The sequence below is a fragment of the Pristis pectinata genome, chromosome 18 (genome assembly GCF_009764475.1).
Source record: "Pristis pectinata isolate sPriPec2 chromosome 18, sPriPec2.1.pri, whole genome shotgun sequence".
NCBI lineage: Eukaryota > Metazoa > Chordata > Chondrichthyes > Rhinopristiformes > Pristidae > Pristis > Pristis pectinata.
In genome coordinates, this window is record NC_067422.1 from 40737067 (window position 1) to 40809155 (window position 72089).

General features: G+C 47.5%; 1 protein-coding gene across 1 annotated transcript; it reads right to left on the reverse strand.

The window, feature by feature from the left end:
* Nucleotides 1-6403: 6403 nt before the first annotated feature.
* Nucleotides 6404-56282, reverse strand: LOC127580150 (baculoviral IAP repeat-containing protein 7-like). Its single transcript, XM_052033362.1, has 6 exons — nucleotides 55658-56282; nucleotides 51441-51540; nucleotides 18312-18397; nucleotides 14122-14196; nucleotides 12289-12498; nucleotides 6404-6597 (listed from the first exon to the last, which is right to left on the reverse strand). Exons 1-6 carry the CDS (start codon nucleotides 56280-56282, stop codon nucleotides 6404-6406), a joined length of 1290 nt encoding a protein of 429 aa, XP_051889322.1.
* Between the last annotated feature and the right edge of the window lie 15807 nt (nucleotides 56283-72089).

Here is a 72089-nt window from a genome sequence, read left to right on the forward strand (position 1 = left end):
GGATGCAAAGCTGGGCTGAGAAGTGGCAGATGCAGTTCAACCCAGATAAGCGTGAAGTGGTTCATTTTGGTAGGTCAAATATGTTGGCAGAAAATAGTATTAATGGTAGGACTCTTGGCAGTGTGGAGGATCAGAGGGATCTTGGGGTCTGAGTCCATAGGACGCTCAAAGCAGCTGCACAGGTTGACTCTGTGGTTAAGAAGGCATGTGGTGTATTGTCCTTCATCAATCGGGGAATTGAATTTAGGAGCCGAGAGGTATTGTTGCAGCTATATAGGTCCCTGGTCAGACCCCACTTGGAGTATTGTGCTCAGTCTGTTCGCCTCACTACAGGAAGAATGTGGAAGCCATAGAGAGGGTGCAGAGGAGATTTACAAGGATGCTGCCTGGAATGCGGAGCATGCCTTATGAAAGCAGATTGAGGGAACTCTGCCTCTTCTCCTTGGAGAGATGGAGGATGAGGGGGGACCTGATAGAGGTATATAAGATGATGAGAGGTATTGATCAGGTAGATAGTCAGAGGCTTTTCCCCAGGGCTGAATTGGTGGCCACAAGAGGACATAGGTTTAAGTTGCTGGGGAGTAGGTATACAGGAGATGTCAGGGGTAAGTTTTTTACTCAGAGTGGTGAGTGTGTGGAATGGGCTGCCGGCAACGGTGGTGGAGGCGGATACGATAGGGTCTTTCAAGAGACTGTTAGATAGGTACATGGAGCTGAGTGAAATAGATGGCTATGGGTAAGCCTAGTAATTTCTAGGGTAAGGACATGTTCAGCACAGCTTTGTGGGCCGAAAAGCCTGAATTGAGCTGTAGTTTTTCTATGTTTCTATGTTGACACTGGGGATGCAAAACCAATCAAACAACATACATATCGAATGAATGTGGAAAAAAAGTAAACTTGTTGACCAGGAGATTGAATATATGTTAGAAAATGATATTATTAGACGTTCTGCTTCAAACTGGAGTTCGCCCTGTGTTATTGTGCCTCAGCCTGATGGAACTGTTAGATTTTGCACAGATTACAGAAAAGTGAATGCTGTAACGAAGTCAGATGCTTACCCTATTCCTAGGGTGGATGATTGCATAGATAGAGTGGGAAAGGCAAAATTTCTTACAAAGGTTGACGTATTAAAAGGGTACTGGTGTGTTCCATTAACAGATAGAGGAAGAGAGATTTCTGCCTTTGTAATGCCTCCTGGATTGTATGAATATAATGTTTTGCCATTTGGAATGAAAAATGCTCCGGCAACATTTCAAAGAATGATTAATTCAGTGATTCAAGGGTTAAAACATTGACGACCTAGTGACAGGGAATGATACATGGGAGGATCACATCTGTGTTAGAAAGGTTATTTGAAAGACTTTCCAAGGCTAACCTTACATTTAACTTGGCTAAAAGTGAATTTGGCCTTGCTACTGTGACGTATCTTGGTTATGTTGTAGGTCAAGGCAAGTTAGCTCCTGTTCAGGCAAAATTTCAAGCAATATCTGAGTTCCCTGTTCTCACGGGTACGAGGACTGTTAGAAGATTTTTGGGAATGGTTGGATATTATCGTAAATTTTGTAAAAATTTTGCTGATGTTGCTCTTCCCCTAACTAATCTTCTGAAGAAGGGAGTGAAGTTTGTTTGGGCAGATCCTTGTCAAGAAGCATTTGAGAAGCTGAAAGCTGTTTTATGCTACCATCCTGTGCTCAAATCACCTGACGTTGAAAAGGCAATTTCATTAGCAGTAGATGCCAGTGATGAAGCTGCAGGAGCTGTGTTGTTGCAGATGGGTGACCTCGATGATATTGACCATCCTGCAGCCTACTTTTCAAAGAAATTTAATGAGCATCAAAAGAATTATTCCACCATAGAGAAAGAATTACTGTCGCTTGTTTTAGCCTTGCAACATTTCAGTGTATATGTTTGCACCGTTCAGAAACCATTGACTGTGTATAACCCATTGGTGTTTCTGAGCTGAGTCAAAAACAAAACAGAAGGCTGTTAAAGTGAAGTTTAATTTTGCAAGAGTTTGATCTCATGATAACTCACATTAAAGGCAAAGATAACGTGATCGCTGACTGTCTTTCCTGATGTTAAGTGGGAAACATGTATCTTTACTAATCTGATATTCTGTAATTGAGTAGCATGATAATTATTAACATTACTAACAGTATGCGTGGTTAAATTTTTTCTTGGAAAAAGTTTCTTTTTAGGTGCTACGGACTCGCTGAATGTCCCTTTATGATAGAGTAGTGGTGTGTGTGTGTGTGTGTGTGTGTGTGTGTGTGTGTGTGGCGTGCTTACGTCAAACAGAAGATAAAGGACGTAATGACGTTGCTGATGAAGTCAGTCAGACGAGAGAGAGAGAAAAGGGAGAGAGACACCAGCCTGCTAGTTTCTCTATCGATGGATGAGAAACAATAACTGTGTCTGTCACTGCAATCCACGTATGGAAATTGGAAGTAATCCGGTGGAGTTCACTTTGTTGCTGACCTGTGGAGGGAAACGGGTATTTGTGTGGAAAACCACAATTTGGATGCTTTTCGGGGTGAGGAAGTCACTACTGAGTAAACATTGAGGTGTCATTTGGGTTCCTTCGTGGAACATTTGGATTTCGTAATTACTCTCTCTATGTTCTCTCTACATTGACGTCTTATCTTCAGACAACGGTGGTTGTTGAAGAAACCTTTGCTCATGTTTCACCTTACGGCTTGCTGAACTGAACTTTAAGAGCCATTCCTGGACTTGGAGTTTGGGACTTTGCCCCACACACACGAAGAGTTTAGTTTTGGGGTTAATGTTCAAGGTTTAACGTTTTTACTTCTAACATTCAAACATCTTTACTTTTATTTTTCTTATTATTATAAGTAGTGATTAATAAAACAGTTTTTAACACTGAATCATGACTCAGTGTGTTTCTTTTGTTGCTGGTTCATAACAATACAAAAGTAGACAAATCTCCAGGGCCTGACCAAGAACACTGTGGAAGGCTAGGGAAAAAAACTGAGTGAGATATTTACATTATCATTAGCCACAGGTGAGGTGCTGGTAGACTGAAGGGTAGCAAATGTTGTGCCTTTATCTAAGAAGGGCAACGAAGAAAAATCTGGGAACTAGAGACCAGTAAGTCTAACATCTGTGGTGGGTAAGTTACTAGAGAGGATTCTGAGGGATAAGTTATACTTTCATCTGGAAAGACAGGGGTTGATTAGGGGTAGTCAGCATTGCTTTGTGTGTGGGAGATCAGGTCTTATAAAGGATCGAGTTTTTCATGATGTGACCAAGAAAGTTGATGAGGGCAGGGTAGTAGATGTGGTTTATATGGACTTCAGTAAGGCCTTTGATAAGGTTCCACATGGTGGGCTGCTCTGATAGGTTATCATAGAGTCATAGAGCAATACAGCAGGGATACAGGCCCTTCGGCCCAACCAGTCCATGCTGACCATGGTGCCCACCCAGCTAGTCCCAATTTCCTGCATTTGGCCCATGTCCCTCTAAGCCCTGCCTCTCCATGTACCTATCCAAGTGCTTTTCAAATGATACTGTTGTACCTGCCTTACCCACTTCCTCTGGCAGCTTGTTCCATACACTCACCACCCTCTGTGTGAAAAAGTTGCCCCTCAGGTCCCCTTTAAATCTTTCCCCTCTCACCCTAAACCTATTACCCCTGGTTTTGGACTCCCCTACCCTGGGGGAAAGACTGTCATCATACACCTTATCTATGCCTCTCATAATTTTAAACGGTTCTATAAGGTCGCCCCTCATTGTCCTACATTCTAAGGGATAAAGACCCAGCCTGGCCAACCTCTCCCTATAACTCAGGCCCTCAAGTCCTGGCAACATCCTCGTAAATCTTCTCTGCACTCTCTCCGGTTGAACCACGCCTTTCCTATAGCAGGGTGACCAAAGCTGTACACAGTGCTCCAAGTGCAGCCTCACCAACGGCTTATACAATTGCAGCATAATATCCCAACTCCTATCCTCAATGCCCTGACTGATGAAGGCCAGAATGCTGAATGCCTTTTTCACCACCCTGTCTACCTGTGATGCCACTTCCAACAAACTATGCATTTGTACTACTGGGTCCCTCTGTTCCACTGCACCCCCCAGTGCCCTACTATTCATCGTATACGTCCTACGCTGGTTTGACTTTCAATTTACGATTAAGGATTGTTCTTAATCTTCTCATGGTTAGATTGCAGAGAATCTAGGGAGAGCTGGCTAACTGGATGCACAACTGGCTTGATGGTAGGAAGCAGAGGCTGATGGCGGTAGGTTATTTCTCGGACTGGCGGACTGTGACCAGTGGTGATCCCCAGGGCTTGCTGCTGGGCCCATTGCTGTTTGTCATCTACATCAGCGATTTGGATAAGAATGCACAAGGCACGGTCAGTAAGTTTGCAGATGACACTAAAATAGGTGGTATAGTGGACAGTGAAGAAGGTTATCAAAAATTACAGGGGGGTCTTGATCAGCTGGGTCAATGGACTGAGGAACGGCAAATGGAGTTTAATTTGGATAAGTGCGCGGTGTTGCACTTTGGAAAGTCAGATCCAGGTTAGACTTTCACAGTGAACGGCAGGGCCCTGGGGAGTGTTGTAGAACAGAGGGACCTCGGAGTACAAGTTACATGGTTCCCTGAAAGTGGAGTCACAGGTAGACAGGGTGGTGAAGACGGCTTTTGGCACACTGGCCTTCATCAGTCGAGGCACTGAGTGTAAAAGTTGGGAAGTTATGGTGCAGTTGTAAGGAAGCTGGTGAGGCTGCACTTGGAGCATTGTGTTCAGTTTTGGTCGCCCGGCTATAGGAAAGATGTTATTAAACTGGAAAGATTTACAAGGATGTTGCCAGGACTTGAGGGACTGAGTTGGGCAGGCTAGGTCTTTATTCCTTGGAGCGTAGGAGATTGAGGGATGATCTTATAAAGGTGTATAAGATCATGAGGGGCATAGACAGGGTGAATGCACTCAGTCTTTTTCCCAGGGTTGGGGAATCAAGAACGAGAGGACACAGGTTTAAGATGAGATGGGAAAGATTTAATTGGAATTTGAGGGGCAACAGTTTTTACACAAAGGGTGGTATGTATGTGGAGTGAGCTGGTTGAGGCAGTACAATAACAACTTTTAAAAGACAGTTGGACAGGCACATGGATAGGAAAGGTTTAGCAGGTTATAGGCCAAATACTGGCAAATGGGACTAGCTTGTTTGGCATGAACCAGTTGGGCCAAAGGTCCTCTTTCTGTGCTGTATGACTCAGCCAGTGACTGAGAGTTAGTTGGGAGGGCAGACACAAACAATTCATAGCGGCTAAAGACACTAAATGGGCTGAATGGCCTAATTCTGCTCCCATGTCTTATGATCTAAGTACAACAAACAAACTGCTGGAGGAACTCAGTGGGTCGAGCAGCATCTGTGAAGGCAGAGGGATGGTCGACGTTTCGGGTCGAGACTGTCCCAGGACTGCTCCACTGTCTCTTGTCGCTCTGACGACACTAAATGTTCTGGAGAGAAAACCAGAGTGAACATTTGACATCAGTGACTTTTCATCAGGACTAAGTTCTCTAACGATGAGTTGCTGCATCGTAAAGCAGAGAATCAGGCCCTTCAGCCCACAGTGACTGGTGACTCTCAGATAATGGTCTTTATCATTGCCCATTTATCTGCACTTGGTCCGAAGCTCTCCCTGCTTCTTAAATGTTGTAGGAGTCTCTGCCTCCACCACCCCGTCAGGCAGTGAATTCCCGACTCCAACCACATCTGGGTGAGAAAATTCTTCCTCAGATCCCCTCTGAACCCCTTGCCACCTACACTAAACCTATACCCTCTGGTCTCAGACATTCCTGCTCTGGGAGAAAGTTTCTATGCCCCTGTCCAGGCCCCTTATTGCTTTGTACACCTCCATCAGATCCCTCTGCTGCCTCCTTGATTGAGTGAAGGAGATCCGGCTTGAACTGCACCAGATTGGGAAAGGATTGGGAAATTCAATTGGGAAATGGTTCAATGAAATGATTGATTACTTTCTCAGAGGCTGCTACCATATAATTCATGTGATATGAAGTCTTTGTGAGAACTGGTTGAGCCCCTGGCGTGAGTGCCTCCCCCTGCTCTGACATGGAGTTACTTCTGCTTCCAGCCTGGTTTTGCTCAGTCACTCCACATCCCAACAACATCTCCCCACTCCAATTTAGATCCTGTGTCGTGTTTTAAGTTTACCCTTTCCCATAAATTTACTAAATCTACTGAATTAGCATTCACTATCACAATAATCTCCCCCTGATTCTCTCCCCACATGTCCAGTTTCACTCCCTGAAGTGGATCCAAAGTTGACCCCACTTCCTCTTTTTGTTGGGCTTCCTTTATACAGGCGTAAACAATTTCTGAGTGGAGGTTGCCCTGATTGACTTGGTACCTGTGATTCCTAGGACATGAAGGCCCTCACGCTTCCTCTAATGAGAGCCCGACAAATGGGACATCTCCGGAGATTTGGAGCACAGTCTCCGCACACAACCAGGTGTCCACAGGGTAAAAAGACAATGCAGACATCTTTGTCCATGCACACTTTACAAGTGCGTTCACTCTTAAGCTGGCGCAGTTGTTCTTCAGCACTCAAGCCTGTAAAAGTATAGTGAAGCATTTTTACTTGGACTACTTATAACGACGATATGACATCACATTCAGTGCAACCGCCGATTATTATCTCTTTGCTGATTCTTGCTGACACTTTCCTGTAGCTGGACTCTAGGTGGCTGGAACAAAGTCCCTCTGTCTACACTTCTCACTGCCTCGGTATAGCAGCCAACATCATCAGGCCCCATCCGCCCTGGACATTCTCTCTTCTCTCTCCCATCGGTCAGAAGATACAAAAGCCTTAAAGCACGTTACCACCACGCTCAAGAGCAGCTTCTATCCCACTGTTATAAGTATTGAACAGTCCCCTAGTACGATAAGATGGATTCTTGACCTCACAATCTACCTCCTTGTGGCCTTGCACCTTATTGTCTACCTGCACTGCACTTTCTCTGTAGCTGGAACACTTTATTCTGCATTCTGTTATTGCTTTTCCCTTGTTCTACTCAATATACTGATGCGATGAAATGATCTGTATGGAGGGCAAGTCATTTCTAAATTATGAATTTGATTTGTTAGCGGCTATCTTAGTGATGGTTTTAATTTTGCTTGCGGCTGGGAGTGACATCCCTGTAGCTATCCAACTGAAATCTTCCATTATTTCAAGCATCTATGTCAGATCACATTTCAGTTTTTCCAATAACTGGCAGCACCACCTCTTCTCCCTGTAACGTGGCAAATGGAACTCCAGACAGTAATTCAAATCTCCACATTCGTCCAGCTTCATTTATTTATTTTTCAATTCTAATTGTTTCCACATGTCCTGATCCACGCCCTCCTTCACCCCGAAATCCAACAGTCACTACAGCAGTTCAAGGGAACAAGTCCAGTGGGCAGAGCAGGGACGGGAGGAGAGGGGAGGGGTAGGGAGAGGAGGGGAGGGGCAGGGAGGGGAGGGGCAGGAGTAGAAGGGAGGGGAGGGGCAGGGAGGGGAAGGGCAGGAGTGGAAGGGCAGGGCATGGAGGGGCAGGAGGGGAGGAGGAGGGAAGACTGATCAATTAAACTGCACTTACTGTAATGCACAGAGTCTGACAGGTGAGACAGGTGAGCTCGGGGCAAGGATCGGCACATAGGATGTGATATTGTAGCTGCTACAGAGACGTGGTTGAGGGAGGGACAGGACTGGCAGCTCAATGTTCCAGGGTACAGGTGCGCTAGAGGTGGAGGTAACAGCGGAGGGGCAGTGATGTTTTTAGTTAGGGAGAACATCACAGCAGTACCTAGAGGGGATATTCCTGTGGGATCATCCAGTGGGGCCAGATGGGTAGAACTTAGGAATAAGATGGGGGTGGTCACTTTGATGGGATTGTACTACAGGTTCCCCAATAGTCAGTGGGAATTAGAGGAGTAAATATATAGGGAGATTGTGAGGTGAGAAATAGATACACAGTGCAGTTCAATACGTGGCTAAGGAGCTGGTGCAGGAGGGAGGGCTTCGGATTCATGGATCATTGGGCTCCTTTCTAGGGCAGGTGGGACCTGTACAAACAAGGAGGTTTGCATCTGAACTGGAGGGGGACCAATATCCTCGCCGGGAGGGTTTAAACTGAGTGGCGGGGGGAGGGAACCACAGCAGCAGAGCAACAGGTGGTAGGGCTGAGGTAAGAAAGATGGTTTGACAAGTCAGACTGAAAGGAAGGACAGCAAGGGGCAGGTTAATAAACACGGTGGGACTGATGGGCTGAAATGTGTTTATTTCAATGCTCAGAGTGTTGTGGGTGAGGAGGATGAACTTAGAGCCTGGATCAGGACATGGAATTACAATGTTGTTACCATTCAGAGACCTGGTTGCGTGAGGGGCAGGACTGGCAGCTCAACGTTCCTGGGTTTTGTTGTTTTAGACGTGATAGAGACGGGGGTAAAAGAGGTGGAGGGGTTGCACTGCTGATAAGGGAGAATGTCACAGCTTCTGTGCTGTAGAACTCTATGAGAATGAAACCCAAGGAAATGGTTTATTATTGGTGAGCCCTGATGGACCTGTTTGTGTACTTGTACTCCTCTGTCCCTCGACTGATGAACAAGAACGGTGAAGCTGGAAAGACAAAACCAAGTTGGCGACAGAGAACATGTCAGGTTAAGGAGACAAACCAGAAGAGTATGGTTGGCACAGACATTGTGGGCCACAGGGCTCGTTCGCTTGAGTTACCAAGGCGTAGATGGCTGAGGACCAAGTGCTGGTAAATGGGATTAGTTTGGATTGGTAATTGATGGTCAGCATAGATATGTAGATGATCAGCTCAGTGACTCCATAACAAGTTCATACCACAAAGGAAATGAATAATAGGACACGGCTGATACAGGGCTGAATAAAAAACAATGATTAAATCCAGGCAGACCGAATTTACTGTGAAGAGCCTTTAGAAGGTCCTTAAAGCAGAGCTGGTTTCATCGATAAAGAAAAGATAGTCAGCAATACTTTGGACATGAGAGTCATTTCTGAAACAATTATATCGTTCAGGGTGTGAAAAAGAACTTTGTCTAAGTTTTTTTTCACTACTGTGCGATGTGCCCAATGCTTTTCCAGTGAAGGCAGAGGACAGATATTTTGATGAAATTAGTGATGAATTTGAAGAATTTGATGTTGCGGGTAAGTTACATGTGATGGGAGTGGTAAATGAAAAGGTTGGGAGAGTTGGGGCTACACTTCAGGCCACAGGGTAAACAATGGACAATGAGCACTGGAAACTTGTGGCAACACAGCTCGCTTTGTCCAGCACAAGAGTGCACAACAGTACACTGGTAACGAGGCAGAAGATGGGTGGAACAAGCAGGATTGTTATGTTCAGACTACACTGTGGATAACTGCTGGAACACAACTGACTCCAGAGCTGTTTGCAGTGAGTGACCAACACCAACCATGATCTGGTCTTCCTCACAAGGGGGCACTGGGCTAAAGAAAGAGAATCAGATGGAAAATGCTGAGGGAGTCAGCCATCAGCAACACAGAATTAGGGAAAGATCGGAATATTTAGGCATCAGGAACATCATAAAAGACAATGCCAAAGACACAAGAGTCCACTGCGGAACCAGTTTAAGGACACTATTCACTACAGAAGTGTGTGGTACACAGAAATAATGTTCATGTCAATGCAGGAGCAGACCAGAGTGGAATAGAACATAGAATGTTGAACAGAGAACAGCACAGCACAGGAACAGGCCCTTCGGCCCACAATGTTGTGCTGAACTAATTAAGCCAATGACACCTAATTGCTTCTGCCTTCACATGGTCCATATCCCTCCATTCTCTGCACATTCATGTGCCAATCCAAGAGCCGCTTTAATGCCCCTATCGCGTTTGCCTCCACCACCACACCAGGCAGTGTGTTCAAGGCACCCACTGCTCTCTGTGTAAAAAAAACTTGCCTCACACATCTCCTTTGAACTTACCCCCTCTCACCTTAAATGCATGCCCTCTGGTATTAGACATTTTGACCCTGGGAAAAAGATACCGGCTGTCTATCTATGCCTCTCATAACCTTATAAACTTCTATCAGGTCTCCCCTCAGCCTCTGCTGCTCCAGAGAGAACAACCCAAGTTTGTCCAACCTCTCCATAGAACCATAGAATCATAGAACAATACAGCACAATACAGGCCCTTCGGTCCACCATGTTGTGCCAACCTTCAAACCACACCTAAGACTATCTAACCCCTTCCTCCCACATATCCCTCTATCTTAAATTCCTCCATATGCTTATCTAACAATCTCTTGAACTTGTCCAACGTATCAGCCTCCACCACCACCCCAGGCAGCGCATTCCATGCCCCAAACACTCTCTGGGTGAAAAACCTCCCTCTGACATCGCCCTTGAACTTCCCACCCAATACCTTAAAAAGCCAGTCCTCTTGTTTTGAGCATTGGTGCCTTGGGAAAGAGGCGCTGGCTGTCCACTCTATTTATTCCTCTCAATATCTTGTATACCTCTATCATGTCTCCCCTCATCCTCCTTCTCTCCAATGAGTAAAGCCCTAGCTCCTTTAGTCTCGCCTCATAATCCATACTCTCTAATCCAGGCAGCACCCTGGTAAATCTCCTCTGAACCCTTTCCAACGCCTCCACATCCTTCTTATAATGAGGCGACCAGAACTGGACGCAGTAGACACCGCTAGTCACAGCCCTCCAACCCAAATGCACTCCCTCCACCACAACCCTCTGCTTTCTACAGGCAAGCCAATTTTGAATCCACACGGCCAAGCTTCCCCTTGGCCTCTGACCTTCTGAAGAAGCCTACCATGTGGAACCTTGTTAAACGCTTTACTAAAATCCATGTAGACCACATCTACTGCACTACCCTCATCAATCTTCCTGGTCACCTCCTCAAAGAAACCTATCAGGCTTGTGAGGCAGGATCTTCCCTTCACAAAGTCATGCTGGCTCCTCTCTCCCTCTCTCCCTCTCTCCCCCTTATAGCACATGCCCTCTAATCCAGGCAGTATCCTGGTAAACCTCTTCTGCACCCTCTCCAAAGCCTCCACATCCTTCCTATAATGGGGCGACCAGAATTGAAGGCAACACTCCTGATGTGGCCTAACCAGAGTTTTATAAAGCTGCAACATAACTTCCCAACTCTTGAACTAATAATGGCAGCGTGCCATACACCTTCTTTACCACCCGATCAACCTGTGCAGCCACTTTCAGGGAGCTGTGGACTTGGACCCCAAGATTGCTCTGTACATCACCAGTGTTATGGGTCTTGCCATGGCTCTTGTCCTGCTCTATTTCTCAAGAATAAGTCGAGCTTTGTCCTCTCCCTGGTCGGGCCTCTATGTTTAGCTTGAGGAAACTTTCCTGAACACACTTAATAAATTCCATCCACCTAAGCCCTGAGCACTAAGGCAGTCCCTGTCTGTGATAGGAAAGTTAAAGTCCCCCACTCTGACAACCCTATTACTCTTGCAACTTTCTGCAGTCTCCCTGCATACTTGTTCCCCCAGTTCCCATTGACCATTAGGGGGCCTGTAGTACAATCCCAACAACGAGCTCCACCCATTCAGTGACTCCAAGTGTTTGGCTTCTGATTTATGAAAAGATCAGTGGTGGTGACACTGACTTTGGTCAGTGGTGCTTTTAAGGCAGGCTTAAGGTGTTTAAGGCATTTGAGGTTTTGGACAACACTTCCTGAGAGTGGATGCGGGCCAGAGTCAGGGACTGGAGAGCTGGGGGAGGGTGGAGGTCCACGGGAATGGGTGCGGTCCTGAGGGCCATTAACAAGAGGTTGGCACTTTGAGGCACTGTGGAATGTGGTGAGGGATGGGCAGGACTGGGCTGTGCAGCCCTGAGTGGCCATGTGTTCCCTGATTCTGCGCACACTACCTTGCCCTTTAGCTCCTCCTATCTTATCCAAACCTTGTCCTGTCCTGGGAATGATAAGACATCAGACCCCACCACTGACAGGCCTGGTCTATGAGCTCTGTGTGCACACTCTGCGGCCTCACCTGAGTCCTGAGCTGACGCTTCTCTCCGTCCGCTGGGAGCATGTCTGCCTTCCCTTGACTTCTGGTTAACTCCTGCAAGAAATAAATTGCCGATCACTGTGAGGTTCTGGAATGAATTCTTGCAAGTGCCCTTGTGATGGAGGATGTGGAGTGTTTGGTAATAGATTACAGACATCACATACAGTACAGGGCCCCGACTGAGCACGAGTCTTTCTGCAGCCAGAGGGGAAGGGTATCGGTACCTGCTGTCGGTCGCCTCCTTTCTCCTTCTTCCTCCTCAGCTTCCAGTAGGTCTGAGAGTAACTCACTGACTGAGCCGTACTGTGTGCTAGTCAACAGGTACTTGCTGTTAACCAGTGCCTCTATCAGACAGCCATCAAACCCCATCTGTAGAGCCCTCTGAACTACGGCGGACTGCATGAGAGGAGGCAGCTGCACATTTTCATTCGCAGCTGAAATGAGACACATTGACAAGGGCCATCAGCTAGTTCCCCCCCTTTCTCTCCACATTCCGTTCCCCACATCCTCAGAGAAGTGCAACACTATCAGAATGACAAAACTGTTCACACATTAGTTTGGGTCATTTCAACAAGCCCTTTCCCCCAGTGGAATCGTCTGCTGCTCAGTGATAACCTCCACCCCCCACGGACACCAGGTGGGACTGGGTCCAGCTCCTAGCACCTCAAACCTCCCCCATGGACAGTCTCCATCTAAGGCAGACACCACCCTCTCCCCCGACAGACCCCCCCCCAGACACAGTTCTCCACATCCTCCCAGACTGACCCCACATCCCAACACATGCCCATTGGAAGGAGTCTCCTTACACAGGGATCCAGCCTGGACAGGATCCAGACAGACTCTCCTCGGACGGACTCTCCCCAGACGGACTATCCCCAGATGGACTCTCCGTGAGGAGACAGGCCTCGTCAGATTTGCCCAGGAGCAGGTCCCACCGGGCAGGGTGTGACAGGGCTGGACCTCGGCCGATGCTCCCAGACCTCCCTGGGTACAGTCTGATTCCTACTGCTCTGCCACTGGTGCAGCTGGCAGAGACCTTCCTCCCAGCTCCAGAGACCCCGGTTTGATCCTGACCTTGGGCGCTGTCTGTGTGGAGTTTGCACATTTCCTCGTGACCGGGTGAGTACCCCTGGATGCTCCGGTTTCCTCCCACATCCCAAAAGCGTGCGGGCTGGTGGGGTAGGTTGAGGGACAAAAGGGGCAATGTGTGTCTGGAGACAGAGGACACGGGCCAGACTTCACTGAATACTTCACATCTCACTGCAAATTGTCCAATGTCCGCAGGTGAGCTGTGGAATCCGCAGGGAGTTGGTGGGAATGTTGGGAAAGTAAGTTCCAGAGTAAGTCAGTGTGGGAATGGGATTGCTTTGCAAGCCAGCAGGGACTAAATGGGCCAAACTCATTCTGTGCCACTGGAAATATGGATCCTGTGTGGAGACACTCATCCTGATGGCAGGCTCACACTGTGCAAACATCCTGGAAAAACTTTCCCTGGATAGACTCTCCCTGATCATGTCTCCCAGGACAGACTATCCCAGGAGAGATTCACCCTGAGAAGAATTTCCATGGACAGACTCTCTTGGAGTGTCTCTTTGTGGGAAGATTCCCCCGATAAATACCCTCCCTGTACAAACACACCCTGGACTGTCTCTCCCTGAATGGACTCCTCTTGTGCCTGCTCTTCCAGAGTATGTTCTCCTCGGATGGACGACGCCCAGGCAGATGGATGCTCCCTGGACAGGTTCTCCCTACAGAAACTCCCTGGGTAGATTGCATCTGGATAGTCCATCCTCCCAGAGATAAGCTCTGCCAGGAGCCTTCAACATCATTTCCTCCCTGGGTGAAATCTCCCTGGCATGTTCTGGTTGCTCAGACAATCCATGGGCTGAGCCTCCCTCACCAGACTATTCTCAGCATAAGGTACACAGATAATCTTGATGGGCGGTCTTGCATGAAGCAATACTCCCCTGAAAGCTTTCTTCACAGTCTCTCCTCAAAAAGACCTCGCAGACACACAGACACTGGACAATCAGCCACCGGTCACCCTGCACACTCACTCTCCCTCAACAGCCTCTCCTTGACATCCTCCATGGGCAGACTACTCCTGAATGGAGTCACTCGACAGACATTCCCTGGGGAGCAGAAGACCTTAAAACCATTGGACCATAAGCAGCAGGAACAGGAGAAGGCCATTCAGCCCCTCAAGCCTGTTCTGTCACTCCTACATGATCTGACATTCCTTGTCCATTTTCCTGCCCTTTCTCTGTTACCCATGATACCCATACTGCTGAGAGTTCTTGCTCAACTTTGAATACACACCTGTTCTCTGCCCCCACAACTCTCCACGGTAAGGAGTTCCAAAGACTCACAACCACTGAGAGCAAAAATTCTTCCTCAGCTCAATCTTAAACAGGTGTCCCCTTATTCAGAGACCATGTCCTCATGTTCTAAACTCTCCCACGAGATGAAATATTCTCTCGGCTTTCACCCTGACTAGACCCATAAGAACCATTTGTTTCAATAAGGTGATGTCTCATTCTTCTAAGCTCCAGTCAGTAGAGTCTCAGCCCATCTAACCTTTCCTCATAGAATGATCCCTCCAAGCCAGGACTGTCCTATTAAACCTCCTCTGAACCATCTCCAATGGACTCGTATCCTTCCTTAAATGAGGGACCAAAACTGATCACAGTTCTCTCTAGATTGGTCTCAGTAGTGCCTCGTTCAATTCCAGCACGACTTCCCTACCCTGAGAGTCCAATCCCCCTGAAATCAGAGTGAACATTCCATGAGCTTCTCTATTATCTGCTGTTTCTGTTTCCAAATCCCTTTGTGCTGCAGTTTTCCTCCATTTAAATAATACATTGTTCATTGTTCTTTGTTCTTCAGTCCAAGTGGAACAGCTGTACACTGTCCCACACTGTGCCCAGGCTGCCAACACTTTCTTCCCTACTCACAACATGTTAGAACTTCCTGTAAACCTCTCGTGCTACCTTTTGTGACATCCACAAATTTGGCTCCTATGTATTCAATTTCTTCCACTTAGTCGTTCCAGTATACACCGAGGCAGCGGACAATCCTGGTCACAAGGTGTGAACCTGAACATCCTCTAGTCTCTCCTCACTGCTTCCTGTATGTTAGTCAATGACCCAGGAAACTCTCACTGGGCACATCCTCCTTGGATAATCTTCCCTGGACTGACTTACTGCTTGTGCTCTCCCTGCGACACTCTCCCTGCGACACTCTCCTGCAACACACTCCCTGAGACACTCTCCCTCTGTATACTATCCTTGTGACACTCTCCCTGCGATGCTCTCCCTGCACAGGTTCTTCTTTGATGGTTTAGTTCCAACAAGTTTCACAATCTGATCATGGAACTTACAACGTGCCCCCAGCCTGGGCAAGGTTCAGAGAACCGGACAAACTAGTCAACAATTTGAGCAGGAGGGTCACTGGTGAAATGGGATTGAGCCTGCGGTGGATGCACTGTGTCCATGAATGGATCGGGGCAGATTCCAGTGCAGTGAAGTGTAGGGGCTGGAAACCTGTGGATGAGATGCATCTCCGTTTTCCAAAGGCTTTCAATAAGATCCCACAAAGGATGCTGGTGACCAATATCAGAGCATATTGGCATGGATAGAGAGTTGGCCCTCAGATCAAAAGTGAGGGTTGGTAGGTTGTGTCTCGTGAGGGAGCACTAGGATGGGGCCTTCAGACCCGTCTGTTCACAATCTATGGAAACGAATTGGTTCTGAGACCGAAACGTCAAATTTCCAGATTTGCTAATGACGTAAAACAAAGAGGGAAGGTGAGTAGTGACGAGGATGCAAAACCTTCAAGGGGATACGGAGAAGATGAGCCAGTGGGCAACAACGGGGAGGGGGCAACAACGGGGAGGGGGCAACAACAGAGTGGGAAACAATGTGGTGTTGGAAAGCTCGGGGAGTGGGCATCAACAGGGTGTGGGCAACTATAGGGAGAGGGCAATAATAAGGCATGGGCAACAACAAGGAGGGGGCAAAATCAGGCATAGATAAAAATGGGCAGTAGGTGAAAATGGGAGTGGGAAACTACGGGGAGTGGGCAAAACGGAGAGTGGGCAACTGCAGTGAATGGGAGAGGGCAACAACATAGAGTGGAAACTACAAGGAGTGGGCAACTACTGGGGTGGTGGAGGAGGCAGATACATTGGACAGGTTTAAGAGTTTGTTGGATAGGCATATGGAGGAATGTGAGATAGAGGGATATGCGGGAGGAAAGGGTTAGGTAGTGTGAGGGTGGTCTGATGGACGGCACAACATGGTGGGCCGAAGGGTCTGTTTTGTGCTGTATGGTTCTATGGTTCTATGGGCAGCAATGGGGAGTGGGAAACAACGGGAATTGGTCAGCGACAGGGACTGGGCAAAAACTGGGAGGGGCAACAGTGGGGAGTCGGCATCAGTGGGGAGTAGGAAACAACAGGGAGTGGGCCGCAATGAGGTGTGGGCATCTACAGCATCTGGGCAGCTACAGGGAGTGGTTAACTACAGGGAGTGGGCAAAAATGGGGTGTAGCAACACCAGGGAGTTTTCAACAACAGGCAGTGGGCAACAATTGTGAGTGCGCAACAACGGGGAGTGGACAACTGCAGGTAGAGGGCTACAATACGATGAGGGCCACTTGAATGTGTGGGCAACTACAGGGAATGGGCAGCAATGGGGTGTGGGCAACTACAGAGAGAACACTGTGGGAAAATGTGAGGGGATCCACCAGTCGGTGAAACCAAGATGTTGATGTGGCAGATAATAAAGAAAGCGCTTGCAAGAGGATTTGGGTACAAGACTACCTTAGTGCAGTTGCAGAGGGCCCTGGTGAGATGGTGCCCTGAGTGATGTGGACAGTTTTTACTCCTTATCTAACAATGATGCGCTTGGTGTTGAGGGCAGACTGACAACACTGATCCATAGGATGTAGTCTCTCTCACCGTGAGTAAGCTCAGCCTCTGTTCACTGATGAATGTAAGGTGACCTCAATGATACTTAGAACGTCTTATAGAGCTCGACTGGTTTGGAGGATGTTGGAGGGTTTTGGAGGTGTTGGAGGGTTGGAGGGTGGTACATTAGAACACTGGAGGGTTTTGGAGGGGGTTGGAGGGTTGGAGAGTTGGAGGGTGGAACACTGGAACACTGGAGGATGAATTCCGCTGAGGAGTCCAGGACCAGATACAGTCCCAAGATAATGAGTCCACTGTTGGGAATGAAATGAAGAGAGATGTCTTCACTCCAACGGTGCTGAAAATTTGGAAATCTCTACTCTGGAGGATTGATGGATAGATATCTTACCCTAACCCTAAGTGCTGGGTAATATCAGTCATATCCTTGCTGGCCCAAGGGGCTGGATGCCTGGCTCGTGCTCCGGTTTCTCTCATTCTTATGCACAAATAGACCTTGGGAAGAGTAAACAAGTTCCCGTAGAACCTCTGAGCAAATAGGTGTGAACTAACACTAGAACAGCTGGAGACCATGATCTCATCGCCCTACGCACTCCTAGATTTGGGTGAGAAGTTCAAAAAAAAGCATCTTAACAATAACTCAATGTAAGAACTTTGTGTGATGTTTCATTGTGAAGGACACACCTTGGCTGGTAGTTGTTCTTGGCTGAGGGCTGCCCTGAAACTACAAGAAAACAAGTTGAATGCCTTGGACAACACACATGGCCTGACACAAAGACAAATCCTCCCATGCCAAACACACGTGCGGCGTGTGCGCACGCGCGCTCGCACACACACACACACACACACACACACACACATGCACACACACACGCACACACACCCTGAAACACACAAACGCGCCCCAAATGTAACACAATAATCTGACACATCCAACAGACACATCCTGTCGTAATCACACACTCACCTGACGCACACATACTTATGAACACACACACACACATACAGACACACACATATACACAAACACATTCACAATGACACACATATTGACAATCAGACACACACACAAACATACACATGCACCATGGACCATATGAACACACAGATGTACATTCCAGACACAGGCCACAATAACATAAACATATCCTTACATTCTCTCTCTCACACATGCACACATGGTATACATGCACATATGAAGCAAGTGTGTATATTGTGGCTTCACATACACACATGCTCACATATCTGTGCAGGGATATGCACATAGACATCCCCAACAAAATAGCCAATCAGATGAAGGACACACAAATGCTAACTTGCCCACCGTTGACTCCAAGGTATGGGAATGCAATTCCTGGATGCTGTTGACATAATCCCTCCCTTTCACCTGGAGTAAGTATTGGCAGCTGTCAAAACAGGACAGTAAATACCAGTTACAAAAACAACCGAAATTTTAACAATGATTAGAACATAGAAACATAGAACATAGAAAAACTACAGCACAATTCAGGCCATTCGGCCCACAAAGCTGTGCCAAACATGTCCCTACCCTAGAAATTACTAGGCTTACCCATAGCCCTCTATTTTTCTCAGCTCCATGTACCTATCTAACAGTCTCTTAAAAGACCCTATCGTATCCACCTCCACCACCGTTGCCGGCAGCCCATTCCACACACTCACCACTCTCTGAGTAAAAAACACCCCTGACATCTCCTCTATATCTACTCCCCAGCACCTTAAACCTATGTCCTCTTGTGGCCACCATTTCAGCCCTGGGGAAAAGCCTTTGACTACCTACCCGGTCAATAACTCTCATCATCTTATACACCTCTACCAGGACCCCCTCATCCTCCGTCTCTCCAAGGAGAAAAGGCCGAGTTCCCTCAACCTGCTTTCATAAGGCATGCTCCGCATTCCAGGCAGCATCCTTGTAAATCTCCTCTGCACCCTCTCTATGGCTTCCACATCCTTCCTGTAGTGAGGCGACCAGAACTGAGCACAGTACTCCAAGTGGGGTCTGACCAGGGACCTATATAGCTGCAACAATACCTCTCAGCTCCTAAATTCAATTCCCCGATTGAAGGACAATATACCATATGCCTTCTTAACCACAGAGTCAACCCGTGCAGCCAATTTGAGTGTCCTGTGGACTCAGACCCCAAGATCCCTCTGATCCTCCACACCACCAAGAGTCCTACCATTAATAACAACAGAATAATCACAGCTTTCTAGGATCTGCTTCCCTATCTGCTCCTCAATAACCCTGTCATTATTGGGCGGCCTATAAAAAACACCCAGTAAAGTTATTGACCCCTTCCTGTTCCTAACCTCCACCCACAGAGACTCCGTAGACAATCCCTCCACAACGTCCACCGTTTCCGCAGCCGTGACACTATCTCTGATCAACAGTGCCGCTCCCCCACCTCTTTTGCCTCCCTCCCTGTCCTTCCTGAAACATCTAAAACCCGGCACTTGGATCAACCATTCCAGTCCCTGAGCCATCCAAGTCTCCGTAATGGCCACCACATCATAGCTCCAAGTATCGATCCAAGCTCTAAGCTCATCCGCCTTGTTCACAAATATTGTTCATAATAGTCCTTCCTGAATTATTTTCCCAAGTTTAATAAGAATACCCTCAATCTCAAAACCTTGCCACTCAGTGTGGAATAGCCTGCTGGCTCTAACTCTGGGTGAGAAGATGGACTGATGGTACGGACCTCCTCACGCAAAGACTTGAGGTAACATAGAGCACAGGACTGAGGTCAGAGTGAACAACCCTGGGCCAAAGCAGAGAGAATATGTCAGTTGTAAACTGTTAAGGAGGCAAAGAGTTTTCTGGACCAGAGATTCTGGGTGGTGGTCACACAAAGGTTCAGTCAGATGGATGGGAAAGCACCAGGATGGGCAGGCACATAGAACATAGAACATTACAGGTGCCGACCTTTTAACCTACTCTAAGGTCAATTGAACTATTCCCTCCCACATACCCCTCCATTTTTCTATCATTGTGCCTATCTAAGAGTCTCTTAAATGTCTCTATTGTATCTGCCTCCACCAGTACCCCTGGCAGTACGTTCCACACACCTACCACTCTCGGTGTAAAAAACGTACCTCTGATATCCCCCTTCCAATCACCTTAAAATTATGCCTCCTAATTGTCGCCCTGGGAAAAAGCCTCTGGCTGTCCACTCAATCTATGCCTCTTATCACCTTGTACACCTCTGTCAAGTCGCCTCTCATCCTCCTTCTCTCCAAAGAGAAAAGTCCTAGCTCACTCAACCTATCCTCCTAAGACATGCTCTCCAATCAATGTGGCATGCTGGTAAATCTCATCTGCACCCTTTCTAAAGCTTCCACATCTTTCCTATAGTCAGGTGACTAGAACTGAACACAATATTCTAAATGTGGTTTATCTAGAGTTTTGTAGAGATGTAACATTACCTCACGGCTCTTGAACTCAGTCCTCCTACTAATGAAGCCCAGCACACCATACGCCTTCTTAACCACCCTATCAACCTGCGCAGCAACTTTGAGGGATCTATGGACTTGGATCTCAAGATCCCTCTGTCCCTCCACACTGCTAAGAATCCTGCCCTTAACCCTGTATTCTGCCTTCAAATTTGACCTTCCAAAGTGAATCACTTCACACTTTTCTGGGTTGAACTCCATCTGCCACTCCTCAGCCCAGCTTTGCAGCCTATCAATGACCTGTTGTAACCCTCGACAACCTTTTCACACAATCCACAACACCACCAACCTTTGTGTCATCTGCAAACTTACCAACCCACCCTTCCACTTCCTCATCCAAGTCATTTATAAAAATCACAAAGAGCAGGGGTCCCAGAACAGATCCCTGCAGAACACCACTGGTCACTGACCTCCAGGCAGAATACGCTCCATCTACAACCACCCTCTGTCTTCTACAGGCAAGCCAATTCTGAATCCACACAGCTAAGTCTACATAGATCCCATGCCTCATGACTTCCTGAATGAGCCTACCATAGGGAACCTTGTCAAATGCCTTGCTGAAGTCCACGTACACCACATCCACTGCTCTACCTTCATCAACGTGTTTTGTCACATCCTCAAAGAATTCAATCAGGCTCGTGAGGCACGACCTGCCCCTCACAAAGCCATGCTGACTGTCCCTAATCAGAAACCATGCTTCTCCAAATGCTCATAAATCCTGTCCCTACAAATCTTTTCCAATAATTTGCCCACCACTGAAGTAAGACTCACTGGTCTATAATTCCCAGGGTAGCCCTAATCCCTTTCTTGAACAAAGGAGTAAATTTTACTACCCTCCAATCATCTGGTACTACTCCTGTGGCCAGTGAGGATGCAAAGATCATTGCTAAGGGCCAGAAATCTCTTCCCTCACTTCCCGTAGTATCCTGGGATAAATCCCATCCAGCTCCAGGGATTTAGTTATCCTAATGTTTTTCAAAAAGTTCCAGCACGTTCTCTTTCTTATAACATCAACATGTTCTATTTTATCAGTCTGCTTTACACTGTTCTCACACACACCACGGCCTCTCTCACAGGAGAATACTGAAGCAAAGTATTCATTAAGGACTTCCCACCTTCTCCGCTCCGACTCCAGGCACATGTTTCCTCCTCTATCCCTAATCGGTCCGACCTTCACTCTAGTCATCTTCCTGTTCTTCACATATGAGTAGAAAGCCTTGAGGTTTTCCTTTATCCTACTCGACAAGGCCTTCTCATGCCCCCTTCCAGATCTCCTAAGTCCATTCTTAAGCTCCTTCCTGGCTACCTTGTAACTCTCTAGAGCCCTGTCTGATCCTTGCTTCCTAAACCTTATGTAATGCTTCTTTCTTCCTCTTCACTAGATATTCCACATCTCTTGTCAACCATGGTTCCTTCACCCTACCATTCATTTCCTGCCTCAATGGGACAAAGCTACCCAGAACCCCATGCAAGTGAACTCTAAACAACCTCCACATTTCCATTGTGCATTTCTCTGAGTACATCTGCTCCCAATTTACACTCCCAAGCTCCTGCCTAATAGCATCATAAATCCCCGTCCTCCAATTAAATACTTTCCCATATCGTCTGCTCCTATCCCTCTCCAAGGCAAGGGTAAAGGTCATGGATTTGTTGTCACTGTCTCCAAAATGCTCACCCAGTGCAGGATTCTCCTGTGGCAGTTCCCCTCTTGAACAGTATACTGTTGGGGGAGGGATGGCCTCAGGAGTAACTGACAGCAGCAGCCAGATCGGCAGCACCATGACTGGCCGGGTAGGTCAAGGACTGGGCAAATGATAGTGATAGGAGACTCTTCAGTCTGGGGCACAGACAGCTGATTCTGTGGCCATGAGCGAGACTCCAGGATGGTGAATTGCCTCCCTGGTGCCAGGATCAAGACATCTCTGAGTGGACACAGGACATTCAGAGAGGGGAGGGTGAGCAGACACTGAGGATGTGGTCCCTATTGGGACCAATGACATCGGCAGGAAGAGAGATGAGGTCCAACAAAGAGAATTTAGGGAGTTAGGGAGAAAGTTAAAAAGTAGGATATCTGGGGATGTAATCTCAGGATTACTCCCTGCGCCACTTACTAGTAAAGCAAGGAATAGGAAGATAGTCCAGTTAAATGTGTGACTCAGGGAATGGTGCAGGAGGGAGGGCTTTAGGTACAGGGATCACTGGGCTCTCTCTCAGGGCAGGTGGGACCTGTGCAAGAGGTTTGGGTTGCACCAAAAGTGGAGCGGCACCAACTTTTGCTGGTGTGACTCGGGAGGGTTTAACTAGGATGGCAGGGGGGTGGGAAACAGAGCAGTAGGTCAGCAAGTGAGGGGAAGGGAGAAGTTATGTCAAATAAGTCTAAAAGGATGGACAGACAGGGCCAGGTTAATGAACACGATGGGACTGATGAGCTGGAGTGTGCTATTTCAATGCAAGGAGTATTTCAGGTGAGGTAGTTGAACTTAGAGCCTGGATCAGTACATGGAACTACGACGTTGTTGCCATTACAGAGACCCGGTTGAGAAAAGGGCAGGACTGGCAGCTCAACGTTCCCGGATTCAGATGTTTCAGACACGATAGAGAGGGGTGTAGAAGAGGTGGGGGAGTCGCATTACTGATCAGGGAGAACGTCACAGCAGCACAGCAGGACATCCTGGAAAGCACATCCGGAGAGACAATGTGGGTAGACCTCAGCTATAAGAAAGGTGCAATCACCGTGATGGGGTTGTACCGCAGGTCTCCCAATAACCGGCGGGAGAAGGAGGAACAGCAGATTATGGAAAGACGTAAAAGCAGCAGCTGTTGTGGGTGACTTTAATTTCCCCAGTACTGACTGGGACTCCCTTAGTGCCGGAGGCTTGGTTGGGGCAGAAATGTTAGGTGCATCCTGGAGAGTTTCTTGACACAGTATGTAGATAATCCAACTAGGGTAGGGGCCATACTAGACCTTGTGTTGGGAAATGAGCCTGGCCAGGAGATCAGAGTTTCAGTGGGAGAGCATTTTGAGAACAGTGAACAGAACTCCGTAAGTTTTCAGATAGTATTGGACAAGGATAAGTCTGGCCCTGGAGAAAAGATGCAAAATTGTAGAAAGGCTCATTGCAACAGTATTATGGATAGAGATTGAAGTGCAAGGCATCAATGAAAGGAGTATTACAGCAGTAGTCTGAGCAGGCTATGTGCCTACTTCAGAACTTCCTCGAACATGTTCAAAAGCACTTCAACCAGCCTGTAGGGACACCTTGGCTATTACTAGTTTCATCAATGAAGGTGTTGATGATAGCATTCCAAACAGGACAAATAGGGTCTATCATAAACAGATACCTTGGATGAACAGGGAGATCCACTTTCTGTACAAGAAAGCCAAGTTACATCTCTGTAAAGCTGTCAGGGACACCACGAGAATACCAGAGCAAACCAGAGGCTCAATTCAGTCAGCGGATGCCAGGGGACTGTGGCAGGGCCTGAATACCATCACGGGCTACAAGCTGAAATCGGGGACAATCTCTGGCACGGCACATTTTTACCAGATGAGCTCAATGACTTTTATGTCTGTTTTGAGCAGGTAAAGTACCACCAAGTTATCTTCTCACCCCCTACATCCCCCCATCCCCTGCCAGCTCTGTCCCTCACAGAAGTCAGATCTGTTTTCACCAAGGTAAACTGTCCTCATCCACATCTTCAACGTTCTCCTGTCCCCATCTGTTTCAAGGGAATCTCCATCATTCCAGACCCCACAAAAAGTGAAGTGTCCCATCTCAGTGACTACAGGAGCTCTCACGTGGACCAGAATGCAATGCTTTGAGAGATCGGTAATGGCCCGGATCAGCACTAGTCTCCCAGACAATCCAGACCCCCTGCAATTTGTTGTGCAGGAAAAGTAAGTCTACAGAGGATCCGCCTCCCTTGCACAATGCTCAGCTCTGGGTTACCTCAACAATAGTACACATGTCAATCATTAATAATAGCTCAGCCTTCACCACCATACTATACAATAGGCTTATCTCTGAACTCCTGGTGCCACCTGTAACTGGCTTCTGGACCCTCTGACTGGCCGACCTCAGCTGGTTAGAGTTGGTCATAACATTCCATCCACCCTGACCCTCAACACTGGTGCCCCCTTGGGCTGTGTGCTCAGCTCCCTGCTTTACTCCCTGTGTACCCATGACTGTGTGGCCAGATACAGTGCTAACTCCATCTTTATGTTCACTTGATGACAACACTGTTACTGGCCAGTCAATGACAATGATGAGACAGAGTACAGGAAAGAGCAACGGTACAGAGTACAGTACAGGGAACCTTGTGTCAATGTTGTCAGAACAACAACCTAGTCCTTAATGTCAGCAAGACGAAAGGGCTCATTATTAACCTAAGAAGGGGTGGAGGGGTTGGAGGGTGGGGGGTAAACACAACCCTGTCCCCATCAATGGAACTGCTTGTAGAGATGATCGACAGCTTCAAGTTCCATATCGCCAGCGATCTCACCTGCTCCCTCACACTGATGCAGTCATCAAGAGAGCGCATCGAGAGAGCGCATCGAGAATTATCGTGAGAGTGCATCGGCAAATGTACTTTCTTAGGCATCTGAGAAAATTTGGCTTGTCCATCAGGATCCTCTCGAAGCTCTACAGATGCGCTGTAGAAAGTATCCTGACGGGTTGCATCTCAGCCTGGTAACAGCAACTGTTCTGCTCTGGACCAACAGAACCTGCAGAGAGTGGGAAACACTGCCCAGTCCTTCACAGACTCAGTTCTTCACAGACTGCGAGATCGGGTAGTGTAAGTGACAATGACCCACCACTCCTGGATGAGCTCAATGTCCTTTACACACGCTTTGATAGGGAGAACTATGATACACCCACACGAGCCCTCATATCTCCAGATGATCCTGTAATCTCAGTCTCTGAGGCCGACGTCCAGGCATCCTTCAGGAGGGTGAACCCATGCAAGGCATCTGGTCCAGATGGCGTACTTGGTTGAGGACTAGAGATCAGTGGGGACCAATTGGCTGGAGTATTTACGGACATATTCAACCTCTCGCTTCTGTGGTCTGAGGTTTCCACCTGCTTCCAAAAGGCATCTATTGTTCTGGTGCCCAAGAAGAACGAGGTGACCTGCCTCAATGACCACAGTCCGGTAACGCTTACATCGACCTTCGAGAGGTTGGTTATGGCACAAATCTACTCCAGCCTCAGAGGTGACTTGGATCTGCTCCACTTTGCCTCCCGCCACAACAAGTCAACAGCAGATGTGATTCTCTGGCTCTTCACTCTGCTCTGGACCATCTGGATAACAGGAAAGCCTGCTGTTCATTGACCACAGCTCGGTGTTCAACACAATCATCCCATCCAAACTCATCATCGAGCTTCAAGACCTGGACCTCTGCACCTCCCTCTGCAATTGGATCCTCGACTTCCTCATCAGCAGACCTCAATCAGTGAGGATCGGTAACAACACTTCCTCCTCACTGACCATCAACACAGGTGCACCTCAAGGCTGCATGCTCAGCCCCTTGCTCTACTCACTATACACACATGACTGTGTTGCTAAGCACAGCTCCAATGCCATCTTCTAGTTCGCCAACGACACCACTGTTGTTGACAAATCACAGGCAGCGATGAGTCAGCTTACCAGAGTGAGGTAGGACACCAGGTTGAGTGGTGGTGTAACAACAACCTCTCACTCAACATCAGCAAAAGTAAAGAGCTGCTCGCTGACTTCAGGAAGGGGAAGGAGGGTGAACATGCACCAGTCTGCACTGGGGGATCGGCGGTGGAGGAGGTCAGCAGCTTTAAATTCCTGGGCATTAACATATTTGATGACCTGTCCTGGGCCCAGCACATAGATGCAATCACAGGGAAGGCACGCCAGTGTCTTTACTTTCTTTGGACATTAAGGAGGTTCGGCTTGTCACCGAGCACTCTAACAAACTTCTACAGATGTGCTGTTGAAAGTGTCTTGACTGGTTGCATCACGGTCCGGGACAGCAACTCGAATGTACAAGAACGCAAGGAGCTGCAGAGAGTAGTGGACTCAGCCCAATACACCACGGGCACATCCCTCCCCACCATCAGTAGTATCTACAGGAGGCGCTGCCTCAAGAAGGGCGGCATGGTATCGTAGTGGTTACCATGACGCTATTACAGCGCCAGAAATCGGGGTTCAATTCTTGTCACTGTCTGTAGGGAGTTTGTACATTCTCCCCGTGTCTGCGTGGGTTTCCTCTGAGTCCTCCAATTTCCTTCCACATTTCAAAGACATATGGGTAGGTTAACATGGGTGTAATTGGGCGGCGCAGACTCACTGGGCTGGAAGTGCCTGTTACCGAGCTGTATAAATAAAGTTTTAAAGTAAAGGCAACATCCATCAAAGATCCCCACCATCTGGGCCGTGCCATCTTCTCGCAGCTCCCATCGGGCAGGAGGTCCAGAAGCCTGAAGTCCCACACCACCAGGTTCAGGAACAGCTACTTCCCTTCAACCATTCGGTTCTTGAACCAACCGGCACAGCCCTCATCACTACAGTTCAGCAACACCGTGACCACTTTGATCACTTTGCACTAAAATAGACTTCGTGTTTTTTTTGTTCTAATTGTGTTCTTTCTTTCAAAATTGTGTATAATTTATGTTTAATTTATGTTTTTCTCATGAATGCTGCTTGTCTGATGCTCTGTGCCTGTGATGCTGCTGCGAGTAAGATTTTCATTGTGCCCGTGCACACATGGACCTGTGCATGTGACAATAAACTCGGCTTTGACTTTGACTTCCTTCCATCCAGTCCATCTTAGAACACAGAACATGGAATGTAGAACAGTACAGCACAGGAACAGGCCCTTTCTTGAATGCCAATTAAAACTCATCCCTTCTGTACATGATCCAAATCCCTCCATTCCCTGCATACGGCTGTGCCTACCTAAAAGGCTCTTGAACAACACAGTCATATTTGCTTCGACCACCACCCCTGGCTGCCCGTTCCAGGCACCCACCACTTGTCTCACACATCTCCTTTAATCACGTCGCCTTTCACCTTATAGCTATGCCCTCTAGTATTCAACATTTTTACCCTGGGAAAAAGATTCTGGCTGCCTACCCTCTCGATGCCTATCATCATTTTATAAACTTCTGTCAGGTCTTCCTGCCACCGCTCATAGAAAACCACCAAAGTTTGTCCAACCCCTCGATGGCACATCCCCTCTAATCCAGGCAGCATCCTGGTGAACCTCTTCTGCACCCTCTCCAAAGCCTCCACATCCTTCCTGCGATGGGGTGACCAGAACTGCACACAATACTCCAAGTGTGGACTAACCAACATTTTATACAGCTGCATCATGGCTTCCTGACTCTTATACTCTTTGCCATTGGCAATGAAGGTAAGAATGCCACACATTCTTTACCACTCACTCTACTCGCATTGTCACTTTCAGGGAGCTATGGACTTGGACCCCAAGGTCCCTCTGTACATCAACACTGTTAAGGGTCCTGCCATTAACTGTATACTTTCCCTTAAATTTGACCTCCCAAAGTGCAACATCTCACACTTGCCCGGATTAAATTCCATCTGTCATTTCTCTGCCCATATCTGTAACTGACCTGAATGTGAGAGGTGAAAGATTGAAAAGATCTTCACACAAAGAGTGGTGAGTATGTGGAATGAACTGCCAGAAGCAGGCACAGTAACAACATTTAAAAGACAGCTGGATGTGTACATGGATAGGAAGGGTTTAGAAAGACATGGGCCAAATGGGTCTGGCTTGGTGGGCGCCACGGTCTGCATGGACGAGTTGGGCCTAAGGGCCTGCTTCTGTGCTCTATTACATGATGACTCTGTATCCTGCTGCTTCCTTTGATGACCTTCTTCACTGTCTGTGGCTCCACCAACACTTGTGTCCACTGCAAACCTACTAACCAACCCATCTACTTTTTCATCCAAGTCATTGATACAAGTCACAAAAACAGAGGTCCCAGCACTGATCCCTGTGGAACACCACTGGTCACAGACCTCCAGTTGGAACAACACCCTTCCACCACTACCCTCTGTCTTCTATGGCAGGCCAATTCTAAATCCAAACTATTGAGTCACCGTGGATCCTGTGCACCTTAATCTCCTGGATCAGTCTCCCGTGAGGGACCTTGTCAAACACCTTACTTAAAATTCATGAAGACAACATCCGCTGCCCTGCCCTCATCAATCACCTTGCAACCTCTTCAAAAACCTCAATCAAGTTTGTAAGACATGACCTGTCCTGCACAAAGCCATGCTGACTGTCCTTAATTAGTCCATGTTCTCCCAAATGTGAATAACATTTTTTCACCTCATAATCCTCTCCAATAGCTTCCCTACCACTGACGTGAGGCTCACTGGCCTATCATTACCTGGATTATCCCTACTTCCCTTCTTGAACAAAGAAACAATATTGGCTACTCTCTAGTCCTCCAGTCCTTTATGACTTTATGGGTGCAGGTAGGTGGGATTAGACCAAAGATCAGGTCAGCATGGACTTGACGGGCTGAAGGGCCTGTTTCTGTGTTGCAGTGCTCTATGACTCTATGACATTGCCTGAGAGGACACAAAACTCTTGGTCCAGGCCCCAGCAATCTCCTCTCTTGCCTCTCCCAATAACCTGGGATAGATCCCATCAGGTCCTGGTGACATCCACATCCACCTTGATGGCCTTCCAGAGACCATCTCCTTCCACAAAGGACCATCATCATCTCCTTCTTGATCTCAAAAAGCCCTAACACGTTTGAATATCCCACACTGATCTCACTATCCTCATGATGCGTTGCTTCAGGAAGGCTAACAGGGATACCTGACACCCTGGCCATTCCATTTTCTCTCTTCTACCTTCTGGGAGGAAATACAGGAGCTTGAAAACCTGGACAACCAGACTCAAGAACAGTTTCTTCCCCACTGCTGTCAGACTCCTGAACTAATCACCTCTTCCATATCCCCTTCCTGCTGGTTCTGCCAAGTTCTCAGACTTTTAATTCTTCCTCCCTCAGTTATTCTGTCGTTGTCACTGCAGCATTTTGTTCAGCACGACTTCAGACTGCATGACAGTCTCTGTACCCTTCTGTTGTGTGCTCGTCACTGTATTTAATGTATTTATTATTTACTGTTTACTGTTTGCTCTATGAGCTTCACGCGAGCAAGAAATTCCATTGCACCCTGGTGTATGTGACAACAAACTGATCTGATTAGGCAGGAGCTGGGGAGAGTATACAAGGAGAGGCTGGAACTGGGCAAGTCCACATCTGACATGTGGGAGTTATTTAAAGACCAACTGGTCAGAATTCAGGACCAAGAAAGACAGAACAGCACAGCACAGGAACAGGCCCTTCGGCCCACCATGTTGTGCCGAACTAATTAAACTAGTAATTAAATACAGAACTAAACTAATTCCTTCTGCCGACACAATGTCCACATCCCTCCACTCCCCGCACATTCATGTGCCTATCTAAGAACCTCTTAAACACCTCCATCATATCTGCCTCCGCCACCACCCCTGGCAGCACATTCCAGGCACCCACAGCTCTCTGTGTAAAAAAACTTGCCCCACACATCTCCTTTGTACTTACCCCCTCTTGACTTAAATGCATGTCCTCGAGTATTGGACAGTTTGACCCTGGGAAACAGATACCAACTGTCTACTTTATCCATGCTTCTCATAATCTTATTAGCTTCTATCAGGTCTCCCCCTCAGCCTCTGCCACTGCAGAGAAAACAACCCAAGTTTGTCCAACCTCTCCTTATAGCACATGCTCTCTAATCCAGGCAGCATCCTTCATCTGAGCAATTGCTGGGGACTTGACAGAGATCTTTTTATCCTCTTCAGTCACAGGAGAGGTCCCAGAGAACTGGAGAATAGTCACTGTTGTTCCTACATTGAAGAAAGGCAATACAGACAAACCAGGAAATTATAAGATGGTGAGCATTCCATCAGTGGGAAGTGAATTATTGGAGAAAATTCTTTGTTGGAGGGAGGTCATGTCTTAAAAACTTGATTGAGTTTTTTTGAGGAGCTGATGAAAATGATTAATAAGGGTAGAGCAGCAGACATGGGTTGCAGTAAAGATTTCAACAAGGTCCCTCGTGGTAGACTAATCTGGCAGATTGAGGAACATGGCATGCTCCTTACATGGCGTACGGCACGCTTGCCTTCATTGGTAGGGGTATTGAGTATAAGGGTAAGGAAGTCATGCTGTAGCTGTATAAAACTCTAGTCAGACCACACTTGGAGTATTGTGTGCAGTTCTGGTCGTCCCATTACAGGAAGCGTGTGGAGACTGTGGCGAGGGTGCAGCAGAGGTTCACCAGGATGCTGCCTGGATCAGACGGTGTGAGCTATAAGGAGAGGTTGGACAAACTTTGGTTCTTCTCCCCAGAGCATCAGAGGCTGAGGGGAGACCTGATAGTCTTTTTTAAAATTATGAGAGGCATAGATAGGGTAGACAGTCAGAATCTGTTCCCCAGGGTGGGAATGTCAAACACCAGAGGACATGCTTTTAAGGGTGGGGGGGGGGGGTGGAAGTTTAAAGGCAACATGAGGGGCAAGTACTTTACACAGAGAGTGGTGGGAGCCTGGAATGGGTTACCGGGTAGTAGAGGAAGCAGGCAGATTGGTGGAGTTTAAGAGGCCTTTAGACAGACACATGAATATGCAGGGAATGGAGGGATGTGGATGGTGTACAGGAAGAGGACATTTAGTGTAAATTGGCATCATGATCAGCGCAACATCATGGGCTGAATGGCCTGTCCAGTGCTGTACTGTTTGTTGTTCTATGTTTTATGTTAACACGGGATCCACGGTAACTTGGAAGATTGGATTCAGGATTGGCTTGGTCACAGAAGACAGAGGGTGGTGGTGGAGGGGTGTTATTCTGACTGGAGTTCTGTGTCCAGTGGTTTACTACAGGGATCAGTGCTGGGACCTCTGCTGTTTGTGATGTTAATTACTGATTTGGACGAAAAAGTAGGTGGACTGATGGGTAAGTTTGTAGATGACACAAAATCTGATGGAGTTGTGAATAGTGAAGAAGGTTGTCAAAGAATTCAGCAGGATATTGATCAGTTGGGAATGTGGGCAGAGAACAGGAAGATGAAGTTTAATTAGGCCAAGTGTGAGGTGTTGCACTTTGGGAGGTCAAATCAGGACCTTTTGGAGTATTAATGTAAGTGGGATCTTGGGCTACAAGTCCATAGCTACCGGAAAGTGGCAACACAAGTAGAGTGGTAAAGAAGGTGTACGGCACGCTTGCTTTTATCAGTCCAGTTTGAGTATAAAAGTCAGGAAGTCATGTTGCAGCTGTATAAAACTTTGGTTAGGCCACATTTGGAATATTGGGTACAATTCTGCTCGCCCCATAATAGGGAGGATGTGGAGGTTTAGGAGAGGGTGCAGAAGAGGTTTACCCAGGATGCTGCCTGGATTAGAGGGCAGGTGCTATCAGGAGAGGTTGGACAAACTTGGGTTGTTTTCTCTGGAGCGGTGGAGGCTGAGGGGAGACCTGATAGAAGTTTATAAGGTTATGAGAGGCATAGATAGAGTAGACAATCTTTTTCCTAGGGTGGAAACGTCAAATACTAGAGTGCTTAGCTTTAAGGTGAGAGGGGGAAAGCTTAAAGAAGATTTATGAGGCAAGTTTTTCACACAAGTGGTAGGTACCTGGAATGTGCTGCTGGGGAAGTGGTGAATAGGAAGGAAATGCAGGGATATAGACAATGTGCGGGCAGATTGGCATCATGTTTGGCACAGACAGAAGACCTGTTCCCCTGCTGTGCTGTCCTGTGTTCCACAGCGCACAGTGCTGAGGGACTGATGACTCTGCACAGCTCAACCTCCCCCAATGAAATGGCATCCCAGTGAAACCCAACGTGAGCTCAGAGTGTAGGTGTCCAAATGCAGGCTTTGGGGAGTGAGGGGGCTTCAGTGAGGGGTGGGGGGCTGGGGAGTGAGGGGATTTGGAGAGTGAGGGGGCTTCAATGAGGGGTGGGGGGCTGGGGAGTGAGGGGATTTGGAGAGTGAGGGGGCTTCAGTGAGGGGGGCCTGGGGAGTGAGGGGGATTTGGGGACTGAAGGAGCTAGGGAGTGAGGGGTGATTGGGGAAGTGAGGGGGCTTCAGTGAGGGGGCTGGGGAGTGAGGGGTGATTGGGGAGTGAAGGGGAATTTGGGGAGTGAGGGGGCTTCAGTGAGGGGGGCTAGGGAGTGAGGAGGGATTTGGGGAGTGAGGGGGGATTGGGAAGGATTTGTTCAGTGTTCTGTGTTCAGTTCTGGTCGCCTCATTATAGGAAGGATGTGGAGGCATTGGAAAGGGTGCAGAGGAGATTTACTAGGATGCTGCCTGGATTAGAGAGTATGGAATATGAGGAGAGGCTTAAGGTGCTAAGGCTTTATTCACTGGAAAGGAGGAGGATGAGAGGAGACATAATAGAGGTATATAAAATATTGAGAGGAATAGATAGAGTAGACAGTCAGCACCTCCTTCCCAGGGCACCAATGCTCAAGACGAGAGGGCATGGCTTTAAGGTTACGGGTGGGAGGTTCAGGGGAGATGTCAGGGGGAGGTTTTTCACCCAGAGAGTGGTTGGTGCATGGAATGCACTGCCTGGGGTGGTGGTGGAGGCAGATACATTGGACAGGTACAAGAGCTTGTTGGATAGGCATATGGAGGAGTGTGGGATGGGGGGATATGCGGGAGGAAGGGGTTAGATAGTGTGAGGGTGGTTTGATGGACGACACAACATGGTGGGCCGAAGGGCCTGTTTCGTGCTGTATGGTTCTATGGTTCTATGGATTTGGAGAGTGAGGGGCGATAGGGAAATGAGGGGGGATTGGGGAGTGAGGAGGGATTGGGGAGTGAGAGGCGATAGGGAAGTGAGGGGGCGATTGGGGTGTGAGGGGTACATGGACATTCAGGGAACGGAGAGATGTGGATCACATACAGGCGGAAGAGATTTTGTCTAATTTGGCAGTGCCTATGGCGCAGACACGGTGGGCTGAAGAGCCTGTTCTCTGTCACATCTTCCCCTGCCCACTCCCTTCTGCCTTTTGCAGGGCCCACTCCTTCTGTGACTCCCTGATCTGCTCACACCGTTCCATCCACCCCTCCCTGTGTAAACCCGTCCCTACACCTCCTCCCTCACCACCATCCAGGGACCTAAACAGTCCTTCCAGGTGAGGCAACGATTCACGTGCACTTCCTCCAACCTCGTCTGCTGCAATTGCTGCTCCCAATGTGGCCATTTTACATCGACGAGACCAAGGGCAGAAAAGGTAGACGGTTTGCTGGTCATCGATGCTCCGTCTGTAATGTCCGTCCCATGATCCTGGTTGCATTCACCCTTCACATTCCCACACTGTTCATCCTTGGCCTCTTCCACTGTCATAGTGAGTTCCAGCAACACCTCATACTCTACCTGGGCAGTCCACAACCCAATGGTCTGAACATTGAATTTCCAATTTCAGGTGACCCTTACCTCCCGTGTTTCCCTCTCTCTCCCCTTCCACTCCACTCCTGGTCCTGCCAATTTTGTTCCCTTTCCCATTCCCCACTCCAGCTCCTCATCTTCTGACCCTGTGACTGAAGGAAGCACATTGATGAAGCTGCTGAAGATGGTTGGTCCTCGGACACTCCCCTGAGGAACTCCTGCTGAGATGATCGACCTCCAACCACCACAGCTATCTTCCTTTGTGCTCGGTATGAAATCAGTGGAGGGTTTTCCTCCTGATTCCCATTGTCTTCAGTTTAGTCAGGTTTTCCTGATGCCTGACTTGATCAAATGCTGCCTTGATGTCGAGGGCAGACACTCTCGCTTCACTTCTGGAGTTCAGCTCTTTGTCCGTGTTTGCACCAAGGGTGTAATGAGGTCAGGAGCTGAGAGACTTTGGTGGAACCCAAACTGAGCTTCTGTGAGCAGGTTGTTGCTGAACAAATACCACTTGATGGCACTGTCGATTTTCCCTTCCACCTCGTTGCTTTGAGCGAGAGTGGACACATGGGGTGGTAATTGGGCAGGTTGGATTTGTCCTGTTTCTTGTGGACAGGATGTGCCGGGGCAGTTTTCCACATCACAGGTAGATGCCAGTGTCGTAGCTGCACTGGAACAGCTTGGCCAACGGTGCGACAAGTTCTGGAGCACAAGTCTTCAGTACTACTGCTGGAATGTTGTCAGGGCCCAGAGCCTTTGCTGTGTCCAATGCCTTTAGCTGTGTCTGGATATCACATGGAGTGAATCAAATTGGCTGGAGACTGGCATCGACCACCTCCTTGTTATTCCTAAATTCTACCCATCTGGCCTACTGGATGATCCCACGGGAATATCCCCTCTAGGTACTGCCGTGATGTTCTTCCTAACCAAAAACATCACTGCCCCTCCACTCTTACCTCCACCTCTAGCGCACCTGTACCCTGGAACATTGAGCTGCCAGTCCTGTCCCTCCCTCAACCACGTCTCTGTAGCAGTTACAATATCACATCCCATGTGCTGAACCCTGCCCCACCTGCCTCACCTGTCAGGCTCTGTGCATTACAGTAAGTGCAGTTTAGTCTTTTAGATCTTCCTCACTCCCTGTCCTGCCAACTGAAGTTGCTTGCTTTAACTTCCACATTTGCCACAACTTTCTCACCTGCCTCACGACTACTTTGGCTCCCATTCCCCCACCAGACTAGTTTAAACCTCCCAAGCATCTCTAGCAAATCTCCCTGCCAGGATATCAGTCCCCCTCCAGCTCAGGTGTAACCCGTCTGATTCTTGCAAACGCTTCAGCTTTCTCTATTGCACTGATGTGCTGGGCTCCCCCATCGTTGAGAACGGGGATACTTGTGGGGCCTGCTCCTGCAGTGAGTTTTTCCATTGTCCACCACCACTTGTGAGGGATGTGGCAGGACTGCAGAGCTTAGATCTGGTCCGCTGGCTGTGGGATCGCTGAGCTCTGTCTATTGCAAGCTGTTTGTGTCATAGAAATGGTCCTGCCTTGTAGCTTCACCAGGTTGATCCCTCATTCTGAGGTGTGTCTGGTGCTGGTCAGGTCATGCTCTCCTGCACTGTTTCTATCAGTACCACATCCCTGTTGTGGACACCCAACTGAAAAGAAACATATTCATGTGTCATCTCCTGCCTTCCTGATCTCCAGCCCAGTTCTCTGCCCTGCAAACACCACCCCTGTCAGGATCTGGTCGTCTGGTCATCTGCATCTGGTCATCTGCTTCCTGCCTCCACCAGTGTGGCTGATCTGACCAGGGTGCATTTCCAGACATCCTTTGGAACAAGAACTGGTGATCAGTAGACATGAAGAATGAATTCCTTGTGATTAAGCCCACACTGGTGATGTGAGATCTGTGGCCAGAAGTGGGACGTGTGGGACAGATCTGGAACAGATCATGGACTTGAGCTGCCAGTCTGTGTAATGGGGCTTTGGTGTTAACTCTTTGGCAGTTGTGGTGAGATACAAACTTCGTTGTCTGTTTCCTGGGATTGGCCTCTCTCTGAACTGCACTTGTTCAGAGAAGCCTGAATTTGACAGACGAGGTTGTTCCTTTCCTTCCCTCCATGTGCGTTTGCTAAATAAATTCAAACCATTGAAAGGGTCGTTTCTGATCAGGTCCTTCACCACGATTCATTCACATCCTGTTCCCCTACCTGCATTTACACCTGCATTTTAAACATCTCAGTTGTCTGACCTTTGACTTTCATTCACCTCAATATTACAATGACAAGGTTTAAAAGACATTTGGACAGGTACATGGTTGAAAGATTGAGAGGGATATGGGCCAAACACAAGCAAATGCAGCTAGCTCAGGTAGGCACCTTGCTGGGCATGGTATATGTCTATAGCTGTAATATTCTGCAGCGGCCATCCTGTTCAAACAAGTGCTCACCTCCACCTTTGGCTTCCTAGCCCCGCTAAAATTATTCATCTCTCTCACCTGCTCTCCAATACAGCCCTCAAATACACTCCCTTAAATATAAGCAGATGTGACGAACAACAAGTTTTGTCCTTCATCATCGGATCTGACACGACCTTGTGAATCACAAACAGACTCTGTCCTCAGCTTCCAAAACCAGCTCACTGTTCCAGTACCGACCTGGGACTTAAGGACAATGGAGATGGAAGCAGAAGCAAGAGGAGGTCCTCACGCCGCTCCCACCTACTGCGCTGCCTTCCTGCAGGTGCTCCATATCCCATCAATGTGAAAGGATCAGGGAGTCACAGAGAGATACAGCACGGAAACAGGCCTTTCGGCCCACTGAGTCCCTGCTGACCATCATCTGTCCAATGACATCAATCCCACGTTAATCACATTTTTCATTCTTGCCACATTCTCATCCACTCCCGCAGACTCTACCCCTCACCTACACATCAGAGACAGTTTACATCAGCCAATAAATGAACGAATCCGCACATCTTTGGGATGTTGAGGTAACTGGAGCACCAGGAGGAAACCCATGTGATCACATGAGGAACTTGCAAACTCCACACAAACAGCACTGAGGTCATGATTGAACAGGGATCTCTAGGGCAGTGAGGCCATGGCTCGAGTCTCTGCGTCAATGTGCCGCCCAAAAGCTTTCTGTGTAAAGATGTTCACTGCTGTTCATTTACTGATTGTCAACTCCTGGAGTTCACCCTGCTCCCCCTCAGCAGAAAGTGGTCAAATTTAACGACAATTTTCCCAACAAGCTGCACCAACCCATCACTTTCAGCCTGAGCCCCATTAGTAGCACAACTTGGGTGCGTTAACTCAAAGTGCAGCCCAGAGTTTGAACAGTAAGGACACAGACTATGAATCACCCTCCAGCACTGAGCTGTTCATTCATGTCGTGCACCTGATGACAAACCTCCATTGTGTAAATGTGGATCCATGCGTCGCCAGCACTGATTTGTAACTACACAGACATTCACGGAACGCAGAACAATACGGCACAGAAACAGGCCCTTCGGCCCACCAAATATCTGCGTCAACCACTATGCCAAACCAAACCAGTCCCATCTGTGCACACATGGTCCATCTCCCTCCATCCTCTGCATGTTCAGGTGCTGTCTCAATGCGGCTGAATATTGCTATTGTATCTGCTTCCAACGCTCCTCCCGGCATCGCATTCCAGCACTGTCTCTGTAAAAAACTTGCCTTGGAAATTTACTTTAAACTTCCCCCTCTCACCTTAAAGCTCTGCCCTCTAGTATTTGACATTTCCACCTGACGATCTACCCTATTTATGCCTCTCATAATTTTTCAACATCTATCAGGTGGCTCCTGAGCCTCTGACCCTCAAACAAAACAATCCAACTTTGTCCAACCTCTCCTTGTAACTAATATTCCGTAATCCAGACAACGTCCTGGTGAACCTCTTCTGCAACCCCTCCAAAGCCTTCACATCCTTCCTGTAATGCGGTGACCAGAACTACACACAATACTCCAAGTGTGGCCTAACCATAGTTTTATACAACTGCAACATGACTCCCCAACTTTTATACTTAACACCCCCACTGATGAAGGCAAGTGTGTTGCTTGCTGTCTTCACCATCATCAGGGAGCTATAGATTTGCACCCTAAGATCCCTCTGTACATCAGTGTTCCTCTGGGTCCTGCCGTCTCTTACATTTGTCCTCCCAAAGTGTGACACCTCATGTCGACTCTTTACAAGCTGCTCCCAGTAGATCTATCCATTACATCTGTAATAATTGTTCTACACTTAAATCTAAATTCTAAGACTTTAAGATTTACCAACAATGTTCTTTTAAGTACTGTATGCTTACAGGTCTGGCGACCTCCTGGTGAGACTGATCCAACTTCCTGACTCCTGAACTCACATGGGACCCCATGAAGCCCCGACACTGAGACCCGACTCCCAACTGCCCACACCGAGACCCGACCCCACGGATCCCCGACACCGAGACCCGACACCGAAACCCGACCCCACGGATCCCTGACACCGAGACCCGACACCGAGACCCGACACCGAGACCTGACACCGAGACTCGACACTGAGACCCGACCCCACGGATCCCCGACACCGAGATCCGACCCCACGGAGCCCCGACACCGAGACCCGACCCCACAGACCCCACAGAGCCCCTGTCATGGAGTAAAGAGGCCCGACCCACTGGAGCTCCTGGGGCCAAGTCCCAACACCAAGGCCCCACTGGGCACCCCCACTTACCTTCTGGTCCAGGTGACTCCACCCCAGGACTTCCAGGACTGACCAGACGCAACCACTTACCTGGGAAACTCAATAGGAAGGCTGGGCCGCAGGTGCTGCTGAAACACGGTGGGTCCAAGTCCCCCCTCCCCGGCGTACTGCTAGCTAATGTCCAGGCCATTGAGAATAAAGCTGATGAACTAAAGAGGAGACTGACCTAGCAAAGAGAAGTGAGGGACTGCTGTGTGTTCTGTCTCACTGAAACATGGCTCACACCTGCTTCTCTGACTGTGCGGTTAAACCTGAGGGCTTCTCAATTCACTGGATGGACTGTACAGCATCCTCAGGCAAAGTCAGAGGCAGAGGGGTCTGCTTCCTAATCAGCTAGTGAGGCTAGAAATAGGAGGATAATGCAGCTAAATACGTGGCTAAGGAAATGGTGCAGGAGGGAGGGCTTCATGTTTCTGGACAATTGGGTTTTGTTCCAGGGAAGATGGGACCTGTTCCGACGGGATGGTTTGCACCTGAACTGGAGGGGGACTAACATCCTTGCAGGTAGGTTTGCTGGTGTTTCTCTGGGGGGTTTAAACCAGATTTGCAGGGGGAGGGGAACCAGTGTGTTAGAGCAGATAGTGAGGTGGAGGAGGTTAAAGGTCATGCGAGGACTGCAGGTATGGACAGAAATCAAAGGTTTGTACATGATAGAAATGTTCTCAGGCGCATCTAATTCAATGCAAGGAGTATTTTAGGCAAAGCAGATGAGCTTAGGGCGTGGAATTGGCACGGTGGGATTATGACATTATTGCTATTAGTGAGACTTGGATGCAGGAGGGGCAGGACTGGCAGCTTAATGTTCCGGGCTTCCGTTGTTTCAGACGTGATAGAGGGGGAGGGATGAAAGGGGGAGGAGTGGCATTACTGGTCAGGGAAAATATCACAGCTATGTGTAGACAGGACAGCCTGGAGGGCTCGTCTACAGACTCCATATGGGTGGAGCTGAGGAACACGAAAGGTGTGGCCGCACTAATAGGGTTGTATTATAGACCACCCAATAGGCCGAGAGAATTGGAGGAACAAATCTGTAGACTGGGGCTCCCACACTGTGAAAGGGCTGCATGGCTTGAAATTTGTCAAATGTGTTCAGGAAGTTTCTAGATCAATATATAGAGGTACCAACGAGAGAGGGTGCAATACTTGATCTCCTATTAGGGAACCAGGCAGGTCAGGTGACAGAAGTATGTGTAGGTGAGCATTTTGGGTCCAGTGACCATAATGTCATTAGTTTCAAGTTAATTATGGATAGGGATAAGTCTGGTCCTTGAGTTGAGGTTCTAAATTGGAGAAAGGCCAATTTTCTGGAAATGAGAAAGGATCTAGGAAGAGTGGATTGGGATAAGTTGTTTTCTGGCAAGGATGTGCTCAGTAAGTGGAAGGCCTTCAAAGAGGAAATTTTGAGAGTGCAGAGTTTGCATGTTCCTGCTAGGATTAAAGGTAAAGGTAACAAGCACAGGGAACCTTGGTTTTCAAGGGATATTGGCGATCTGGTTAAGGAAAAGAGAGAGGTGTACAGCAGGTATAGGCAACTAGGAACAAATGAGGTACTTGAAGAGTATAGAAAATGTAAGAAAATACTAAAATGGGAAATCAGGAAGGCAAAAAGAAGACATGAGGTTGCTTTGGCAGATAATGTGAAGGTAAACCCGAAGGGTTTCTACAAGTATATCAAGAGTAAAAGGATAGTAAGGGGCAAAATTTGTCCCCTAGAAAATCAGAGTGGTTGTCTATGTGAGGAGCCTCAGGAGATGGGGGAGTCCTGAAACATTTTTTATGCATCAGTATTTACTCAGGAAACTGGCATCGTGGATATGGAAGGAAGGGAAACAAGCAATAGTGTCATGGAACATATAGAGATTAAAGAGGAGGAGGTGCTTCCTGCCTTACAGTGAATAAAGCTAGTTAAATTCCCTGGGCCTGATAAGATATTTCTTTGGACCTTGAGAGAGACTAGTGTAGATATTGCAGGGGCCCTGGCAGATAGATTTAAAATGTCCTTAGCCACAGGTGTGGTGCCAGAGGACTGGAGGGTAGCTCATGTTGTTTCGTTGTTTAAAAAAGGATCTAGAAGTAAACCAGGTAATCACAGGCCAGTGAGCCTGACATCAGTAGTGGGTAAATTATTGGAAGGTGTTCTGAGAGATTGGATTTACAAGTATTTGGACAGCCAAGGGCCGATTAAGGATAATCAGCATGGCTTTGTGCATGGTAGATTGTGTTTAACGAATATTGTAGAATTTTTCGAGGAGGTTACCAAGAAAGTAGATGAAGGAAAGGCTGTGGATGTTGTCTACATGGACTTTAGCAAGGCCTTTGACAAGGTCCCACATGGGAGGTTATTTCAGAAGGTTCAGTCACTAGGTATCCATGGAAAGGTTGTAAACTGGATTCGAAATTGGCTGTGTGGGAGAAGACAGAGAGTGTAGTGGATGATTGTTTCTCAGACTGGAGGCCTGTGACTAGTGGTGTGCCTCAGGGATCTGTGCTGGGGCCATTGTTGTTTGTTGTCTACATCAATGATCTGCTTAGTTTGCTGATGAAACTAAGATTGGAGGTGTAGTGGACAGCGAGGAAGGCTTTCAAAGCTTGCAGAGGGATCTGAACCAGCTGGAAGAATGGGCCAGAAAATGGCAGATGGAATTTAATGCAGACAAGTGTGAGGTGTTGCATTTTGGAAGGACAAATCAAGGTAGGACATACACTGTAAATGGTAGGGCACTGAGGAGTGCGGAGGAACAAAGGGATCTGGGAATTCAGATACATAATTCCCTGAAAGTGGTGTAGCAGGTAGACAGGGTTGTAAAGAAGGCTTTTGGCAACTTGGCATTCATAAATCAAAGCATTGAGTATAGGAGTGGGATGTTATGGTGAGGTTGTATAAGTCATTGTTGAGGACAAATTTGGAGTATTGTGTGCAGTTCTGGTCATCTAACTATAGGAAGGATATCAGTAAGATTGAAAGAGTGCAGAGGAGATTTACTAGAATGTTGCCGGGTCTTCAGGAGTTGAGTTACAGGGAAAGATTGAACAGGTTAGGACTTTATTCCTTGGAGCGCAGAAGAATGAGGGGAGATTTGATAGAGGTTTACAAAACTATGAGGGGTATAGACAGAGTTAATGCGAGTAGGCACTTTCCACCTAGATGAGGAGAGATAAGTACGAGAGGACATGGCTTTAGGGTGAAAGGGGAAAGGTTTAGGGGGAACATTAGGGGGAATTTCTTCACTCAAAGAGTGCTGGGGTGTGGAATGAACTGCCATCTGATTGTAGGAAATGCGAGCTCACTCTTGAGTTTTAAGAATAAATTGGATAGGTACATGGACGGGAGAGGTCTGGAGGGTTATGGACTGGGTGCAGGTAAATGGGACTAGCGGAATAACGTTCGGCATAGACTAGAAGGCTGAATGGCCTGTTTTCTGTGCTGTAGTGTTTCTATGGTTCTATGGTTCTAACATCTCCTGGTGCTCGGACGTGACGGTCCTGGCGAGGTCCTGATTACCCAGCCTGGAATATCTAGCAGTGAAGTGTCGCCTATACTAACTGCCAAGGGAGTTCACTTTCAGCAATCCTGACAGCAGTCTACATCCCACCACAGACGGACATGAAGCCTGCACTCAATGAACTGTACTCTCTGGTCAACAGCCTTGAAACAGGATACCCCGAGGCCCTCTTCATCATTGCCAGTGACTTCAACCAGGCCAACTTCAAGAGTGTGTTTCCAAAACACTACCAGCACGTGTCCTGTCCCACCAGGGGCCCAAACACCCTTGACCATTGCAACACAACTACAAAAGATGCCCAGCGAGCTACCCCCACCGACACTTTGATAAATCGGACCACCAGGCTGTGCTCCTTCTCCCTGCACACAAACTGAAGCTGATACGTGATGATCTAGTACAGAAGGTTGTATAGTGCTGGTCTGAGGAAGTAGATGAGTTTCTACGTGACTGATCAGTAGACTGATCCATGTTTAAGGACTCAGTGGTCAATCTAAATGAGTATGCTACCATTGTCAAGGACTTTATCAGCAAATGCGTTGAGGATTGTGTACCAAAGAGGTCAATCTGGGTGTTCCCAAACCGTAAACCACAAACGAACCAGGAGATCCACTCCCTACTGAAGTCCAGGACTGCGGCGATCAAATCAGGTGAAGTCGAGATACGACCTCTGTAAAGCTATCAGGGATGTCAAGAAGTAATATCAGTCCAAAATTGAGTCCCAGACCTGCTGTCAGCTGTGGCAGGGCTACATTTTACAACGGGCTACAAAACGAAGTTGGGCAGGATCCCTTCCCGATGAGCTTAACGCATTCTATGTATGTTTTGAACTGAAGGGGATTGGAATGTCACGACCTACCCAGACAGCCTCCAATGCACCTGAACTCACAGTCGCCATTGGAGACATAAAATCTGTCTTCTGGAGAGTGAACCTGTGGAATGTGACTGACCCAGATGGTGTCCCTGGCCATGTGCTTAAATCCTGTGCAGATCAGCTGGTGGGGGTATTTGCAGACATTTTTAACCTCTCCCTGCTTCAATCTGAGGTTCCTACCTGCTTTAAGAAGGCCATGATCATTCCAGTGCCAAAGGAAAATTAGGTAACGTGCCTTAATGACCGCCGGCTGGTGGCTCTGACATCAACCATTATGAAGTGCTTCGAGAGGCTGGTGATGGCACGCATGACTCCAGTCTCACAGACCACCTCGACCAGGAACTAGGGAGAGTTAATAGGGAACAGGTGTTTTTGGGCAAGTCCACACCTGACATGTGGAGGGTGTTTAAAGACCAACTGCAGAGAGTACAGGACAGGGATGTTCCAGTGAGAAGGAAGGACAAGGATGGCGAGGGAAGGGAACCTTGGATGTTGAGAGAGGTGGTGAATTTAGTCAAGAAGGAAAAGGAAGTGTCTGTAAGGTTTAGGAAGTTAAAATTAAACAGAGCCCTTGAGGATTATAAAGAAACTAGAAAAGAACTCAAGAAAAGATTTAGGAAAGCCAGGAGGGGCAATGAAAAGTCCTTGGCAAGTAAGATTAAAGAGAATCCCAAGGCATTCTATACACACATCAAGAGCAAGAGGATAACTGGGGAGAGGGGAGGACCCCTCAAGAATAAAGGAGGGAACATGTGCTTGGAGGCAAAGGATGTGGGCGAGGTCCTGAATGAGTACCTTGCTTCGTTATTTACCAAGGAGAAGGATTTGGAGGATAGGGAGATCAATGTGGAGCGTGCTAATGTGCTGGGGTATTTCGAGGTAAAGAAGGAGGCAGTGTTGGGTCTCCTAAAGAGCATTAAGGTGGATACGTCCCCAGGACCTGACGGGATATACCCCAGGTTATAGAGAGGCAAGAGATGAGATTCCTAGGGCCTTGACCGGGGTCTTCATGTCCTCTCCAGCCACAGGCAAGATCCCGGGGAACCAGCGAGTAGCTAATGTCATTCTGTTGTTTAAGAAAGGAAATGGGGATAATTCTGGAAAATATCCCTTGCTGGAAAACATTCCAAGGATGTGGGAGCATTGGAAAGGGTGCAGAGATTTACCAGGATGCTGCCTGGTTTGGAGAGTATAGATTATGAGGAGAGACTAAGGGTGCTAGGGCTTTATTCTTTGGAGAGAAGGAGGATTGGGGGAGACATGATAGAGGTGTACAAAATATTTAGATAGAGTGGACAGCCAGCGCCTCTTTCCCAGAGCACCAATGCTCAATACAAGAGGGCATGGCTTTAAAGTAATGGGTGGGAAGTTCAAGGGAGTTATCAGAGGGAGGTTTTTTTACCCAGAGAGTGGTTGGTTCATGGAATGCGCTGCCTGGGGTGGTGGTGGAGGCAGGTACATTGGTCAAATTCAAGAAATTGTTAGATAAGCATATGGAGGAATTTAAAATAGGGGGATATGTGGGAGGAAGGGGTTAGATAGTCTTCGGTGAGGTTTAAAGGTCGGCACAACATTGTGGGCCAAAGGGCTTGTATTGTGCTGTACTGTTCTATGGTTCTATGGTTCTATAGCCTGGTGAGTCTCACATCAGTGGTAGGGAAGCTATTGGAGAGGATTCATAGTATAGTAGTTAGCATAACTATTACAGCGCCAGAGACCCGGGGTTCAATTCCTGCCACTGTCTGTAAGGAGTTTGTACGTTCTCCCTATGTCTGCGTGGGTTTCCTCCGGGTGCTCCGGTTTCGTCCCACATTCCAAAGGTGTACAGGTTAGGAATTTGTGGGCGTGCTATGTTGGCGCTGGAAGTGTGGTGACACTTGCAGGCTGTCCCCAGAACACTCTACGCAAAAGATGCATTTCACTGTGTGTATCAATGTACATGACTAATAAAGATCATATCTTATCTTATCTTAGGGATAGGATTTATCAGCATTTGGGAAACCATGGCCTAATTTGGGACAGTCAGCATGGCTTTGTGGGGGGCAAGTGGTGGCTTACGAACTTGACAATGTTTTTTGAGGAGGTGACGAGGGTGATTGATAAAGTTAGAGCCGTGGATGTTGTCTACATGGATTTTAGGAAGGCGTTTGACAAGGTCCATCATGGGAGGCTGATCCAGAAGATTAAGATGCATGGGATCCACGGTGACTTAGCCATTTGGATTCAGAATTGGCTTCCCCATAGAAGACAAGAGGGTTGTGGTCAATGGGACTTATTCTGGCTGGAGGTCTGTGACCAGTGGTGTTCTGCTGGGATCGGTAGTGGGACCTCTGCTGTTTGTGATGGATATAAATGGCCTGGATGAAAACGTGGATGCATGGGTTAGTAAGTTCACAGATGATTGGTGGTGATGTGGATAGTGCAGAAGATTGCCAAAGGATACATTGGGATATAGATCAGTTGCAGATGGAGTTTAATGTGGCCAAGTGTGAAGTGTTGCATTTTGGGAGCTCAAATCTAAAGGGACAGGACACAGTTAATGGCAGGACCCTTAGCAGTGTTGATATACAGAGGGATGTTAGGATCCAAGTCCATAGCTCCCTGAAAGTGGCTACGCCGGTTAATAAGGCGGTAAGGAAGGCATATGGCTTGCTTAGTCAAGGCATTGAGTTCAAGAGAAGAGAAGTTATGTTGCAGCTTTATAAAACTCTGGTTGGGCTACATCTGGAGAATTGCATTCGATTCTGGTCACCCCATTATAGGAAGGATGTGGAGACTTTGGAGGGGGTGCAGAAGAGGTTCACCAGGATACTGCCTAGATTAGAGGGTATGTGCTGTAGGGAGAGGTTGGACAAACTTGTGTTGTTCTCTCTAGAGCAGTGGAAGTTGAAGGGAGATTGGATAGAAGTTTTAAGATTATGAGAGGCATAGATAGAGTAGACAACTGGTATCTTTTTCCCAGGCTCGAAATGTCTAATAATAAAGGGCATGCATTTAAGGTGAGAGGGGGAAAGTTCAAAGGAGATGTGTGGGGCAAGTTTTTTTACACAGAGAGTGGTGGGTGCCTGGAATGTGCTGCAGGGCTGGTGGTGGGGGCAAATTCGATAGAGGCGCTTAAGAGGCTCTTAGATAGGCGCATGAATGTGTGGGAAATGGAGGGATGGAGGGATATGGACATTGTGTCGGCAGAAGGGATTAGTTTAGTTAGGCATTTCATTACTGGTTTAATTAGTTTGGCACAACATTGTGGGCCGAAGGGCCTGTTCCTGTGCTGTAATGTTCTGTGCTCTATGACTCACTGCAATTCACCTACCGCTGAAACATGTCCATGGTGGATGCCGTCTCCCTGGCCCCACATTCATCTCTGGAGCATCTGGATAACAAAGACACCCACGTCAGACTCCTAATGATTGACGACAGCTCCACCCTCAATACCATAATTCCAAACAAACTCATCTCCAAACTCCAAGATCTGGGACTCAGCACCTCCCTCTGCAACTGGATCTTGACTTGCTGACCAACAATTATCCTCAATGCTGGTGCCCCACAAGGTTGCGTCCTCAGCCCTCTACTCTACTCCCTGTACACTCATGACTTCGTGGCCAGTTTGGCTCCATCTACAAGCTTTCAGATGATACCACTATAGTGGGCCATATCTCAAATAATGATGAGACAGAGTGCAGGAAGGAGATAGCCTCCCGACTTGGTGTCATGACAACAATGTTTCCCTCAATGTCAGCAAAACAAAAGGGCTGGTCTCTGACTTCAGGAAGGGGGCAGAGTAAACGCGCATCTCTGTATCAATGGTGCTGAGGTGGAGATGGTTGAGAACTTCAAATTCCTAGGTGTAAATATCACCAGTAGCCTGTCCTGGTCCAACCACGTAGACACGATGGCCAAGAAAGTGCACCAGAACCTCTACTTCCTCAGAAGGCTAAGGAAATTCAGCATGTCCCTGTTGACCCTCACCAATTTTTCTAGAAGCACCATAGAGAGCATCCTATCAGGATACATCACACTTGGTATGGCAACTGCTCTGCCCGAGAATGTAAGGAACAGCAGGGAGCTGTGGACACAGCTCAGTCTGTCATGAATATCACCTCCCTTCCATGGACTCCGTCCATATGTCTCGCTGCCTCAGTAAAGCAGCCAACATAGTCAAAGACCCCACCCACCCCAGACTTTCTCTCTTCTCGACATATAGTAAAGCTTGAAAACATGTACTGCCAGGCTCAAGGTCAGCTTCTATACTACTGTTATAAGACTCTTGAACAGACCGTTTGTGTATTAAAGATGAACTCTAGATCTCTCCATATGTCATCATGGCCTTGCTCTACCTGCACTGCACTTTCTCTGTAACTGTAACACTATATTCTGCGTTCTGATATTGCTTTTCCCTTGGATTACCTCGATGGACATATTTTGAAATGGTCTGTATGGATGGCTTGCAAACTAAGTTTTTCCCTGTATCTCGGTTACAGAGAGTCACAAAGTCACACAGCATGGAAACGGGCCCTTCAGCCCAACTGGTCCATGCCAACCAAGATTCCCATCTAAGCTAGTCCCATGTGCCTGTGTTTGGCCCCTATCCCTCTAAACCTTTCCTATCCATGGACCTGTCCAAGTACCTTCAAAGTTGTTAATGTACCTGCCTCAACCACTTCCTCTGGCAGATCGTTCCATGGACTGACCACCCTCTGGGTGAAAATGTTGCCCCCTCAGATTCCTATTAAATCGCTCCCTTCTCACCTTGAACCTGTGCCCTCTAGTTCTTGATTCCCCAGCCCTTGGAAAAAGACAGTGCATGTCCAACCTATCTATGCCCCTCATGATTTTATACACCTCTATAAGATCACCCCTCATTCCCCTATGCTCCAATGGATAAAGTCCCAGCCTGCCCAACCTCCCTCCACAGCTCAGTCCCTCGAGTCCATGCAACATCCTCTTAAATCTCCTCCACACTCTTTCCAGCTTCATGGCATCTTTCCTACAGCAGGGTGACCAAAACTGAACACAATACTCCAAGTGTGGCCTCACCAACGTCTTGTACAACTGCAACATAACATCCCAACTTCTATCCTCAACGCCCAGACTGATGAAGGCCAGGGTGCCAGAAGCCTTTTTCACCGCCCTGTCTACCTGTGACGCCACTTTCAGGGAACCATGTATTTGTATTCCTAGGTCCCTCTGTTCTACAACACTCTCCAGGGCCCTGCCATTCACCGTGGAAGTCCTACCCTCATTTGTCTTCCCAAAATACAACACCTCGCACTTATCCGAATTAAACTCCATTTGCCATTCCTTGGCCCACTTACCCAGCTGATCGAGATCCCTCTGTAGATCCTGATAATCATCGTCACTGTCAACGACACCACCTGTTTTAGTGTCATCTGCAAACTTACTAACTGTGGCTTGTGCATTCTCATCCAAATCGTTGATACAGATGACAAACAGCAATGGACCCAGCACCGAACCCTGAGGCGCTCCACTCATCACAGGCCTCCAGTCTGAGAAACAACCTTCCACCATCAGCCTCTGCTTCCTACCATCAAGCCAATTTTGTATCCAATTATCCAGCTCTCCCTGGATTCCATGCGATCTAACTTCCGGGGCAGCCTACCATGTGGAACCTTATTCAAGGCCTTCCTGAAGTCCATATAGACCATATCTAGCGCCCTGCCCTCATCGACCTTTGTTACTTCTTCAAAAACCCCAATCAAATTCATGTGACATGATCTCCCATGCACAAAGCCGTGCTGACTATCCCTTATCAACCTGTCTTTCCAAATGCTTCTGTATCTTATCCCTCAGAATCCCCTCTAGTAACTTACCCACCACAGATGTTAGACTTACTGGTATCTAGTTCCTGGATTTTTCTTTGCAGCCCTTCTTAAATGGAGGCACAATATTCACCACCCTCCAGTCTTCCAGTACCTCACATATCACTGATGATGGTGCAAATATCTCAGCCAGGGCTCCCACAATTTTCATCTCCAGCTTCCCACGGTGTTCTTGGATAAAGCTGATCAGGTCCTGGAGATTTATCTACCTTCATACGTTTTAAGACATCCAGTATCTCCTCTGCTGTAATGCAGACTGTCTCCTAGAGCTCCCCACTAACTATTTAAAAGTCAGAAATCTTCATGTCTTTCTCCATGGTAAAAACAGAGGAGAAATACTCATTGACGACCTGGCCCATCTCCTGTGGCTCCACACAAAGATGTCCCCTTTGGTCTTTGAGGGGCCCTATTCTCTCTCTAGTTACTCTTTTCGCCTTAATATAAAATCTCTTTGGATTCTCCTTAACCCTCTCTGCCAATGCGATCTTATGCCCCCTTTTTGCCCTAATGATTTCCTTCTTGACTCCTGCAGCCCCGATACTCCTCCTCGGATTCACTTGATCCCAGCTGCCTGTACCTGACCCATGTCTCTTTCTTTTTCCTGACCAGAGTCTCAATATACCTCATCATCCAGGGTTCCCTACTCCTGCCAGCCTTGCCCTTCACTCTGACAGGAACATGTAGACCTTCAGCTCTCACTATCTCACTTTTAAAGATCTCTCACTTGCCGGAGGTCTCTTTGCCCACAGGCAACCTACTCCAAGCAACTTTTGCAAGTTCCTGTCTAATACCATCAAAATTTGCCTTGCCACAATTTCGAACTTTAACTTGTGGACCAGACCTGTCCCTTTCAATCACTAATTTAAAATTAATAGAACTATGGTCACTGGTCCCAAAGTGCTCCCTCACTGACACCTCAGTTACCTGTCCTGCCCCATTTCCCAAGAGTAGGTCGAGTTTTGCCCTCTCCCTAGTAGGGCCTTCAATATGTTGTGTGTGACAATAAAAACATACTGTCTGCCATTTCTCTGCCCACATTTCCAACTGATCGATATCCTGCTGAATCCTTTGACAAACTTCCTCACTGTCCACAGCTCAGCCAATTTTTGTGTCATCTGCAAACTTACTAATCAAGCACCCTACGTTTTTGTCCAAATCATTTGTACATACAGATCACAAACTGAGGTCCCAGCAGTGATCCCTGCAGAACAACACTGGTCACAGACCTCCAGTCACACCCTTCCACCACTACTTCTCTGTCTTCTAGATTGAAGCCAATTTTGAATCCAATCTCCCAGGTCTCTGTGGATTCCATGTGGCTTAATCTTCTGGATCAACCTATCGTGAGGGACCTTGTCACTGCCCTACCCTCATCTATCATCTTTGTCACTGCCTAGAAAACTCAATCAAATTCATAAGCCTTGACGTTCTCACACAAAGCCATGTTGACTGTCCCTAATAAATCTCTGCTTTTCCAGATGGAAGTAGATCCTATCCCTAAGAATCTTCACCAATAATTTTCTGACCACTGAGGTAAGTTTTCCCTACCACCAATATTCTGATCAATCTCTTTCTCTTTGTTTTTATTAATTTCCCAGGACCTGAGCATCATGGACAAGGGCAGGCATTTGTTGTCCATCCCTAATGACCCTGAGAATTCGGGGGTGAGATGCTTTCTTGAATATCTGCTGTGCTTCTGATGGAAGATGCTCCCACAGTGTTGGGGAGGGAGTTTCAGGATTCTGAACAAAGTTTTCTGACTCAGAGGGACCCTGGTCTTCCCATGCTGCCCTTGTCCTTGCCAGTACAGGTCGTGGGTTTGAGAGGAGCTGCGGAAGAGTCTGGGCAAGTAACTGTGGTTACAAATTGCAGCGATGATGGCTCAGTGATGGCAAGAATGAACATAGAGGGTGATGGACAGGTTGTCAATCAGACAGGTTGCTTTGCCCTGAATGGTGTCAAACTTCTAGAATAGCTGCACTCATTCAGGCAGGTGGGGAGTGTTCCATTACATACCTGACTTGCCTTGTACATGGGGGAAGGCCCTTTGACCCACGATGTCGTGCAAACTAATTAAACTAGTAATGAAATGCCTAACTAATCCCTCAACCTGCACAAGGTCCATATCCCTCCATTTCCCACACATTTATGTGCCTGTGTAAGAGCCTCTTGAATGCACCTGTTGTATCTGCCTCCACCACCGCCCCGGCAGCACGTTCCAGGCACCCACCACTCTCTGTGTAAAAAACTTGCCCCACACATCTCCTTTGAATTTACCTCCTCACCTTACATACATGCCTCTAGTGTTAGATCTTTCGACCCTGAGAAAAAGATGCCGGCTGTCTGCTCTATCTGTACTTCTCACAATCTTATAAACTTCTATCAGGTCTCTCCATGCCTGAATGTTGTCTGGGACTTACTTGCCTGTAGGCAGGGGCTGCTTCACTTGCTGAAGAGCTGTGAATGGAGTCAAACGTTCACCCAGCTCACGGGCACACACACACACATGTAGAAACACTCAGCTCCACACATTGCCTGAAACCGTCCAAGGTGAGTACCGAGGAAACCATCTGGCGTGCTCCATCCACGGGTCATCACCCAGCTCCCAGTTCCTGAGTCCGCCATCGCAGTGGAAACACTTGACGTTGTCCCGGTGACCTGTCAGACACAGAATCCCAGCGGTAACTTCCAGTACAACATGCTGGACCCAGAGCTACAGATGCTGGACCACAGCTGAAGGCCAAACATCTCGAAGCATAGGGCTGAGCAGCCTTTCCATTCACTGCTGGAGGTACGAGGGGGGTGGGGGGGGAGAGACACCCCTTCATAGGGGGGAGGGTGGGACAGAACGAGCAGACAGGCCCAGGGATGGAGTGTTGCAGGAACAGCTGGGAGTGGGAGCTACAGCAGAGGGAGGCTTGGTCACTCCTGTGGACCTCAGGGAAGGGAGGGGAGGGTGTGGGGAGGGAGTGGAGGAGAGAGGAGGTAGGTGAGGAGAGAGAGGGAGGGGAGAGAAGGGGAATTGAGGGGAGGTAGAGGAGGGACAGGAGGAGAGGGTAGGGGAGGTGATGAAGGGATGGAATAGAGGGTAGGGAGGGGAGGGGAGAGGGAAGGGAAGGAGAAGGGAGGGAGGGGGAGGGCGATATGCAAAGTGAGAAAGGAGGAAGGGGGAGATGGAGGAGCAGCGGGGAATGGGCAGAAGGGAGAGGGGAGGAGGGTGGGGAGGTATGTGGAGGGATGGGGTGACCAGACCTTGCATCAGTCAGAGGCTGATGCATGCTGAGGGCAGAAGGAGCTGGGTATGGAGAGAGCAGGAATTCACGGGTGGAGGGGTGGCAGTGGAGGGAGGGGTGTCAGAGGAGGAGAGGGGAGGGTGCGTTGGAGAGGGGTGGGTTTGTCAGGGAATGGGAGAGGACGGTGTGTCGGGGTGAGGAGGGTTTGTCAGGGGAATGGAGGTTGTGACGGGGAGGGGAAGGTGTGACGGATGGGGAGGGGAGGGGAGGGGAGAGTGTGTTGAGGCGGGGAGGGTGTTGGGGATGGGGAGAGGAGAGAAGGGTGTGACAGATGGGGAGGGGAGGGGAGTTCCCCTCTGCTACGTTAGTACTCTCTGTGTTGACATCTCCTGTGTCAGGGTGGGCTCTCTCTGGGACACAGTTGGGACTGTTATCTGTGAGTTAGATCCTGGGGTCAATTTGTGTTGGGTTCTCTCAGGATCAGAGGTGTCTGGGTTCGGGAGACTTTGAGTGAGTGATTACGCTGAAGTTGGTGTGGGTCTGTGACCTCTCCATCAGCCGAAACTGCTTGATTCAACAGACACGCCCGGGGTCCTGCTGTGTCTGGGGCAAGGTCAGAACATTGTCTGTGTGTGACGTTATCCATTCTTTGATCATCAGATCTCAGCTAAGAAGTCAGTGGATTCGTCAGTACTGATAAACACATTCCTTTTCTGCAGTGTTTCACCTGCTCAGTGTGCACCAAATAATGATTGTGATTGTATTGGGAGTAAAGTCTGCAGTTTGTTCCAATTAAGCAATGGGATGTATCACCAAATAATCTGTTTCATCACTTTGGCCAGGACAGTTGCAGAGGATTCCTCTGCTCTCCCAATGGTTCCTCAGGAAGTCTTCTAAATTTAAAAACTGCTAAATTTAAACAGTGCAGCACTCCTCAGTGAACGTCAGGGAGTTAGAATGGGCAGGAGAGGTTGTGAGGCTGTTCTGTTCACTGTGGGGCTGAGGAAAAATCTGTGTCAAAACTGAATGGTGGTGTGGATACATTGGCGTAGGAAGAACGGTGTTCAAGGGGTACAGGAACACATTGGATAAATGTGCTTCCTGAACCACAGAATATAAGAAGGCGATTCAGCAACATCTGGAACTGCTCCTTGAAAGAGTTATCTCATTCATTGAACTTTTTGCCTTTTCCACTTTTCCCTGAAGTTTCCCTTCAGACACTATTATTAAAATTCCAACCACATTCCTTCCACAGGATGAATCTCAGTCCACAACAATATGCCAGGGAACACCTCCCAGAATCAAACTACATGCTGGCTGAGCCACAATCCGTGCTGAGTCCTGTTACTACGGCTATCAATACACAAGGAATATTTCTTTCCCGAATTGTGTCCAGAGACATTACAAAACATTCCAAATCTTGTAAAATTATTCACTATTAAAATAATGAATAATAATTCAATATCTTAGAAATAAAAATACAAAATAAACTGATGTCATTTACCATCATTCAAATAAATTCCTGCAATTAAAAACAATCAAAAGTCAGGAACATTTTATCTCTCCCAGTCTCCCTTTTGCTCCGAAACGTGTGGGGTGTTTGGCCTCACAGTGCAGGTTGTTGGAGTGGATTCTCCACTGGAGAATTGCCAAATCTTTCTGCTGGGCCTTTAGTCCCAGTGCCAGAGGAAAGGCTGTCAGCAGCTTCAGTGCTTTTGTGATTACGCACACATGCACAGAAACCATGAAAACTCCCATCTAGATACAGAATACAGGAGCCTGAGGGCATGTACCACGAGTCTCAAGGACAGCTTCTATCCCACTGTGGTAAGATTATTGAACAGTTCCCTTATATGATGAGATGGACTCTTGACCACACAATCTACCTTGCACCTTATTGTCTACCTGCAATGCACTTCCCTGTAGCTGTGACACTTTACTCTGTATTCTGTTATTGTTTGCGCCCTGTACTACCTCAATGCATTGTGTAATGAATTGACCTGTACGATCGTATGCAAGACAAGTTCTTCACTGTACCTCGGTACAAGTGACAATAATAAACCAATTTACCAATTTACTTGCAAAATCACACCTGCTGTTTAGCTTCCTTGTGCCTAATTCTGCTGTTAATAAAACCAAGACTCTCCTGTAAGCATTTATTGTGGCCTTCTCAACTGTCTAGCCACCTTTTAAGCAGACATCCCATTCCTGTACCCCTGAACACTGAATATTTAATTTTTATTCTTCCTCCAAAAATATAATTCATACTTCTCTGCAGTGACATTTTTTTTGCCTGTCTCTCAGTATCACTGTATCTGCTTCTCCGTATCACAGAACGTCTCTCCACATCACTGGATCTGTCTCTCAGTATCCGTCTCTCAGTATTTTGGTACCATCTCTCTGTCTCTCTGTATCATTGCCTCTCTGTCTCTCAATACATGTCTCTTGGTACCTGTCTCATTGTCTCTGGGTACATGTCTCTCAATATCTCAGTACCTGTCTCACTGTTTCTCAGTGCCTGTGTCTTGGTATCGCTGCATGTGCTTCTCCCCATCATAGTATTTATCTACATTCTCCCGAAACCTGCTGCTAACCTTATATTTCCAAGTTTCATACAATCTGCAAACTTTAAAATTCTGCCCCACGTACCATTCAGGTAAGCTCTGTGCATCAAAAAAAAAGTTTGGTACTGACCTGTGCAAACACCATCACACACTGTCTACTAGCAACACACAGAAGCTGGAGGAGCTCAGTAGGTCAAGCAGCATCTAGGGAGAGAAATGGACGGTCAACGTTTCTGATTGAGGCCCTTCATCCAGACATTTCTCTCTGTAGATGCTGCCTGACCTGTTAAGCTTCAGCAATTGCAGACTCTTGTGTGTCCACACACTGTCCACTAGTCTTGAAGCTATCTTCACCACAACTCTCTGTTTTCTCTGCAACATTGCCATTGTCACTGTGACCTAATCCCCTGTGGCTTTAACCTTACACACAACTCAATTATTTGATGGTTTGTAAAATTTCAGTTGAAAGGTTGGAATATGTAACTTTATCGGAGAACCACCTCCAACCTTTCAAACTCCAATACAATTTTTGGAGACATTTATTAAGTCACCTGCAAGTTTTCCCTTTTGTCTAAGGAAGAGTTCCTGTCTTTGCGGACAGTGATAACCTCTGAATTTATGAAGATCTTTTGTGTGCCTTCCCATAAAATGGAGATGAGCCGCAGTGCTCACTGTGTCGTCTCCAGAGGGGACTCCGTATAAGTTGAACATTACTCCTCACTTTCATTGCTGGTTTTATCAGCCTGTGAGACAGTGACTGACATACCTGCAGCTTTTGCTCATCTGCACCCCTCCCCCACCCCCAACATTATTATTATTTCTGACGAATCAGTTGCCTTCCTAGCCTTCACACCCAGGTTCACCAGCTTCGTACTGCAGTGTACGAACCAACTCCAGACCCATCCTTCCTCCATTCTCCTCCACATTTACCACACGGCTAATTTCTTCCAAAAGTTTGGAAGGGTTTCATGGCCTTACCTGTGTAGAAGAAGCCTGCCTGGGCCAGAAGAACCGGCTGAATGATGGCACGGGCTGGCCAGTTGCCGAAGCTCCTCAGTCTCGCCTCTTCTGCCTCCATCTCTGCAGTGATCGGCAGTGCCACGTCCTCGTTGCTGAGCCGCAAGAGCTGGCTGACGATTTGCCCGTCCACCACGTCAGCCTGGTAGCACGTTGCAGCCGCCTTGCCGAGGTCTGGGTGGGTGGGTGGGCAGGAGCAGTGCCCGGGCTCTCCGGCCACCACCTGCAGCAAGGTCCTCGGTTGGCAGGCCAGTATTTGCTCCCAGTGACTCCCACCGCGGTTGCACAGAGACCCAGTGAAAGGAACGTTGAGGTGCTGCAGATCCTGAGGTGCCCCAGGAAGCCTCTTCAAACTGCTTGGCTTGTCGTGGGTCACTGAGAAAGGACGGAGGCCATCCATGTAGGAGTCAGAGGGAATTGCAGTGGACCTCAGGATGCTGACCCCCTCCTGACCATCCCCCCTCTCCCCACCCTCTGCTTCCTTGCCATCTGCCTCCTCCTCAGTTCTCCCACAAACCAGACTTTCACTCTTCCCACTGACCATCTCTCCCACCCCTGGTTTCTCCATCACCTCCTCGTCCTGCATCCTTTCTCAGTATTTGGACCTGGCTCTCTCCGATTCTAGCTTCTGGTCGACCACCTGTGGTTAAAGCGAAATCACCATCTTCCCATCAAACATATTCAAATCTTCTGTCCACAGGTATCCTCTCACTGATGGTCCCTTGGCCACTGGAATAACTCTAATGATGTCACACTGTGCAAAGATAAGACAAATTTTCAGAAATAGAACTTGGCAAAATCTCCAAAACTAAATAATTCAGCGGCTTCCCTGCGATCTGGGTCCAGACAGAGTAGGGCCAGCAGTTAGTGAGCCTGTCCCTGGACACACTGTGTTCAACTCAGGTTGAAACCATGTGATCACAGCCAGTCAGCTCTGGAAATTTCCAGCAATTTATTTTGCTGAGCTGGGCCCCACTGACACAATCCCAGCCTCAGCCTATTGTGTCAGCTGTCAGGAAGTGTTTCACCTTGTTTGCTGTACAGACGGCTAGATTCAAATAATAATTTTAACATTAGTTATGATTTGACAAGATGGTAAGATGCAGCAACAGCCTGCAGTCTGTCCCTGTCAGAATGCATGCACACTCTCTGCTCGGGGGTGGGGCAGTTAGGGATGTGCTCAAATCTGGCTTGCACCAAAAAACACCTCAGCATTTTAATGACAAAGTTACTATCACTGGCGTGGAATTGTGTTCTCTCTGCTTGAACTAGTTTCAATCAAATGTGTTAATTTGCCATTAATAATTTGCAAACTACTTTCCTTCATCCAATAGAAATATTGCATTGATCACCTGTGTCACAATGTGTGTGTTTGCAAATCTACTTGGAAGAACTCAGCCTATTTTGGTTGGGAATACAAGGGAATGTACCTCCAATGGCAAAGCTCAGCCTTATTGTGTGATGCAACTTTCCTCAACATGTGCTTGGAAGTTGCAGTGGAGCTACAGTTCATGTCGACCATCAAATACCTATCTACACATCCCATTTACCAGGACTTGGTCCATACCCCACTGCACCCTGGTGATTCAAGTGCTCACTGAGATGCTTTTTAAATGTGCCAGGCAGCGCAATCCAGATTCCAAGCACACTGGGTAAAGAATTCCTTCCTCAGATCCCCTCTGAACCTCCTATTCCTCACCTTAAACCTACGTCCTAGCCACCACTGCCTTGGGCAATATCTACCCTATCTATGCCCCTTGTAATTTTGTAAACCTCCATCAGATACCCCCTCAGCCTCCATTTGGATTCAGAATTGGCTTGCCCATAGAAGACAGAGGGTAGTGGTCGATGGGTCCGTGACCAGTGGTGTTCCGCAGGGATCTGTACTGGGACCTCTGCTGTCTGTGATATACAGTATATGAATGACCTGGATGAAACTGTGGATGGGAGGGTTAGTAAGTTCGCAGATGATACAGAGATTGGTGGTGTTGTGGATGGTGTGGAAGATTGCCAAAGGATACAACGGGATACAGATCAGTCATAGATATGGGCAGAGCAATGGCAGCTGGAGATTAGTCTGGTCAAGTGTGAAGTGTTGTACTTGGGAAATCAAATGCAAAGAGACATTACACAGTTAATGGCAGGGTGTTGTAGGTTATACAGCAAGGGAAAAGGCCCTTCCACCCATACGTATCCAAGCCGACCAAGATATGCACTCAAGCTTGTCATCCATATACAGTACCTGTCCACATACTTCCTCAATGTATCTAATGTACCTGCCTCAACCGCTTCCTCTGGCAGCTGGGTCCATACATCTGCCACCCGCTGAGCAAAAAAATTACCACTCAGGTTCTTATTAAACCTTTCACCTCTAACCTTAAAACTATGTCCTCTAGTTTTCGATTCCCCAACCTTGGAAAAGAGACAGTTCACGCTATCTATGCCCCTCATGATTTTATGCACCTTAATGATATCACCCCTCAGTCTCCTATGCTCCAAGGAATAAAGGGCTAGCCTGTCCAACCTCTCCCCACAATTCAGTCCCTCAAGTCTTGCAACATCCCTGCAAATCTCCTCCACACTCCCTCCAGTTCAATCACATCTTTCCAATAACAGGCAGACGAAACCTGAACACAACACTCCAATTCTGGCTCCACCAATGTCCCGCACAACTGCAACACCAATTCCAAGTCCATCGTTCTCTGAAAGTGGCTGCACAGGTTGATTGGGTGGTAAAGAAGGCATATGGCATGCTTGCCTTTGTTAGTTGAGGCATTGAGTTCAAGAGTTGGGAAGTTATGTTGCAGCTTTATAAAAGTCTCGTTAGGCCATATCTGGAGTATTGCATTCAATTCTGGTTGCCCCATTACAGGAATGACGTGGATATTTCCCTGAAAATAGAGTCACAGGTAGACAGGGTTGTGAAAAAGGCTTTTGGCATCCTGGCATTTATAAATCAAAGTATTGAGTATAGGAGTTGGAATGTTTTGGTGAGGTTGTATAAGTCATTGGTGAGACCAAATTTAGAATATTGTGTGCAGTTCTGGTCGCCGAACTACAGGAAGGATGTCAGTAAGATTGAAAGAGTGCAGAGGAGATTTACAAAAACATTGCTGGGTCTTGAGGAGTTGAGTTACAGGGAAAGACTGAGCATGTTAGGATTTTATTCCTTGGAGCGAAGAAGAATGAGGGGAGATTTGATAGAGGTTTACAAAATGATGAAGGGCATAGACAGATTTAATGCGAGTAGGCTCTTTCCACCTAGATTAGGAGAGATAAGTACAAGAGAACATGGCTTTAGGGTGAAAGGGGAAAGGTTTAGGGGGAACATTAGGGGGAACTTCTTCACTCAGAGAGTGGTGGGGGTGTGGAACGGGCTGCCATCTGATGTGGTAAATGCGAGCTGTCTCTTATCTTATAAGAGTAAATTGAATAGATACATGGATGAGAGAGGCCTGGAGGGGTATGGGCTGGGGGCAGGTAGATGGGACTAGCAGAATAATGTTTCAGCACAGACTAGAAGGGCCGAATGGCCTGTTTTCCTGTGCTGTAGTTTTTCTATGGTTCTATGGTTCTTCACTTTGTAGAAGAGGTTCACCAGGATGCTGCCTGGTTTAGAGGGTATGTGCTATAAGGAGAGGTTGGACAAACTTGGGTTCTTTTCTCTGGAGCGGTGGAGGCTGAGGGGAGACCTGATAGAGGTTTATAAGATTATGAGAGGCACAGACAGTTGATATCTTTTTCCCAGGGTTAAAATGTCTAACTTAAGGTGAGAGGAAGAAAGGTCAAAGGAGATATGTGGGGAAAGTATTTTACACAAAATGGTGGGTGCCTGGAATGTGTAACCAGGGGTGGGGGTGGAGGCAGATACGATCAAGGCGCTTAAGAGGCTCTTAGATTGGCACATGAATGTTCAGGGAATGGACGGACATGGACATTGTGTGGGCAGAAGTGATCAGTGTAGGTAGGTATTCAATTACCAGTTTAATTAGGCCTGTTCCTGTGCTGTTCTGTTCTATGTCCCATGTTGTTATCTGCCCTGACTCAGCCACTTCCTCTGGCAGCTCATTCTGCATACATACCATCCCTGGTGTAAAACAGTTACCCCTCAGGTTCCTGTTAAATCTTTCCCCTCTCACCTTAAACCTGTGCCCTCTAGTTCTTGATTCCCCAACCCTGGGAAAAAGACTGAGTGCATTCACCCTGTCCATGCCCCTCATGATTTTATACACTCTCAATAAGATCACCTCTTAGCCTCCTACACTCCAAGGAATAAAGTTCCAGGCTGTCCAACTTCTCCTTATAACTCAGTCCCTCAAGTCCTGCAACATCCTTGTAAATCTTTCCAGTTTAATAACATCTTTCCTATAGCAGGGCGACCAAAACTGAACACAATACTCCAAGTGCAGCCTCACCAGCTTCCTGCACAATGACCTTCCAGCTTTTATACTCAATGCCCTGAGTGATGAAGGCCAGCTTGCCAAAAGCTTCCTTCACCACCCTGTCTACCTGTGACTGCACTTTCAGGGAACCATGTACTTGTACTTCAAGGTCCCTCTGTTCTACAACACTCCCCAGGGCCCTGCTGTTCACTGTGAAAGTCCTACTTGGATTTGACTTTCGAAAGTGCAACACCTTGCATTTATCCGAATTAAACTCCATTTGCCATTCCTCAGACCACTTACCCAGCTGATCAAGACCCCCCTGTAATTTTTGATAACCTTCTTCACTGTTCACTATACCACCTATTTTAGTGCCATCTGCAAACTTACTAACCGCGCCTTGTGCAGTCTTATCCAAATCACTGATGTAGATGACAAACAACAATGGGCCCCGCACCGAGCCCTGAGGCACACCACTAGTTCTATGTTCTATTTCAAAGCAAGGGGCTTGACCAATAAGGTTGATCAATGTTGAGGTTAATCAGCATGTGAGACAACGGAGGCCTGTGATCAGTGGTGTGCTGCAGGGAGTGGCGTTGGGTCCCCTGCTGTTTGTCATCTGTGTTAACAATTTGAATAAGAATGTTGGTGGCGTGGTTGGTAAGTTTGTGGCTGACACCAAAACTGTGGCCAAGTGGACACTGAAGAATGTTTTCTAAGATTACAATGGGATCTCGATCAACTGGAAAAATGGGCCAAGGATTGGCAGATGGAACTAACTTGGACAAGTGCCAAAGAATTGCATTTTGGGAAGTTAATCCAGGGCAGAATTTGCACAGTGAATTGCAGGGCAGGGACCAAGGGGTACAAGTACATCTTTCCCTGAGAGTGACGACACAGATACGACAGGGGGGTGAAGAAGGTGTTTGGCACACTTGCTTTCATTGGTTAGGGCATTAAGTACAAGAGTTGGGATGACATGTTACAGCTGTACAAGTCATCAGTAAGACCACACTTGGAGCACTGTGTGCAGTTCTGGCCCAGCTACAGGAAGGATGTCATTCAGCTGGAATGGGCACAGAAGCGATTCAGCGGGATGTTGCTGGGCTTGAGTTATAAGGAGAGATTGAATTGGCTGTGGCTTTCTTCCCTGGACTGTAGGAGACCAAGGGTTGACCATATAGAGGTACATAAAATCACGAGGGGTAGAGATAAGGTGTGTGGTCACAGTTGTTTTTCTGGAGGGCATACGTTTACAGTGAGAGAGGAAAGACAAAGGGGAACTGAGAGGTCAGTTTTTCACAGAGAGGGTGGTGGGTATATGGAATGAGTTGCCAGAGGAAGTGGTAGAGGTGGGTACAACCTTTTAAATATAGTTTGACAGTTACTTGGATGAAAGGTTTAGATGGATATGAACCAAATGTGGGCAAATGGGACCGGCTCAGGTAGGCAACTAGTTCCACATGATGAGTTGGGCCGAGAAGCCTGTTTCCCTGCTGTATAACTCTCTGAGTATGATATTGTTGCAAATCACTGAGGCAAGGTTGAAGAAGGGCAGGATTGGTAACTCAACGTTCTAGGGTATAGGCATAACGGAGAGGGGAGGTAAAAGAGGAGGGAGGAGTGCATTATTGATCAAAAAGGTCCACACTGCAGTGATGATGTTTTAAAAGGTTCTTAAAATGATGGAGCTTAGAAATAAAAATGGGGTGATGGTGTTGCTGGGATCATACGACTGGCCTCCCAACAGTCAGTAGGAGATTGAGGAGCAGATGAAGCTGCAATACTTCTTCCCTATGAAAGGATTAGATGGGTGGAATTTTTAAAATGATCCAGGAGAGCTTTATGTGCCAGTACATAGCTGGTACACTGCCCCTGCTGTGGATGGGGCAGTGCTAGACCTAATCCCAGGGAATGAAGCCGGGCAAGTGGGTGAAGTATCAGTGGGTGAGCACTTTGGGAAGGGTGATCATAACTTGGTAAGTTTCAGGTATGGAAAAGGGAAAGGATGGTCCGGAGGTTAAGTGAGTGCGGTTTTCAACATAATTAAACAGGACATTGCAGAAGTGCTCTGGCAACAGGTACTTGCAGGTAAATCTACATTCAGGAAATGGGAATCTTTTAAACGTGAAATAGTGAGAGTTCAGTGAAAAGACAGCAAGTCCAGGGAATCCTGAATGTCCAGGGATAAAGAGGAAAAAAAGGAACATTAAGGTGGAGAGCAATAAAAACAAAAGGAAGGCCCTTCAGGAATAGAGACAGTGTCATGGCAGTTTGCTTAAAAAGAAATTAACAGGGCAAAGAGAGGCCACAAATATCATTGTTGAGCAAATGGGTAACCAAAGAGTGCAGCCCACCAGAGACCAAAGGGGCAATCTATGTGGAGGCAAGGGATGTGGACCAAAGTCTTCATGAAATACTTTTTATTTATATTCACCAAGAAGGAAGACATTTTGGTTGGAGATTTCATTTGGAATTATGTAATTCTAGAGCACGTGAAGATTAAAAAGGAGGTATTAAATATCTTACTGGGTGGATAAATCCTCAGGGCCTGATGGGATGTATCCCAGGTTGCTATGGGAGGCAAGAGAGGAGATTACAGGGGCCCTGACAGAGATATTTAAATCTCTGCTGGCCACAGGTGAGGTACCAGATGACTAGAGGACAGAAAATATGGTACTTTTATTCAAAAAGGGCACCAGGAATATGCCAGATAACCTTAGGCCAATTAGTCCAATGTTAGTGTCAGGGAAATTGTTGGAAATAGTTGGAGAGTCATTCCTCACAAGGACAGTCCCTACACCTCCAGCACATCCAGTGCTGTCCTTTGTACCTCTCTGCACTATTCCCATTGTCACAGCCTTCTTGGCAAGTCAAGTACTTGTCCCGATGCTTCTTAAGTGCCTTGAGGGTGTCTGTCTCCACCACTTCTTCAGGGAATGCATTCTCAACTGCAACCATTCCGTGTGAAAAATTCCACCCTCTGATCCCCTCTAAACTTCCTACCTCTTGTCTTAGACATCCCAACCATGGAGAAAGGGACTTTTATTGTCTACCCTACACATCCCCATCATCACTTTGTGTTTCAGGTCAACCTCATCTGCTCCAGGAAAACCAAACCCAGCTCATCCGCTTTCTCCTTATAATTGAAATGGTCTATTCCAGGCAACATCCAGGTGAATCTCCTCTGCACCCTCTCTGGTACGTTCACACCCTTCCTATAGTGTGGCGACCAGGCCTGCACACAATACTCCAGGCGTGGCCCAACAAATGTTTTGTAAAGTGGTAACATGATGTCCCAGCTCTTATATTCTATGCTCCTGACCTATGAAGACGAGCACCCCCTGTGCTTTCTTCACTGCCTTATCCGCCTCTGCTGCTGCTTTCAAGGAACTGTGGATTTGTACCCAAGAGTGTACATCAACACTCCCTCACGTCCCACCATTTGCTCTATCTGTCCGACTTTTATTTGTCCTCCCAAAATGCATTGCTCTGCACTTGTCAACTTTAAATTCCACTTACTATTATTCTGCCCAACTTTTCAGGTGATCGAAATCCTGATCCAGCCTTCAACAAACTTCCTCAACAATGTACATCAGTAATTGTTGAATCATCTGCAAACTTACTAATCATACATGCCTTTTCTCACTGTCTCTCTCCATGTCAGAAACTCTCCCTGCCTCGCCTTTCTCACTCTCTCCCTTTGTCTTTCTCTTCACCTGCTGTTCTCTATCTCTCTCTCTCTCACTCCCACTCTCTCTCTCACTTTGTCTGCCAGCTTTTCTCTCTCTATCTGACTTCCCCTCCCTCTCTCTATCTGCCTGCCCTCTCTCTCTTGCTGACTGCCCCTCCCTCTCTCTATCTGACTGCCCCTCTCTCTCTTGCTGACTGTCTCTCTCTCTCCCTCTCTCTGACTGCCTCTCTCTCTCTCGCTGACTGCCCCTCTCTCGCTGACTGCCCCTCTCTATTGCTGACTGCCCCTCTCTCTCTATGATGAGAAGGAAAGAATCTAAAAATAGAACCAAGAAAGTCAAGACAAGGGGAGGAAAACAAAATGATTTATATAAACACCCAGAGGAATTACAAATATCTCTTTGGAAGATATTTGTGCAGGAATTAAAAGGCGCCTGCTTGGCTGCATTAACCAGTCATTGCAGGCAAACCACGAGGAGATTCAGTTGCGCACAGTGTCCTCAGGGCCTTGCATCACTGAAGTGGCCCCACTCGAGACAAGACCTTCCCTTCACCCTTTCTCACTGCAGACCACAGACAGCAAATGAAGGTAAATGCTTGACCCGATGGCTCAGGTTGGAGCACAGTCAGGCTTGTCCAACAAGCTCATATGGATGGGTTAAGAATAAGAGAGGAGCGATCAGTTTGCTGGGTTATACTGTCAGCCTCCCAGTGGTCAGCGGGAATTAGAGGAACAGACATTAACGTAAATCAGAGAAAGGGGTCAGACACTGGGGTTATAGTGGTGGCTGATGTTCACTTTCCCAGTGTTGACTGGGATTGCCTTAGTGCAGGGAGCTTAGATGGGTGTGGAATTTGTTACGTGGATCCAAGGAAGACTTTTAAGATGATATGCAGAGAGTTCTCCTGGAAACGGGGCAGTACTCGATCTTATCCGAGCGAATGAAACTGGTAGAAGTGTCAGTGAGAGAACTTGTGGAGATGGTGACCAGAGTTCTGTAGGTTTCAGGGCAGTTATGGAAAGGGGTGAGGTTGGTCCTCAAGTTAAAGTCCTGAATTTGCAGAAGGTGGATTTCAAGAGCAGAAGAAAGGACCTGCCGAAAGACTGGGAACAGTTGATGGTGGGTAAAATGACATCTGGCAAGTGGGAGTCTTAATAAGGAGAGTGAGCAAGTGTTTAGGCCAGCATGTTTCGGCCAGGGTGAAAGGTAAGGGTGGCAAGACTAGGGAACCAGGGTAACACAAACACAATAAAACATCTCTTAGAAGTGAATGGCTGTTTGTTCGTTCCACTCCTTGCAGGCTTTGCAGCTAATAAAAGGGCAGAGGTCTCTAGTGGAGCAGCCTTTCTGGGAAGGGTTGCTTTGAGGCTGCTTTGCTGCTAGGTTAAGGTGCGAGCTTTGGTGAATGCCAGGCTTCAGTGAGGAAGGTGAGCAGCAACTTAGTAAGGGCAAGGTAAGGTGTTCCTTTTTTAAGTCTGCTAGTTTATTAGAGTTTATTAAAGGGGGCAGTGATGGCACCAGTGGAGTAGTGTGCTCTTCCCTTCAGATGTGGGAGATCAGGGACAGTTCCAGTGTCTCCAACGACTGTGTCTGCAGGAAGTGTGTCCAGCTACAGCTTGTCTCAGACAGCATGGATCGGTTGGAGCGGCAGACAGACTCACTGAGGAGAACACAGGAGGTAGAGGGTGTTATAGACAGGTGGTAACACCAATTTTCAGCCAGGCAGGTGCAGGAGGGAGGGCTTCAGGTACATGGATCACTGGGCTCTCTTCCAGGACACGGGTAATCTGTACAAGAAGAGCAGGTTGCACCTAAACCCGAGTGGTTCCAATATCCTTACAGGGAGGTCTACAAGTGCTGCTTGGCAGGGTTTAAATTGGGATGGCAGAGGGGTGGGAACCAGAGTTGTTGGTCAGCAGATGGAGGGATTGAGGGGAAGGGAGAGGTTAGGCCTGGTAGGAAAGGCAGCCAGGGTCGTGGTGAATATGGTGGGACTGACAGACTGAAGTGTGCTTATTTCAATGCAAGGAGTATTGTGGGAAAGGCAGATGAGCTTAAGAGCATGGATCAGCACGTGGGACGATGACATTGTGGATATTATGGAGACTTGGTTGTGTGAGGAACAGGACCGACAGCTCAACAGGAAGAACGTCACAGCGGAACTTAGAGAGGACATCCTGGAGGGCTGCGGCAATATAGGTGGAACTCAGGAAAAAGTAAGGTGCAGTCACTATGATGAGTTTATTCTACAGGCCTCCCAATAGCCAGCAGGAGAAGAAGGAACAGATATGTAGGCAGATTATGGAAAGGTGTAAAAGCAACAAGATTGCTGCTGTGGGACTCCAGTAGTACCGGAGATCTGAATGGGGCAGAAGTTGTTAGGTGCATCCAGGAGGGTTTCTTGAAACGGTCTGTCGGTAGTTCAACTAGAGGACAGGCCATACTGGCCCTGGTGTTTGGGAAGTGAGCCTGGCCAGGTGACTGACCTTTCAGTGGGAGAGCAACTTGGAAACAGTGATCACGACTTCTTCAGTTTTAGTTTCAGTTATGAACAAGGACAAGTCTGGCCCTCAGGGGAAAGTGCTAAATTAGGGGAAGGCAAATTACAACATTAATAAGCAGGAGCTGGGGAGAGTAGATTGGGAGCAGTTGTTATTGGGCAAGTCCACATCTGGCATGTGCGAGTCATTTAAAGACCAGTTGATCAGAGTTCGGGAATGACATATTTTACCAAGGACAATGATGGCAAGGTTTAGGAATCTTTGGATAATGAGAGATATAAACTTAGTCAAAAAGAAAAAGGAAGCATATGTAAGGTTTAGAAAGCTGAAACAGGGCCCTGAACAAATATAAAGAAAGCTTGAAAGAATTCAAGCAGGGAATTGGGAGAGCCAAAAGGGGTCATGAAATGGCCTTGGCAAGTAGGATTAAGGAAAATCCAAAGGCGTTTTATAGATATCTTAAGAAAACAAGAGGGTAGCTAGGGAGAGGGTCAGACCACTCAGTGATAAAGGAGGCAATTTATGCCTGGAGGCGGAGGATATGGACGAGGTACTAAATGAGTATTTTGCATGGGTATTCACCAAGGAGAAGGACATAGAGGGCAGTGAGATCAGTGCAGGGTATGCTGATCTTGGGCACATTGAGATCAAGCAAGAGGAGGTGTTGGGTCTATTGAAGAACATTAAGGTGGATGGTTAATGTTCAGGTTATTGAGAGGGGCCAGAGAGGAGACTGCTGGGGCCCTGACAGAGATCTTTGTCTCCTCTCTAACCACAGGTGAGGTCCCAGAGGACTGGAAAGTAGCCAATGTTTTTCCTTTGTTTAAGAGATGAAATAGGGTTAATCCAGGAAATTATACACTGGTGATCCTCACATCAGTGGTAGGGAAGCTATTGCAGAGGATTCTTAGGGATAGGATTCGCTCACATTTTTAAAAGCATGAGCTGATGAGCATGAGCTGATGGATTTGTGCAGGGGTGGTCATGACTTACAAACTGATTGAGTTTTTTGAGGTGATGTTGATTCAGTAGGTTTGTGGATATTTTCTACATGGACTTTAGTCAGGCATCCAACAAGTCCATCATGGGAGTCTAATCCAGAAGGTTAAGATGCATGGAATCCACTGTGACTTTGTAGATTGGATTCAAAATTAGCTTGCCCATAGAAGACAGAGGGTAGTGGTGGAGGGGTGTTATTCTGTCTGGAGGTCTGTGATCACTGGTGTTCCAAAGGGATCAGTGCTGGGACCTCATATCTATATCTATATATAAATGATTGGCATGAAAATGTAGGTGGGTGATTAGTATGTTTGCAGATGACACAACAATGGGTGGAGATATGGAGAGTGAAGAAGCTCATTTAAGGATGCAGCAGGATATAGATCAGGTGCAGATATGGGCAGAGAACCTTTGTCTTGGGCACAACCCTCCCCACTATCAAGGACATCTTCAAGAGGCGGTGCCTCAAGAAGGTAGCATCCGTCACTGAGGACCCTCACCACCCGGGACGTGCCCTCTTCTCGTTACTACCATCGGGGAGGAGGTACAGGAGCCTGAAGACCCACACTCAATGATTTAGTAACAGCCTTTTCCTGTCCGTCATTACATTTCTGAATGGTCCATGAACCCATGAACACTACTTCCTTACTTTTTTTGCACTATTTATTTATCTTGTAATTTATAGTAATTTTATGTCTCTGCACTGTACTGCTGCCGCAAAACAACACATTTCATGACATATAAGTCAGTGACAACAAACCTGATTCTGATTCTGATTCTGAAATGGCAGATGGAGTTTAATCCACCAAGTGTGAGGTGTTGCACTTTGGGAGGCCAAATGTAAGGGGAATGTGTGGAGTAAATGGTAGGACCCTGAGAAGCTTACCTTGGGGTTCAAGTCCAGAGGTCCCTGAAAGTGGCAACACAAAGTAGATAGGGTGGTAATGAAAGCGTGTTTGTCTACATCAGTTGGGGCATTGAGTAAAAGAGTCAGGAAGTCACATCGCTATTGTATAGAACTTTGCTTAGGCTGTATTTAGAATATGGTGTCACCCTATTACAGGAAGGATGTGGAGCCTTTGGAGACATAGAGGTTAATAAAATTATGAGGGCAGATAGAGTCTTTTTTACCAGGGTACAAATTTCACATGGAACATACAGCACAGGAACAGGCCCTTCAGCCATCACGTTGCGCTGAACTAATTAAACACTTGAATAAACTAGTTCCTTCTGCCTGCACAATGTCCATCTCCCTCCATTCCCTGCACATTCACGTGCCTATTAAGAGCCTCCCAAATGCCTCTATTGTATCTGCCTCCACCACCGCCTCTGGCAGCACATTCCAGGCACCCACCACTCCATGTCTAAAAAACTTGCCCCACACATCACCGTTGAACTTACCCCCCCTCAGCTTAAATGCATGCCCTCTGGTATTAGACATTTCGACCCTGGGAAAAAGATACCAGCTGTCTAACTCCATCTATGCCTCTCATAATTTTATAAACCTCTATCAGGTCTCCCCTCAGCTTCCCCAGCTCCAGAGAAAACAACCCAAGTTTGTCCAATGTCTCCTTATAGCACATGCCCTCTAAACCACATCCTTCCTGTAATGGGGTGACCAGAATTGAATGCAATACTCTACATGTGGCCAAACCAGACTTTTATGAAGCTGCAACATAACTTCCCAACTCTTGAACTCAGTGCCTCGACTAATAAAGGCAAGCATGCCATATGCCTTCTTCACCCCCGATCAATCTGTGCAGCCACTTTCAGGGAACTGTGGACTTGGACCCCAAGATCTGTCTGTAGAGTCATAGAGTCATACAGCATGGAAACAGGCCGTTCGGCCCAACTTGTCCATGCCGCCTTGTTGCCTAACACCCTCCAACCTCACTTCTCCTCTTCCTCCCCCTCCAACCTCATCTCTCCTCCCCCTCCAACATCATCTCTCCTCCTCCTCCAGCCTCTCTCTCTCCTCCTGCATTCAGTGGGGCTCACTGAATACGGAGCAACATACTGCACGGGGAGAGAGAGAGCCTGAACAGGTGCCACTCTGCACTGAGGCTGAAGTTCTGCCTTTCCTGGGACCTTCTCAGCCAACCACTCCCAGCCTTGCTTTGTTCCCTCAGTGTCTCCCCCTCCACCCTTTGGCTCTCACCATCCACATCCCCTCCTCCTCTCCCCTCTTCCACCCTCCCCTCTCATACTTCCCTCTCCCCTTCCCCTCTCCCGCCTTCTCCCCTCTGGACCCCACCCCCCTCTCATTCCCACCCCCTGTCACTTCCCTCCCCTCACCCCCTCCCCTCTCCCTCTTCCATCTCCCCTCTCCCTTTCCCCCTCCCAACCTTCGCTCCATCCCCCTCCCCTCTCCCCTTCATTCCCCCTCCCTCTCCCCTCTCCCATCCTTACGGGGGCACCAAGAGCAGGTCACAGACTGAGGGAAGGTGTTCACAGGGTGGGGAGGGAGGGAACAGGTGGGTGTGGACAAGAACAATATGTCATTGGGGCTTCAGCCTCATTAATAACTGGTGGGAGCAGAGGCCTGGACCTTCCCTCTGGGCACCAGGTTCCAGGGACCAGGGCAGGATCGTTTTGTCTGCAGGGGTCTGGTGGGAGATGAGAATCCGGGCTCAGATGGGAGATCAGTGGGAAGGATGGGGCAGCAGATCAGTGACAGCAGTGGTGACAGGAGCTCAGGGAGAGTCAGGAACTGGATGAGTGATGGAGTACTTCAAAGTGCTGAACGGTCCACCTCCTGCTCCTTGTGTTTCAGACACAATATTACTCTGATGAACATACACTGAATCTCTGTCCTTCCCCGTAGTCAGAACTAAACACAGCTCTCCATGTGGAATAAGAATAGAAAATGGAGGAAACTCCCAGCAGTCAGGCTACATGTCATGAAAATTTCAACAAGGGCCCCATATGGAGTCATTGAGTTATACAGGCCCTTCAGCCCAACTGGTCCATGCAGACCAAGGCACCTTCCTGAGCTGGTCCCATTTACCAGTGTTTGGCCCGTATCCGTGGAAGCATTTCCTGTCCAAATGTCTTTCTAACATTGTAATTATAACCATGTGTCCCACTTCCCCTGGCAGCTTGTTCTAAACACCCTGTGTGTGAAAACCTTGCCCCTTAGGTTCAGTTTAAATCTTGCCCCTTTCACTTTCAACCCATGCCCTCTAGTTTTAGACTCCCCTAGCCCGGGGAAAAGACTGTGACCTTATCGATGCCCTCATGTTTTTATAAGATGACCTCTCAGCCTTTGTTCCAGGGAAAACAGTTCCAGCCTATCACCTCTCTCCTTACAACTCAAGCTCTCCAGTAACATCCTTGAGAATCTCTTCTGCCCCTCTGTAGGTTAATCACATCTTTCCCATAGAGTGGTGACCAGAACTGCACACAATACTGCACATGCAGTCTCACCAATGTCTTTTACATCCCTAGTGTCACGTGCCAACTCCTGTACTCCAGGCACTGACTGGTGAAGGCAAGCATGCCATCCGCCTTCTTTACCACCTTGTTGTCACGTTTAGGGGACTATGTACTTGTATCCCGAGGTGTCTCTGTTCTACACCACATCCCAGGGCCCTGCCATTTACTGTGTAAGTCCTGCTCTGGTTTAACTTCCCAAAATGAATCATTTTGCATTTCTCTGACTTAAATTCCATCTGACATTCCTTTGCCCACTTTTCCAGTTAATCGAGATCCTGTTGGGAGCTAGAGGCAGGATCTAGATCAACTGGGAAAGTGGGCAAAGAAATGTTCTGAGATAGCTTTGGCAGATCAGGTAAAGAGATTCTACGAGTATATTGAAGGCAAAAGAGTGAGAAAAGAGTGGATAGTGTCCCTTAAAGATCAAAGAATTCATCTGTATGTGGAGCCACGGGAGATGGTCGAAGTCCTGAATGAGTATTTCTTGTCTGTATTTTTACCATGGAGAAAGACATGAATGGTAGAGAACTCAGGGAACTTAATAGTGATGTCTTGAAGAGATTCCACATTGCAGAAGAGGAGTTGCTGGAGGTCTTAAAATGTATTAAAGTAGATAAATCCCCGGGTCCTGATCAAGTGTACCTGAGCACATTGTAGGAAGGTGCTGGGGGACAAGAGGGTGCCTAATGTTGTGCCTTTATTTAAGAAAGGCTGCAAGAAAGTTGACCGAGTTTTTTGAGGAGGTGATGAAGAGGAGAGATGAGGGCAGTGTAGTAGACGTTGTCCATATGCATTTTAGCAAAGCCCTTGATAAGGTACTACATGGTAGGCTGACCAAGAAGGTTAGGTCACAGGGGATTCAAGGTGAGCTAGCCAGTTGGGTACAGAATTGGCTTGACAGTGGGAGACAGAGGCCAGTGATGGAGAGTTGCTTTTCAGACGGGAGGCCAGTGACCAGTGGTGTGCTACAAGGATCGGTCCACTGTTGTTTGTCATCTACATTAACGATTTGGATGAGAATGTAGGTGAACATAGAACATAGAAAGATACAGCACTGGACAGGCCATTCAGCCCATGATGTGAAATGATTGTTACCTAGTGAATGAATTTTTCCAATCCACATTGTAAACACCCATTTAGCCTTTTGTAGTTTTGAGGATGTGTTGTGATACCATTGGCTCTAATTACTCAGGATTAAGTTCTACAATCAAATGGATGTTAACAAATGACTTAACACCATCAAATACCTCAAATAAAGTACTGTACATCCAGTTACTTCATTGTTTTATTTTACATAGTGTCCACAGAATCAACTTATCCAATCTGCATTGCAAACTCCCATTTAGCCTGTTTGAAGCTTTGAGGATTCGTTGTCATACAG

Bases quoted from the DNA above. Each gene is read 5' to 3' on its own strand.
- LOC127580150 (XM_052033362.1), bottom strand. From the start codon at position 56,282: ATGCAGGACGAGGAGGTGATGGAGAAACCAGGGGTGGGAGAGATGGTC. The intron at 12,499-14,121 runs GTGAGTGTGCAG...GTCTCATTTCAG, and splicing joins GGAGAGGCTGTTGAGGGAGA to CTGCGAATGAAAATGTGCAG. The intron at 6,598-12,288 runs GTACCGATACCC...ATACTTTTACAG, and splicing joins AAGGAGGCGACCGACAGCAG to GCTTGAGTGCTGAAGAACAA.